Here is a 72,089-nt window from a genome sequence, read left to right as displayed (position 1 = left end):
CGCTTACTGCCGACTCGGACCTAGGAGAAAGAAGGTCGCGGTCGCTACCCTACGCCGCCTGCAGGACCACGACTGTCGCGCCCCCGTTGCCGCCACAGGCCCACCCCGCCACCCTGGCCCGCCTCAACCCAGATTAGCGGCCCAAGCATGGGCCCAACGACCACCATCGTTGTCAGCCACCATCGCCGGAAGGCAAGGCAGTTGCCTCTGACCCACGCCGCTCGTTAGGCCAAATCCAGCCAGGCACCGCTGCCTTAGCCTCCTGTCGCACGCCCTCACCACCCCACCATACACGCACCACCTCGATGTCGTCGTCACCTCCCAACGCCGGCGTGCCGCCCGCTGCAACGCCCCGCACCAGCGCCGCATCCCAGCAATTATCACCGGCTTGCGTCTGTACTGTCGTGCGAGGAGACGAAGGTACCCCGTCGCCGACCTGGCTTCGCCCAACCATGCCCTCTGGTGGCAGCGAGGGAGGAGAGGAGAGTCGGAGTGGGGTCTCGACAGGGTGGCTAGTGTTGCCATCCCCGTTGCACACGGGCGCGACACGGGAGGGTTCTTTTTTTGCTTTCTAGTTCTTCCTCTTTAGAAGTTTCTTTTTCCCATATCATTCTATATGGCTCCCAATTCTTCAAGCATTGCTACTTGCAATTTGGATTTCGCTTTGCTTCGAGTCCCATAGGACATGTATACATGAGGATAAAGATGTCACAAAATCTACATACTTAAACGTTGCGGCCAAACTATTGTTCCTTCAACATGCCCTAGAATGAAAGGATTCTCCATAAAAGGCCCTAGTGGATCCAAAAAGTTGTTAGTGTAGGTAGTGTGGTTGTCAAAGTCAATGATGACATGGGCCATTACTTTTAGATAAAAACGACTAAGGCAGGGTAACCCCATGTCTTCAATATTATTTAATATTGTTGCTGACATGTTGACTATTCTGATTGACCACGCCAAGTAGGACGGTCAAATTGCAGGAGTAGTGCGGCACCTTGTGGATGATGACCTCTCTATTCTGCAATATGCCGATGATACAACTTTTTTATGGAACATGACCTGGATATGGCTCAAAGCCTGAAATTGTTACTTCAACATATGAGCAGATGGCATGCCTTCAAATTAACTTTAATAAACGTGAATTGTTTTACTTTGGAGAGGCCAGTGAGGCGGGGCCTGATTATATTGACCTATTTGAATGTGCGTAAGGCCAATTTCTGATTAAATATTTGGGAATTCCGATTCATTATCAGCGTCTCACTAATGTGGAGTGGAAACATGTAGAGAAGCGCTTAGAGAAACGGTTGAACAGTTGGAAAGGCAAGTTGCTCTCTGCTGGAGGATGACTGGTCTTGATCATATCTATCCTTATAAACATGGTTCTCTATATGTTTTTTTCCAACTCCCAAAAGGGGTCTTGCAAAGACTGGATTATTTCAGATCCAGATCCTTTTGGCAAGGAGATAATGAATTGAAAAAGTACAGGCTAGCCAAATGGAGCATGGTCTGTAGGCTGAAAGACCAAGATGGACTTGGCATTCATGACCTACAGGTCAAGAATGGTGGCCTACTTAGTAAATGGTAGTTCAAACTACTTATTGAGGATGGCGTTTGGCAAAACCCTGCCACACAATAAGTATCTAGGCCAAAAGTTGTGTCACAGGCCTATTGACCTGGTGACTCACATTTTTGGATGGTCTAATGGCAGTAAAGAAACATATTTTCCTCTTTGGATCTTTCGTGGTAAAACATGGGCCTGAGATTCATTTTTGGGAAGACAAATGGCTAGCCAATTCCAGCCTTGAGAACAATATCCATCTTTTTACCGCATTGTTCGCCATAAGAGTGATACTCTGGCGTAGGTGTTCAGTTCATTTTCGCCGAATATTTCTTTTAGACGGGATTTGATTGACACCGTCACAAAATATGTTACCCCGATTAGCGTAGATTAACCTGACATAAGGACGGGACGTGTTTCGTCAGAACCTCACTACATCTGGGACTCTATGCACCATGCTCTCACGCATTCAGAAGTCCCAGTAGATAATAACAACAAAGTTTGGATGTCGAAGATTCCACTAAAAGTTAAAATCTTCATGTATTATCTTTGAAGGGGAGTTGTGCTAAGCAAAGACAATCTCTCCTGTTGCAATGGATAAGGAGACAAGAAGTGTAGTTTTTGTACTCATGACGAGACAATCAAACACCTTTTTTTATTACAAGTTTGCACGTTCTACGTGGTCAGTCATCCAAATAGCGTCTAATTTGTATCCGTCCACAAGTGATGTCAATATTCTTGGTCATTGGTTGGACGAAATTCCAAATAAGGTCAAAATACTAATACAACGAAATTCCAAATAAAGTCAAAACACTAATATGAGTGGGAGCATATGCCTTATTATGGGTGCTTTGACTATGTAGAAATTATTTGATTTTTGAGGAAAAAACACCTCTCTTTTGCAGGTTATTTTCACTATACGCACTCGCATCCTATGTGGTCTACGCTACACCTAACAGAGTACCAACCACTTTCAAGGCGATCAACAGGGAGGTCTTTACCCAACATGGGTGGCAGCATAATCTCCGGATTGTTCCAACACCTCCTTCGACATATGCATCAAAGAGTGAGGTTCATGCTAGCACAATTGTTAATGTTGGGTTTCGTAGTAATTTCAAAATTTTCCTACGCACACGCAAGATCATGTGATGCATAGCAACGAGAGGGGAGAGTGTTGTCTACGTACCCAACGCAGACCGACTGCGGAAGCGATGACACGACGTAGAGGAAGTAGTCGTACGTCTTCACGATCCAACCGATCAAGCACCGAAACTACGGCATCTCCGAGTTCGAGCACACGTTCAGCTCGATGACGATCCCCGGACTCCGATCCAGCAAAGTGTCGGGGTAGAGTTTCGTCAGCACGACGGCGTGGTGACGATCTTGATGTACTACAGCAGCAGGGCTTCGCCTAAACTCCGCTACAGTATTATCGAGGTATATGGTGGCAGGGGGCACCGCACACGGCTAAGGAATAGATCACATGGATCAACTTGTGTGTTCTAGGGTGCCTCTACCTCAGTATATAAAGGAGCCAAGGGGGGAGAGGGGCGCCGGCCAGGGAGAGAGGCGCAGGAGGAGTCCTACTCCTTCCGGGAGTAGGACTCCCCCCCCCAATCCTATTCCAACTAGGATTCCCAAGGGGGAAAGGGGGAGAAGGGTGGCCGGCCACCTCTCCTAGTCCTAATAGGACTAGGGGAGGAGGGGAGGCGCGCAGCCCTTATGGGCAGCCCTTTCACCTTTCCACTAAGGCCCATGAAGGCCCATATGGCTCCCGGGGGGTTCCGGTAACCTCCCGGTAACCCGGTAAAATCCCGATTTCACCCGGAACACTTCGATGTCCAAACATAGGCTTCCAATATATCAATCTTTACGTCTCGACCATTTCGAGACTCCTCGTCATGTCCGTGATCATATCCGGGACTCCGAACAACCTTCGGTACATCAAAATGCATAAAATCATAATGTAACTGTCATCGTAACCTTAAGCGTGCGGACCCTACGGGTTCGAGAACAATGTAGACATGACCGAGACATGTCTCCGGTCAATAACCAATAGCGGGACCTGGATGCCCATATTGGCTCCTACATATTCTACGAAGATCTTTATCGGTCAGACCGCATAACAACATACGTTGTTCCCTTTGTCATCGGTATGTTACTTGCCCGAGATTCGATCATCGGTATCCAATACCTAGTTCAATCTCGTTACCGGCAAGTCTCTTTACTCGTTCCGTAATACATCATCTCACAACTAACATATTAGTTGTAATGCTTGCAAGGCTTATGTGATGTGTATTACCGAGAGGGCCCAGAGATACCTCTCCGACAATCGGAGTGACAAATCCTAATCTCGAAATACGCCAACCCAACATCTACCTTTGGAGACACCTGTAATGCTCCTTTATAATCACCCAGTTACGTTGTGACGTTTGGTAGCACCCAAAGTGTTCCTTCGGTAAACGGGAGTTGCATAATCTCATAGTCATAGGAACATGTATAAGTCATGAAGAAAGCAATAGCAACATACTAAACGATCGGGTGCTAAGCTAATGGAATGGGTCATGTCAATCAGATCATTCAACTAATGATGTGACCTCGTTAATCAAATAACAACTCATTGTTCATGGTCAGGAAACATAACCATCTTTGATTAACGAGCTAGTCAAGTAGAGGCATACTAGTGACACTTTGTTTGTCTATGTATTCACACATGTATTATGTTTCCGGTTAATACAATTCTAGCATGAATAATAAACATTTATCATGATTATAAGGAAATAAATAATAACTTTATTATTGCCTCTAGGGCATATTTCCTTCAGTCTCCCACTTGCACTAGAGTCAATAATCTAGATCACATCACCATGTGATTAACATCGATAGTTCACATCATCATGTGATTAACATCCAGAGGGTTTACTAGATTCAGTAATCTAGTTCACATCGCTATGTGATTAACACCCAAGGAGTACTAAGGTGTGATCATGTTTTGCTTGTGAGAGAATCTTAGTCAACGGGTCTGCCACATTCAGATCCGCATGTATTTTGCAAATTTTTATGTCAACAATGCTCTGTATGGAGCTACTCTAGCTAATTGCTCCCACTTTCAATATGTATCTAGACCGAGACTTAGAGTCATCTAGATTAGTGTCAAAACTTGCATTGGCGTAACCCTTTACGACGAACCTTTTTTTTCACTTCCATAATTGAGAAACATATCCTTATTCCACTAAGGACAATATTGACCGCTGTCCAGTGATCTACTCCTAGATCACTATTGTACTCCCTTGCCAAACTCAGTGGTAGGGCATACAATAGATCTGGTATACAGCATGGCATACTTTATAGAACCTCTGACTGAGGCATAGGGAATGACTTTCATTCTCTTTCTATTTTCTACCGTGGTCGGGCTTTGAGTCTTACTCAAGTTCACACCTTGTAACACAGGCAAGAACTCTTTCTTTGACTGTTCCATTTTGAACTACTTCAAAATCTTGTCAAGGTATGTACTCATTGAAAAAACTTATCAAGCGTCTTGATCTATCTCTATAGATCTTGAAGCTCAATATGTAAGCAGCTTCACCGAAGTCTTTCTTTGAAAAACTCCTTTCAAACACTCCTTTTATGCTTTACAGAACAATTCTACATTATTTCTGATCAACAATATGTCATTCACATATACTTATCAGAAATGTTGTAGTGCTCCCACTCACTTTCTCGTAAATACAGGCTTCACCACAAGTCTGTATAAAACTATATGCTTTGATCAACTCATCAAAGCGTATATTCCAACTCCGAGATGCTTGCACCAGTCCACAGATGGATTGCTGGAGTTTGCACATTTTGTTAGCACCTTTCGGATTGACAAAACCTTCCGGTTGCATCATATACAACTCTTCTTCCAGAAATCCATTCAGGAATGCAGTTTTGACATCCATCTGCCAAATTTCATAAAATGCGGCAATCGCTAACATGATTTGGACGGACTTAAGCATCGCTACGGGTGAGAAGGTCTCATCGTAGTCAACACCTTGAACTTGTCGAAAACCTTTCGCAACAAGTCGAGCTTTGTAGACAGTAACATTACCATCAGCGTCAGTCTTCTTCTTAAAGATCCATTATTTTCAATTGCTTGCCGATCATCGGGCAAGTCAATCAAAGTCCATACTTTGTTCTCATACATGGATCCCATCTCAGATTTCATGGCTTCAAGCCACTTTGCGGAATCTGGGCTCACCATCGCTTCTTCATAGTTCGTAGGTTCATCATGATCTAGTAGCATGACTTCCAGAACTGGATTACCGTACCACTCTGGTGCGGATCTTACTCTGGTTGATCTACGAGGTTCAGTAGTATCTTGATCTGAAGTTTCATGATCATTATCATTAGCTTCCTCACTAACTGGTGTAGGTGTCACTGAAACAGTTTTCTGTGATGTACTACTTTCCAGTAAGGGAGCAGGTACAGTTACCTCGTCAAGTTCTACTTTCCTCCCACTCACTTCTTTCGCGAGAAACTCCTTCTCCAGAAAGTTTCCGAATTTAGCAACAAAAGTCTTGCCTTCGAATCTGTGATAGAAGGTGTATCCAATAGTTTCCTTTGGATATCCTATGAAGACGCACTTCTCCGATTTGAGTTTGAGCTTATCAGGATGAAACTTTTTCATATAAGCATTGCAACCCCAAACTTTAAGAAACGACAGCTTAGGTTTCATGCCAAACCATAGTTCACATGGTGTCGTCTCAACGGATTTAGATGGTGCCCTATTTAACGTGAATGCAGCTGTCTCTAATGCATAACCCCAAAACGATAGTGGTAGATCGGTAAGAGACATCATAGATTGCACTATATCCAATAAAGTACGATTATGACGTTCGGACACACCATTACACTATGGTGTTCCAGGTGGCGTGAGTAGTGAAACTATTCCACATTGTTTTAATTGAAGACCAAACTCGTAACTCAAATATTTGTCTCCGCGATCATATCGTAGAAACTTTATTTTCTTGTCACGATGATTTTCCACTTCACTCTGAAATTCTTTTGAACTTTTCAAATGTTTCAGACTTATGTTTCATCAAGTAGATATACCCATATCTGCTCAAATCATCTGTGAAGTTCAGAAAATAACGATACTTGCCGTGAGCCTTAACACTCATCGGACCGCATACATCAGTATGTATTATTTCCAATAAGTCAGTTGCTCGCTCCGGAGAACGGAGTCTTAGTCATCTTGCCCATGAGGCATGGTTCGCAAGCATCAAGTGATTCCAAAATCCCATCAGCATGGAGTTTCTTCATGCGCTTTATACCAATATGACCTAAACGGCAGTGCTACAAATAAGTTGCACTATCATTATTAACTTCGCATCTTTTGGTTTCAATATTATGAATACGTGTATCACTACGATCGAGATCCAATGAACTTGTTTCATTGGGTGTATGACCATCGAAGGTTTTATTCATGTAAATAGAACAACAATTATTCTCTGATTTTAATGAATACCCGTATTGCAATAAACATGATCAAATCATATTCATGCTCAACACAAAAACCAAATAACACTTATTTAGGTTCAACACTAATCCCGAAAGTATAGGGGAGTGTGCGATGATGATCATATCAATCTTGGAACCACTTCCAACACACATCGTCACTTCACCCTTAACTAGTCTCTGTTTATTCTGCAACTCCCGTTTCGAGTTACTAATCTTAGCAACTGAACTAGTATCAAATACTGAGGGGTTGCTATAAACACTAGTAAAGTACACATCAATAACATGTATATCAAATATACTTATGTTCACTTTGCCATCCTCTTTATCTGCCAATCACTTGGGGTAGTTCCGCTTCCAGTGACCAGTCCCTTTGCAGTAGAAACACTTAGTCTCAGGCTTAGGACCAGACTTGGGCTTCTTCACTTGAGCAGCAACTTGCTTGCCGTTCTTCTTGAAGTTCCCCTTCTTCCCTTTGCCCTTTTCTTGAAACTAGTGATCTTGTCAACCATCAACACTTGATGTTCTTTCTTGATTTCTACCTTCATCAATTTCATCATCATGAAAAGCTCGGGATTCGTTTCCGTTATCCCTTGCATATCATAGTTCATCACGAAGTTTTACTAACTTGGTGATGGTGACTAGAGAATTCTGTCAATCACTATCTTATCTGGAAGATTAACTCCCACTTGACTCAAGCGATTGTAGTACTCAGACAATCTGGGCACATGCTCACTAGTTGAGCGATTCTCCTCCATCTTTTAGCCATAGAACTTGTTGGAGACTTCATATCTCTCAACTCGGGTATTTGCTTGAAATATTAACTTCAATTCCTGGAACATCTCATATGGTCCATGACGTTCAAAACGTCTTTGAAGTCCCGATTCTAAGCCGTTTAAGCATGGTGCACTAAACTATCAAGTAGTCATCATATTGAGCTAGCCAAACGTTCATAACGTCTGCATCTGCTCCTGCAATAGGTCTGTCACCTAGCGGTGCATCAAGGACATAATTCTTCTGTGCAGCAATGAGGATAAACCTCAGATCACGGATCCAATCCGCATCATTGCTACTAACATCTTTCAACACAATTTTTCTCTAGGAACATATCAAAATAAACATATGAAAGCAACAACGCAAGCTATTGATCTACAACATAATTTGCAAAATACCACCAGGACTAAGTTCATGATAAATTTAAGTTCAATTAATCAGATTACTTAAGAACTCCCACTTAGATAGACATCCCTCTAATCCTCTAAGTGATCACGTGATCCAAATCAACTAAACCATAACCGATCATCACGTGAGATGGAGTAGTTTTCAATGGTGAACATCGTTATGTTGATCATATCTACTATATGATTCACGCTCGACCTTTCGGTCTCGGTGTTCCGAGGCCATATCTGCATATGCTAGGCTCGTCAAGTTTAACCTGAGTATTCTGCGTGTGCAAAACTGGCTTGCATCCGTTGTAGATGGACGTAGAGCTTATCACACCCGATCATCACGTGGTGTCTGGGCACGACAAACTTTGGCAATGGTGCATACTCAGGGAGAACACTTCTTGATAATTTAGTGAGAGATCATCTTATAATGCTACCGTCAATCAAAGCAAGATAAGATGCATAAAAAGATAAACATCACATGCAATCAATATAAGTGATATGATATGGCCATCATCATCTTGTGCTTGTGATCTCCATCTCCGAAGCACCATCATGATCACCATCGTCACCGGCGCGACACCTTGATCTCCATCGTAGCATCGTTGTCGTCTCGCCAATCTTATGCTTCCACGACTATCACTACCGTTTAGTAATAAAGTAAAGCATTACATCGCGATTGCATTGCATACAATAAAGCGACAACCATATGGCTCCTGCCAGTTGCCGATAACTCGGTTACAAAACATGATCATCTCATACAATAAAATTCAGCATCATGCCTTGACCATATCACATCACAACATACCCTGCAAAAACAAGTTAGACGTCCTCTACTTTGTTGTTGCATGTTTTACGTGGTTGCTACGGGCTTAAGTAAGAACCAATCTCACCTACGCATCAAAACCACAACGATAGTTTGTCAAATAGACTCCGTTTTAACCTTCGCAAGGACCGGGCGTAGCCATACTTGGTTCAACTAAAGTTGGAGAGACAGTCGCCCGCAAGCCATCTCTGTGCAAAGCACGTCGAGGGAACCGGTCTCGCGTAAGCGTACGCGTAAGGTTGGTCCGGGTCGTCTCGTCCAACAATACCGCCGAACCAAAGTATGACATGCTGGTAGGCAGTATGACTTGTATCGTCCACAACTCACTTGTGTTCTACTCGTGCATATAACATCAACATAAATAACCTGGCTCGGATGCCACTGTTGGGTTTCGTAGTAATTTCAAAATTTTCCTACGCACACGCAAGATCATCTGATGCATAGCAACGAGAGGGGAGAGTGTTGTCTACGTGCCCAACGCAGACCGACTGCGGAAGCGATGACACGACGTAGAGGAAGTAGTCGTACGTCTTCACGATCCAACCGATCAAGCACCGAAACTACGGCACCTCCGAGTTCGAGCACACGTTCAGCTCGATGACGATCCCCGGACTCCGATCCAGCAAAGTGTCGGGGTAGAGTTTCGTCAGCACGACGGCGTGGTGACGATCTTGATGTACTACAGCAGCAGGGCTTCGCCTAAACTCCGCTACAGTATTATCGAGGTATATGGTGGCAGGGGGCACCGCACACGGCTAAGGAATAGATCACGTGGATCAACTTGTGTGTTCTAGGGTGCCTCTACCTCAGTATATAAAGGATCCAAGGGGGGAGAGGGGCGCCGGCCAGGGAGAGAGGCGCAGGAGGAGTCCTACTCCTTCCGGGAGTAGGACTCCCCCCCCCCCAATCCTATTCCAACTAGGATTCCCAAGGGGGAAAGGGGGAGAAGGGTGGCCGGCCACCTCTCCTAGTCCTAATAGGACTAGGGGAGGAGGGGAGGCGCGCAGCCCTTATGGGAAGCCCTTTCACCTTTCCACTAAGGCCCATGAAGGCCCATATGGCTCCCGGGGGGTTCCGGTAACCTCCCGGTAACCCGGTAAAATCCCGATTTCACCCGGAACACTTCCGATGTCCAAACATAGGCTTCCAATATATCAATCTTTACGTCTCGACCATTTCGAGACTCCTCGTCATGTCCGTGATCATATCCGGGACTCCGAACAACCTTCGGTACATCAAAATGCATAAAATCATAATGTAATTATCATCGTAACCTTAAGCGTGCGGACCCTACGGGTTCGAGAATAATGTAGACATGACCGAGACATGTCGCCGGTCAATAACCAATAGCGGGACCTGGATGCCCATATTGGCTCCTACATATTCTACGAAGATCTTTATCGGTCAGACCGCATAACAACATACGTTGTTCCCTTTGTCATCGGTATGTTACTTGCCCGAGATTCGATCGTCGGTATCCAATACCTAGTTCAATCTCGTTACCGGCAAGTCTCTTTACTCGTTCCATAATACATCATCTCACAACTAACATATTAGTTGTAATGCTTGCAAGGCTTATGTGATGTGTATTACCGAGAGGGCCCAGAGATACCTCTCCGACAATCGGAGTGAGTGACAAATCCTAATCTCGAAATACGCCAACCCAACATCTACCTTTGGAGACACCTGTAATGCTCCTTTATAATCACCCAGTTACGTTGTGACGTTTGGTAGCACCCAAAGTGTTCCTTCGGTAAACGGGAGTTGCATAATCTCATAGTCATAGGAACATGTATAAGTCATGAAGAAAGCAATAGCAACATACTAAACGATCGGGTGCTAAGCTAATGGAATGGGTCATGTCAATCAGATCATTCAACTAATGATGTGACCTCGTTAATCAAATAACAACTCATTGTTCATGGTCAGGAAACATAACCATCTTTGATTAACGAGCTAGTCAAGTAGAGGCATACTAGTGACACTTTGTTTGTCTATGTATTCACACATGTATTATGTTTCCGGTTAATACAATTCGAGCATGAATAATAAACATTTATCATGATTATAAGGAAATAAATAATAACTTTATTATTGCCTCTAGGGCATATTTCCTTCAGTTAAACCATTAGAGCAGCCAAAGGAAGACATCGGTAAGACCATTATCTTAGTTGGGAAGATTCCGGTGCCTATTTTGGGAGAAATGACACATCAGATTTCTAGCTGCAACTTTCCACCTAAACCTGATTAATTATAGAAGGGTATAACACGTTTTAGAGGCTGGAAAAGATGGTCTTTGAAGTCAGCTTTCATTCAAAAAAATGGTGCATCATTTGAGGTCTTGAGTCAACAGTTGTGTAAGTTCCCATGCAAGTTGTCCAGGAATTAATTACAGCACGAGGCTCAACAAGTTCGCTCCCACTACAGATTGAAGTTCACAAATTTACCCTTCATTTTGTATTGTTTTCACACCTAACTAGTAGGTTCTTCTAGTATAAGTACCCCCAAGTTGTTCCATGTGAAGGGGGGGTGAGAATTCCGAGTTTATGTTTGTAGACAGCCTGTGAGATTGTGTTGTACTGAGAGCACTAGTACCATTGAGTGCTAGCTCGTGTATGTGTATTGGAGGGCATGTCCTCAATTCATATAGGATTCTTGTGGTTCTCTCGTGATTCTACATAGGTTAACAAGTTTCATTGTTTGGGTTGCATCCTTGCAAACCAAGCTAGTTATCTGCTGCAATTTATTTGAGAGTGTTTCCTCTTGTTATTTGCCATTTGAGAGAGATAGCCATTGCTCCTTATGAGTTCTTTGGCACCGTGAAAGATCGTTTCCGTGGCGTCTCGCATCATCTTGGCATTAGAACTTTTGATTGACCACGGTGCTATTTTCTCTCTTGCTGATTTTGTTCTTGAGAAGCTTCCATGGGTTCAAGGAGGTCCAGTAGTGTTGATGGTGTGCATGGATGTGGGCGCCTCATGGAGGAGGAGCTAACACCCGTGTATGATCCTAGCTTGCAGCCTGCCTATGTGTTAGCATTGGAGGATACATGAGAGTATGTGTTGTGGAAAGGCACATATCGGCCGTGGAGACCAATCTTGGCCAGAGAATCGACTCCCTCGCCAAGGAACACCTGAAGGAAATATTCCCTAGAGGCAATAATAAAGTTGTTATTTTATATTTCCTTATATCATGATAAATGTTTATTATTCATGCTAGAATTGTATTAACCGGACACTTGATACATGTGTGAATACATAGACAAAACATCGTGTCCCTAGTAAGCCTCTACTAGACTAGCTCGTTAATCAAAGATGGTTAAATTTCCTAACCATAGACATGTGTTGTCATTTGATGAACGGGATCACATCATTAGCAGAATGATGTGATGGACAAGACCCATCCGTTAGCTTAGCATGTTGATCGATCAGTTTTATTGCTATTGCTTTCTTCATGTCAAATACATATTCCTTCGACTATGAGATTATGCAACTCCTGGATACTGGAGGAATACCTTATGTGCTATCAAACGTCACAACATAACTGTGTGATTATAAAGATGCTCCATAGGTATCTCCGAAGGTGTTTGTTGGGTTGGCATAGATCACGATTAGGATTTGTCACTTCGAGTATCGGAGAGGTATCTCTGGGCCCTCTCGATAATGCACATCATAATAAGCCTTACAAGCAATGTGACTAATGAGTTAGCTACGGGATGATGTACTATGGAATGAGTAAAGATACTTGTCGGTAACGAGATTGAACTAGGTATGAAGATATCGATGATCGAATCTCGGGCAAGTTACATACCGATGACAAAGGAAATAACATATGTTGTCATTATGGTACGACCGATAAAGATCTTCGTAGAATATGTGGGAACCAATATGAGCATCCAGGTTCCGTTGTTGGTTATTGACCAGAGAGGTTTCTCGGTCATGTCTACATAGTTCTCGAACCCGTAGGGTCTGGATGCTTAACGTTCGATGACGATTTTTTATTATATGAGTTATATGATTTGGTGACCGAATGTTGTTCGGAGTGCCAGATGAGATCACGAACATGACAAGGAGTCTTGAAATGGACGAGAGGTAAATATTCATATATTGGACGATAATATTCGGACACCGGAAGTGTTCCGGGGATACCGGGTACATATCGGGTCACCGGAAGGGGTTCCGGGCATCCCCCGGCAACTACATGGGCCTTAATGGGCCAAGAGGGGGACATACCAGCCCCTAAGGGGCTGGTGCACCCCATGTAGGCCGAAATAAGGGGGAAGGAAAGAGGAGAAGGGAGAAAGGAAGGTGAGGGATTCGGCCTCCCCCTTCCTTCTCTCCTCCCTCCTCCTTCCTTCCCCCTCCGGATGAATATGGAAGAGGGGAGGCCGAATTGGGAGGCGTTGTAGGATCAAAAGTATGTCTAGAGGGGAGGGGAGATTAGACTACTTGACCAAATAAAAATCTAGCCTTTTCCCAATTTTAAGTCTTGGCAGATTTTATCAACTTAGCACAAGTCAAGCAATCAACCTACACATGCAAGTATAAGAGTATAGCAGCGGAATGTAAATCATTGCACATGAAGGTAAAGGGAGGAGTTTAGAGGAAGTAAACCCAATGTAGACACAAAGATTTTTGGCATGGTTCTGATAGGTGGTGCTATCGTACATCCACGTTGATGGAGACTTCAACCCATGAAGGGTAACGGTTGCGCGAGTCCACGGAGGGCTCCACCCGCGAAGGGTCTACAAAGAAGCAACCTTGTCTATCCCACCATGGCCATCGCCCACGAAGGACTTGCCTCACTTGGGTAGATCTTCACGAAGTAGGCGATCTCCTTGCCCTTACAAACTCCTTGGTTCAACTCCACAATCTTGACGGAGGCTCCCAAGTGACACCTAACCAATCTAGGAGACACCACTCTCCAAAAGGTAATAGATGGTGTGTTGATGATGAATTCCTTGCTCTTGTGCTTCAAATGATAGTCTCCCCAACACTCAACTCTCTCTCACAGATTTGGATTTGGTGGAAAGATGATTTGAGTGGAAAGCAACTTGGGGAAGGCTAGAGATCAAGATTCTTGTGGTTAGATTGGAATATCTTGGTCTCAACGCTTGAGTAGGTGGTTCTCTCTCAGAAAATGAATGGTAGAAGTGTAGGCATGTTCTGATGGCTCTCTCCACGGATGAAGAGTGGGTGGAGGGCTATAAATAGTCTCCACACAAAATCTAACCATTACATACAATTTACCAAACTCGGTGGGACCGAATCATAAAACTCGGTCAGACCGATTTAGTTCAAAATGTGAATGTTAGGATTTTCGGTGGGACCGACATGTCAACTCGGTGGGACAGATTTCATTAGGGTTAGGGCATAACCTAATCTTAGTGAGAACAATCACATAAACTCGGTGGGACTGATTTCTGTAATAGGCAAACAGAGAGTTGGTCAGGCAAACTCGGTGGGACCGATCGCTCATTTCGGTGAGACCGAAACGTTACGAAAAGGAAATAGAGAGTTTGCATTGCGTACTCGGTGGGACCGGTCGCTCATCTCGGTTAGACCAAAACGTTACAAAGGGAAACAGAGAGTTTGCAATCCCATCTCAGTGAGACCGAGATCCCTATCGGTGAGACCGAACTGATTAGGGTTTCTAGCAATGGCTATGTCAAATGAACTTGGTGGCACCGGATAGATCAAATTGGTGGGGCCGAGTTTGACTTTTGGTTTGGGACATATGTGGATATGAGAAAGTGGTTGAGGGCTTTTGGAGCATATCACTAAGCATTTTGAGCAAGCAAGCCTTTAAGCAACACCTCATCCCCTTTTAATAGTATTGGCTTTTCCTATGGACTCAATGTGATCTTGGATCACTAAAATGAAAAGATAGAGTCTTGAGCTTGAGCCAATATGTGTCCTTAGAATTTTGAGGGGTCCACATTCCTAGTCCATGCCATGCCAATCATTGAACTTTCTGAAATGATCATCTTGAAAGAGCATTAGTTCAATGAGCTATATATTGTTAGGAATGACCAAAACCACCTAGGGGTAGTTGCACTTTAAATCTTCCCCTTTTTGGTAATTGATGACAACATATAGATCAAAGCTTCGACAAATGATGATAAGATTGAAATACATCATCGCTTTGAGAAGTATGTGATAAGTAAGAGCTCCTCCTAAATTTGTGCATTATTTATAAAAAAATTTGAATGCAAATGCACAATCTATTAGGATCATGGGTTACTCTTCCATGTCACATACATCTTGGTGGAGCGCTCAAAATGATAGAGAGTAAAAATATGCACTCATCACCAAGGCAAAGTGAATGATCATATATGAGAGATAAATAATAACATCATTCAAGCACAATAATTAATGTAGGATATGATCAAACACATGATCATACAAGTATCTCACACACATATACATAAAGTATCAAGCAAGCACACAAATAAGTATCAACCAAATAGCAAATAAGGCAAAAAAAAAGAAGCAAAGCTCTCTCTCCTCTCTCTCTCAAAGCCTATGATCTATACAATTTCTCCCCCTTTGGCAACAAGTTACCAAAAATCTTAAAAATGCATAGTGCTATGCGTCTCTCTAGGCTTGATCTTCGGGAGGAGGCGTTGAGAGGACTCCAAGGATGAATGCATCTGTTGAAGTTGTTGGAGCTGGTGGAGTGGCAACTAGAGGTGGCACTGATGCTGTGGCTGTAGGTGCTGATGTAGTTGCTCTTGTGTTAGCGATGGGCATTGCAACAGATCGCTACCCTCTTGGCACTCTCTGAAAGGCATCTGTGGTAGCCTGCCTTTCCTCTCCTCAGCTTCTTCCTGGAGCTGCTCAACTGTTGTCTGCATCTCTGTCACCTTCAGATCAAGATCATAAAATTTAGTCTCAATGATCCTTTTTAGGCTCTCTTGGTTCTGAGTCAGGGTGGCCAAGCCCTTCTCAATCCTCAAGGTGGTTTGAATTAGATATCCAAGTTGATCTTGCTTAGTTTTGAGAAACACTTGAGATGCTTCTTCAACACTTGGCATCTTTGCAGCTTTCTTAGCCTTTGCTTTCTCTCTCTTTTCTTGAGCCTCGGCAGATGTGGGATCTTCAGCATTCATGACAATTGTATTGTCCTCAAAATCAGGCCTCGAGGGAAGATGTTCCTTGTCCAAAAGATATGTGCCTGTGCCTGTGCCCATCCTGGAGTTGATGAGCACCTGGATGTGTGGAGCATACCCACATGACCTCTTCTGATCTACAGTTGTCCTCTTGATTGTCTCAACAATCAGACTCATGACTTTGAACCTTTGGGGCACATCAAACAACTGTAGCAAGTTAATAAAATGGCCTCTAGTCATTCTATGATCTCCAGACTTGGGCAACAATGTATGCCTCAAGATAGTATTGATTGTGGTTAGTCCAGACAACAAATAGTAGACATAGCCCATCTTATGAGTCTCCAAGGCTTTATCAGGAATTTTCTTATACATATTAGCCATGGAGTTGTGATCCTTCTTCTTCTTGGCATATACATCGATGTCATCCTCTTGCTCTTCAGGGGCATTGATCAATTTGGCCCACTCAGCAACTGTTGATTGGTACCTAGTACCCTCAGACATCCAGACAATTATGCCATCAGGATAGAAGTGTGATGTGGAGTAGAATTGCATGATAAGTTCATCATTCCACTTGGTCAACTTCTGAACCACAAAAGCATCTACTCCACACAGCCTGAAACTCTCATGCACTCCTGAAAAATGATCTTCATTTTTATCAATATATTTCCAATCTGCCCACTTCATGTCACAAACAATCAAGCAAAACAGTTTCATAGAAGTCCTGCTGCTCCTTGGTGTGGAACCTGTAATCCACAACAGTCCTTCTCCTCACAGCATATGGGTCAGATTATCTCCATAGTCTGAGACCTGCATCCTTTCTGATCTTCATGTTTTCTGCCACTAGATGGATATCATCATGGTCAGGGATCTTTGGCTTGAGGTTCCTAAGCACTTGGGCTTCAGCATCTTCTTCGACTTCAGTTTCAGGTACTGGGGCCTTGTTCTTTTCAGCAGCTGGTATATTCATTGTGCTCCTCTTGGATGCATACTTGGGAGCTGGAGAAGAAGCTTTAGGGCTATCTTGGGCTTAGAAGGGGCAGACCCAGACTTGATGGCATCCCCCATCAGCTTTTGAGACTTGGGTACTCGTGCAACATCCTCTTCCTCTTCTTATTTATCCTCAGCTGGGTCTTCCATCATGGAGGATCTCCCAATGACTTTGGACATAGTCTTCTTGACCCTTTCTTTCCTCTTCTTGCCCTCACCGGCAGCCTCTTGAACATTTGACTTGGAAGTTTCAATAGTTGAGGCCCTGGATTTTAAGGTTGGCACTCTCTTTGCAGGGGCCTTCTTGTGCATACCAGGCATGGTAGATGCAACTGTGCCAAACTCTTTCTTGACAACCTTTTTCTTGGAGCTCACTTCCTTCTCAGCAGCCACATAATCCTCATCTTTTGAGTCAGAATTTCTCTTCCTCCTTGTCCTTGTAGATGCTTTGGGCAAGTTTCTTGGGGTGCTCCTGCTACCCTCATCATAACTGTCAGAGGGACTAGTGCCCTCACTCAGATTCATCTGCTCTTCTGACTTGTTCTGGCTATCACTTTGATCAGACATTCTAGCAAAGCAAACTGATAGCTGACCCTGTGAATAGTTATAGATGAGATAGAGTGGATGAGCATCACAAAGTGCAGAGGTTTTGCAAAACAAATGAGTCAAAAACTTAGTTTTAGTTTTCCACAAAAAGCATTTCGGAGCTACTGATTTGTCAAACTCGGTGAGACCGAAGCAACTTTTGGAGTCTAAACTAGTGAAATTGGTCAGACCGAGACACAGTTCGGTGACTCCGAGATTGTTAGGGTTTCACAAAGAGTTGAACTCGGTCACACCGATTTGCAAGTTTCGGTCAGACCGAAACAGACAAGTGCAATGGCCTGAGCCAAATCGGTGAGACCGATTTCTACAACTCGGTCGGTCCGAGATGAGTTTGCGGAAACCTAACCCTAAATTTTCGAATCAAATCTAAACTAAAGGAAGTTTTTGGTGGATAGGAAGATCTCATACATGGTAAGAAACATGGCATTGACCTTGTGCTCAGAATCAGAGGTAAAAAGCATGCACAAGGGGTCGACCTCATACCCTAACTCGGCGGTGAGTTCGCTATGGCGGAAATGGCGGTGTTGAAATCCGTTGGCGGCAACAGAGACCAGCGGTGGGAGGTCACTGGCGATGAGAGGACGATCCGGAGACCCGAGGCGGCAGAGCAGGACACGCGCGGGCTGAGAGGTTTTGGAGGAATTTCCAAAATTTAACCCGTCGGTATTTATATCCTGACCCTGTCGGTGTGACCGAGTGGAACAACTCGGTGACACCGAGATGCAGAATCGCAAGCGGTTACTGCAACTCAGTGTGACCGAAAAGTTCTAATCGGTTGCACCGAGATTGAAAACCTAGATCAACTCAGTGAACTCGGTCAGACCGAAAGGGATGAATCGGTTAGACCAAAATGCACAGAGAGGTTTTGGAAGTTTAAGTCTATGATGAATCGGTGACTCTGAGTGCTCCTCACACAGAGGGTTTGAAACTGACTTGATCAAAATTTGTGATGTAGCGTGAATAGAGTTTGAGACAAGAAAAGCATAGATAGCTAGAGGAAGTTCCTAGGCATTCTTGTCCATCCATTTGGCAAAAGAAGAAAATCCAAACAATCAAAGCAACAAATGGATGTCCTCGAATGAGTAAAATATGCAACCAACATGCTCACACAATAAAATGACAAATGAAATATGTGGCAAAGCATGCACAAACACTCTAGCATCTATCAAGCAATTGGTGATGACTAGGTCATCTATATATGAGTATATTGACTTAGGAGTCAAATGAGAACATTTGATCATAGGTCATACTCATTGTTTAAGCACAAGTGGAGTTACCACTTTTACAAAAAGCATTGTTGTGTTCACACCATTAGAGTTGCTTTAGCTCAATTTTTTGAGTAAAGCTCCCCCTAGATGTGATATCCCCCTAAGAGGGATGAACTAACCTTCGGTTTTGTCGATGATGACTTCATGTAGATGTTAAAATGTGGATGCTCAATGTTGATGTAGATCATTCGGAGCAATCCATTGGAGTGAGTTGCACTTTCAATACCTACATGGGTTAGTCCCACAAGGAACAAACAAGGATATCCATAGACATAGAGTGTAGTTCGCACAAGATGATGTCCATGAAAGCATTAGGTTACCTTGTCCCTTGTCTTACCTATCAAGAGGGTTTGTGACTCCTTGAACTAGTGCAAGATGTGGAAGTTTTTTGCACTTGTCCTCGCCAAGATGATATGAGTGAAATATGTTGGCGGAGTCACCCTCAAGAACTCTCTAGTTCTTCTTCTTCGGGATCCACATCAACTTGACGGGAATCCTTGGAGTTGTAGTCGCACTTGATGAAGTAGAACTTGAGGTAGTCTTGGGAACCCACTTGACCAAGGCCTTTGGAGCTTCTTCAAATGCATCAATCTTCTCTTGAAGCTTGTCCTTGCCTTTTTGCTTGTGGTCTTGTGGTGGAAGATCATATTGAGCCTGTGTCCCCTTGAAGGAAGTATGATCATACTTCTCTTGTTGAGGAACAAACTTCATCTTGGGGTATTAATATTCTTCCCACTCAACTCCATTGGCATTAAACTTCCGTTCAAAACCAACAACTTGATTCTTCTGGTGCCTTCCTTGCTTGCATACAATTTCCTCGAATTTCTTACTTTCGACAAGGCTCTTGTAAACACCTTTCTCTATAATTCCCTTCAATAAGCTATTTTATTGCTCAAGTGTAACTTGGCTAAGAGAATTATTAGTGGAATCAAGAGTACTACTAGAAGAAACAACATTGGATTTAACATGATTATTGTTACTACTAGAAGAATAATCTTTCATGTTCTTGTTGCTAGATTTTACTTGTGGCATGTAAGTAGACAAGAGTAAATGCTTGGCAATGTAAGAAGAACTTTTCTTGCGAAGATCATCATTGATTGCTTTTAAGAACCCATGCTCTTGCTCAAGGTTGAGTTTTTCAAAGCGTAGCTTCTCATGAGTCTTTAAAACATCTCGATGATCTTCCAAGGTAGTTTCATGAGCTAACTTAAGAGTGTTTAGTTATTTAGTTAGATGCTCAATCTCCTTCTTATCATCGTCATTCGTTTTATCTTGATTAGCATGATTAATAGCAATTTCATCATAGTTTTCATCACTAGAGTTGTCAATAAGTAAATCATCATCACCTAGCAAATCATCTTCATCACTATTGAAATCAACATACTCGGGGTGTGATACCTTTGGGCCTTTAGCCATGAAGCATCTTCCAATTCCTTCATTTGGTGAGTCAAATATGTCATAGGAGTTGTTTGACACAAGTGCTAGACTGGCAACACCTTCATCTTGAGTATATTCGGAGTCGGAGTGATCACTTCTCTCAGAGTGATGGTTGGAGTTGGAGCCGGATACCCATTCACCAACATGAGCTTGATGTCTTCATTTTGTGTAGCTCCTTGCTGACTTGTACTTCCTTTCCAAATCCTTGCTTCTGCGAGAGGTTCTTCGTTCATAGAGATCATCTCTACTACTCTCTCTTGGAGGTGATTCTTATCTTCTACTTCTCCTTTTGGGTGAGTCTTCTCTTCTTTTGTAGGGAGCCATACACTCATTGGACTAGTGTCCGGGTCTTCCACAATTGTAGAAATTATGCTCACGACTAGAGGATCTTTTGTCATTTTAGGACCTTGACTTGGAACTTCTTTCTTTGCTTCTGCTCTTGTAGAACTTGTTGAAGTTCTTCACCATTAGGCTCAGTTCCTCATTGAGGGCTTGTTTCTCACTTGATGATGTAGGAGCATCACATGAGGCTTTGTAAGCACCACTTGACTTGTTGTGAAGCTCTTCTTTATCCTTGAGTGACATCTTGATGTCTACTACACAACCTTCTTCTTGTAGACGTTGTTGGGCCTCCAAGTGCAGAGGTTTGTAGGACAGTAGCAAATTTCCCTCAAGTGGATGACCTAAGGTTTATCAATCCGTGGGAGGCGTAGGATGAAGATGGTCTCTCTCAAACAACCCTGCAACCAAATAACAAAGAGTCTCTTGTGTCCCCAACACACCCAATACAATGGTAAATTGTATAGGTGCACTAGTTCGGCGAAGAGATGGTGATACAAGTGCAATATGGATGGTAGATAAAGGTTTTTGTAATATGAAAATATAAAAACAGCAAGGTAGCAAGTGGTAAAAGTGAGCACAAACGGTATTGCAATGCGTTGAAATAAGGCCTAGGATTCATACTTTCACTAGTGCAAGTTCCCTCAACAATAATAACATAATTGGATCATATAACTATCCCTCAACATGCAACAAAGAGTCACTTTGAGGGAGTCCTGGATTAGGGGGTCTCTGGATAGCCGGACTATATTCTTTGGCCGGACTGTTAGACTATGAAGATACAAGATTGAAGACTTCGTCTCGTGTCCGGATGGGACTCTACTTGGCGTGGAAGGCAAGCTAGGCAATACGGATATGCATATCTCCTCCTTTGTAACCGACCTTGTGTAACCATAGCCCTCTTCGGTGTCTATATAGACTGGAAGGTTTTAGTCCGTAGGACAACACACACAATCATACCATAGGCTAGCTTCTAGGGTTTAGCCTCTCTGATCTTGTGGTAGATCTACTCTTGTACTACCCATATCATCAATATTAATCAAGCAGGACGTAGGGTTTTACCTCCATCAAGAGGGCCCGAACCTGGGTAAAACTTCGTGTCCCCTGCCTCCTGTTACCATCCGCCTAGACGCACAGTTCGGGACCCCCTACCCGAGATCCGCCGGTTTTGACACCGACATTGGTGCTTTCATTGAGAGTTCCTCTATGTCGTCGCCGTTAGGCTTGATGGCCCCTTCTATCATCGATAGCGAGGCAGTCCAGGGTGAGACTTTCCTCCCCGGACAGATTTTTGTATTCGGCGGCTTTGCACTGTGGGCCAATTCGCTTGGCCATCTGGAGCAGATTGAAAGCTACGCCCCTGGCCATCAGGTCAGGTTCGGAAGCTTAAACTACACGGCCGATATCCATGGAGACTTGATCTTCGACGGATTCGAGCCTCTGCCTTGTGCGTCATGCGATCACGATGAGTACGATTTAGCTCTACCATCAGATAGTGTTCGGGAGATCGCACCGGCAGCCGCTCCGACCCTTAATTCGGAGCCAGTTGCGCCTTCCATGGACGGGTGGATGGACCCCACCACGGAGGCCTTACCCTCAGCGACGATCGAGCCGAACATCGACCTTACCCTACACGAGAGCCGTGTTGCTAAATTGCCGGATTCTTCTCCGGCCACAAACTCTGAACCGTCTGCACCCGTTCCTAGCGAATCCGATTGGGCACCAATCATGGAGTTTACCTCCGCGGATATTTTTCAGTACTCGCCCCTTGGCGACATACTGAACTCATTAAGGTCTCTCTCCTTGTCAGGAGAATCCTGGCCGAACTATGTCCGGCAGGATTGGGATGCGGATAAAATTCATCGCCCACCCACCACCCACTTAGTAGCCACTGTCGATGACCTAACCAGCATGCTCGACTTCGACTCCGAAGACATTGACGGTATGGACGACGATGCAGGAGACGAACAGGAACCACTGCCCACAGGGCACTGGACGCCCACTTCATCACATGACGTATACATGGTGGACACACCAAAAGAAAACGACGAGGAGGAACAGATGGACGCAACGAAGGGTTGTCCCCTCGAGAAGCATTCAAAGCGGCGGCGTAAGCGCCGCTCCAAATCCTGCCTCGGCAGAAACAACGATCATACAGACCCAGCGTTAGAGCAGGGTGAACCATCACCGGACCACGGCAACGCAGAGAATCAAACCGAACAACCCGATTCTATCAAAGATAATAGTCCGGATGACATCACACCGGACAGACACCCGGAGCAACAGAATGCCCGTCAAAGGCTCGTTGCCACCGCGAGGAGTCTAAAAAAGCAGAAGCAAAGGCTCAAGGCTGCGCAAGACATACTTAAAATCAGATGGAGTAAAGTACTCAACACAGCAGCGAAGTACGGCGGTAATTGCCCCACCAAGAGCTACCCGAAGCGGAAGTTGCTACCTGAATTCGATGAGGAGGCCTTAGACCCCCCGCAACCAAAAATTAAAACGGCCACCTGGCCGGACAGACGACCTCACGGCCAACATAGAGCGGCAAACAACGCCGCACATAAGCCAATACGCGATCCACGCGAGGGCTCGCATCAAAAGGACGGCGCAACCAGATCCATCTACGGACCACGCAAGCGCGCTCCAGCATACAATGCAACACAACAAACATCCGAACAACGCGGTACACCCAGATACAAGGGTGCCGCACACCCCCTATGTTTCACCGATGAGGTGCTGGACCATGAATTTCCAGGGGGATTCAAACCCATAAACATAGAGGCATACGACGGAACAACAGACCCTGGGGTCTAGATTGAGGACCATATCCTCCATATCCATATGGCTCGAGGAGATGATCTCCACGCCATCAATTACTTACCCCTCAAGCTCAAAGGGCCAGCTCGGCACTGGCTTAAAAGTCTCCCGGAAAACTCCATTGGAAGCTGGGAAGAGCTCGAAGACGCTTTTCGGGCAAATTTTCAAGGGACTTATGTCCGACCTCCGGATGCGGACGATTTGAGTCATATAACTCAACAGCCCAGAGAGTCAGCCCGAAAGCTTTGGAATAGGTTTCTTACTAAAAAGAACCAAATAGTCGACTATCCGGACGCCGAAGCCTTGGCAGCTTTTAAGCATAGCGTCCGCGACGAATGGCTTGCTAGATACCTCGGCCAAGAAAAGCCGAGAACAATGGCAGCATTAACAAGCCTCATGACCCGCTTTTGCGCGGGTGAGGACAGCTGGCTAGCCAGATGCAGCACTAGCGACCCAAGTACATCCGAAGTTAGAGATGAAAATGGGAAATCACGACGCAGCAAAAATAATAAGCGCCGGAATAAAGAAGACAACCCGAAGAGCACTGCGGTAAACGCCGGATTCAGAAGCTCTCGGTCGGGTCAGCAAAAGCCGCCCTCTAAAGGCGCCAGAGACGAACTGTCCAGTTTAAATAAAATACTGGACCAAATATGTCAGATCCATAGCACCCCTGGTAAACCCGCTAATCACACCCACAGAGAATGTTGGGTTTTCAAGCAGTCCGACAAGCTCAACGCCGTACACAAGGGGCAGGATACACCAAGAGAAGACGAGGATGAGCCTCTCAAGCAAGACACTGGAGAACAAAAGAAATTTCCACCAGAAGTCAAAACAATAAACGTGTTACACATGATCAAGGGGAGAAACAAAGCGGCACTCCCAGAGAAATATGCCCAAGGGCCTATCACCGCGGAGTCCTGCCACTGGTCGTCTCAACCGATCACCTTTGACCATCGGGATTACTCAGCAAGTATCCGGCGTGCAGGACGGGTTGCCTTGGTATTAGACCCAATAATTGACGGATACCACTTCACACGAGTCCTGATGGACGGTGGCAGCAGTCTAAACCTGATATATCAGGACACAATCCGCAAAATGGGGATAGACCCAACGAAAATTTGCCTCAGCAATACTACCGTTAAAGGAGTAACGCCAGGCCCAGGGGCTCATTGCATGGGCTCCCTGCTACTAGAAGTTATATTCGGCTTCCCCGATAACTTCTGTAGCGAAAATTTAACCTTCCACATTGCTCCGTTCCAAAGTGGCTATCAAGCACTACTTGGGCGCGAAGCTTTTGCTCGCTTTAATGCAATACCGCATTACGCTTCCCTCACGCTTAAGAGGCCCGGTCCACGTGGCATCATTACAGTAAATGGAAATATTGAGTGATCCCTGCACACCGAGGAGGGTGTGGCTGCCTCGGCAGCCGCACACTAAAACGGCCTCACCAACTAAAGTATTCGATAGGTCGTCAAGACCACGGACACGGTTAGACGAGTCTGGCGTAGCTATATGTAATTCGTACAGGATTGATGGCCACACCCCTATCACAAATACAAGGGGCTCAATGCGTGCAGACAAGTGGCAATTTTTACTCATCTTGAAATTTACATGGTTTCTTTAAAACCTACCTTTTTGCACGACAACTTTTCACCTAAGTTCCTCTCTTTTACAGATGACCACCGTGCTACACCCGTCCAGGATACGGCACAACGGAGACACAGGCGCAGACGTGCAGCAGGGACCCGCCCCAATGATTCTTTTTAGATTAAGACCCTACGTCAACCTTTTTTACTGTCTCTTGTTGATACACATCCCTCGGATTCTCAGTATAATTGAGAAGGATGCTAACGTCTTGGCATGTGGCCACGTCAGAATAATGCACGTACCTGGACACCAGGGGCTTCTTATAAAGGGCACTGTTTAGGCCCGGTTTATACCATAAAGACCGAATACCTTAGGGAGTGTTCGGCATCGCGAGTTTGGCCTTATATGCATCAGCTCCGAATCATGTCTTTGGTCAAATGTTGGGTTTGCCCGGCTCCTATGTTTTGGTACGTTACGTTCCACTCTATCGGCTAAGGTAGCACTAGGAGAAATACTGCGATTGTGCCCCGGGTCATCCGGACGAGCGCCTCAGTAGAGAAAGCCGAAAACTGACTGTCATGATATAGTGTGAGACTGGTCAACCACTCGATGACCTATCGGAATGTTAGAATTCCGCCGCCTTAACGAAGGGCCGTTTCCCGGCCAGGCATGTATGCACCCCGAATTCGGGAGAGTGCGGAGCCACTAGGGGCTATATAGTAGCCCCACCGTCAAACTCCTATGGCTAAGTGAAAGTGTTAAAGCATTATAGTCCGGTTGCCTCGTTCGCTGCGCTATCACCTCCTTAATAGGGCCAAGACGTTGGGTTAAGTGTGAACATGCGTCTTCTGCGAACACCTCCGCATTATATGCGTGGGGGCTAAAGCTGAGGACTGCAATCTTTCAGGTTATACACATGTATACATAAACGGCCGCACAGGAGGCATCATATTACTTTCAGGCAAAAGTATAAACACAACCCTAATAAATTTCATAAAAACATTGTGTTTACAATGGGAAACATGTCACTCAAACATAATATTCTTCAAGCACCGGTCCTATATCAAACGAGCATCCACGAGAACCTCTCCGAAATAGTGCTCGGCATCCACTCGGCCTATGGCCGAACCCTGCGCCGCAACAGTGGTAGCATCCATCTCCGCCCAGTATGCTTTAACACGGGCAAGGGCCATCCGCGAGCCTTCTATGCACGCCGACCTCTTCATCGCATTGATGTGCGGCACTGCACCAAGGAACTGTTGCACTAAGCTGAAATAGTTGTTCGGCTTCGGCTTCTCCGGCCATAGTTGATCCACGACAGACCTCATGGCGAGTCCGGACAACCTATTGAGTTCGGCCCATTCGGCTAGCTGATCAGTCAATGGAAGCGGACGCTCTGGAACGTTAAATTGCGACCAGAACAGCTTGTCCACTTCACGATCTGTTTGATCTCGGAAGTATTTGGCCGCATCGACAGCGCTCGCCGCCAAGTCCATATATGCGTCTGCCGAACTCCACAGCCGATCCAGAGGGGCATACCGTGGATCTCCGAACTTCCTCCGCGGCATGAAGGGCTTCCCAGCCGCAATATCCCCGGCTTCACGCAGCTCCTCCTTCTTCGCTCTCATAGCAGAGCGGGTGTCTTTGGTCGTCATCGTGGCCTTTTCAAGGTCCATCGCCTTCACTCAGTTTTCTTCTTCAAGGAACTGGCAACGGTCGGCAGTGTCTTTTAACTTTACAGCCATCTTGGCCATTTTCTGTTTGCTCTCGCAATGCGCGGCCTTCTCGGCCCTCAACTCTTCGGCCGCCTTCAAAGCAGCCGCATTACTCCTCCTTGCTTGTTCTTTGGCTCGGGCAAGTTCCGCCCGAAGGGTCTCCACGGTGGCAGCTCCATCTGCAGTCACAACATATTAAAGATACTGGCATCATGCTGCTCTTACTATGTGACATTCACCAGAAAGCATTACTTACCCTGTGCCTCGTCAAGCCGCTTGTTAACAAGCTTGATGTCGGCATCTGCCGCATCCAGTTGCCGCTTTAGTTCGGCAAACTCATTAGTCCGGCTAGCCACCAGAGTTTCCACCACCTGCACATAAAGGCGGTTTGGTTACTACCTGGGACTACGATCCTTTGTTTGCCGCCGTTCTCGACGACAACCAGAGTCTCAGGGGCTACTATCTACACAGGGCACACCTAAAAATGTGCGGTACTATCAAAAAGTATCACGTACCTCAAAGCCTGTTAGTAGACTCATAATGCTTCATTCAATCCGCTTTCGGCGGACGAAATTCTTTCCATCACCGTACCCATTAACGTATGGTGTTCTTCTGAGATGGCCGCTCGCTCCAACAGCTCCCTTAGTACGTCCGACCGCATACCAGACGGTGCCGGACTCTTTTGTTTGCTCTCTTCAAGAGCCGGACGCTGAGGACTTCGGGTGACTAAAGGATTATCTTCTGGCCTCACCGGATCCGGAGAGGCCCTCCGTGACGACACTTCAAGGTCACCCGCTTCTTGAGCGGGGGAGTCCGGGGGAGGCGTTTCGCTCTCCATCATCTCCGGAAGAAGATCCCCCGAAGACGAGCTCTGCTGAGAAGGGCTAAGATCCGAACTGCAAGATAAATTCTTCGGTTATTTTCCTCAGAGGTAAAGTAGTATATCCTCACTATTAAAGCACTTTTTGATTACTTACGGCTCGTTAGAAGGCAGATCCCCGCGCGGACTTTGTGCGGCAAGAGCACCCTCCAAGGCAGGACCCTCTGGTGGAGACTTCTTCTCCCGTTTGGAAACCTTGGTTTCCGGATCTTCAGGGGTAGTCCTCTTCCTTCCCCGGGGTGAGAGAATGCCAGATTCCTCCCCTTGGTTATCCTCCCTCACGGAGGCGCCCGTTCCCTCGGTCGGAATGGGTAGCGGTGGAGGCCCGCTTTCTCCTCCTTTATTCCCCCCTTTATCTTCCTATGAGGGCTCCGGGCAAGGTGCTAGCTCGAGCATCTTTTCCAGTACCGGATTCTCCAAGCCTTCCGGAAGGGGGGCCGAACACCGGATCATCTTCGCCTTTGTTATCCAGTCTTGGTCAAAGAGTGATTTCTCAGAGTAATGTCATGATAAATGAAAGATGGTGTGTTCGGCTAGAGGATAGCTTACTTGGTCGGCGGTGCGGTTGCTGCTTAGGCCCACGTCCTCGGTAGTATCCGGACACTCTATCTGGGGTCCGAAGAATGATTTATACATCTCCTCGTGCATCAGGCCGAGGAAATTCTGAATAGCGCGCGGTCCTTCTGGGTTGAACTCCCACATGCGAAGGGGCCGACGTTTGCATGGCTGGATTCGTCGAACCAGCATGACTTGCATCACCATAATCAAACTAAAATCTCCTTCGAAGAGATCTTGAATGCGGCTCTGTAGTACAGGCACGTCCTTGGCTGGACCCCAGCTCAGCCCTCTGCTAATCCATGACATCAGTTGTGGTGGAGGGCCTGAGCGGAAAGCAGGGGCAGCCGCCCACTTGGCACTTCTGGGAGCTGTGATGTAAAACCACTCCCATTGCCATAATCCGGACACCTATAGAATAGAACCCTTTGGCCATGGAGCTCCAGCGATCTTGCTTATTAATGCGCCTCCGCACGCTACATGCTGCCCCTCGACCATCTTCGGCTTCACGTCAAAGGTCTTGAGCCACAGGCCGAAGTGAGGGGTAATGTGGAGGAAAGCCTCACATACAACAATAAATGCTGAGATGTGGAGAAAGGAGTCCGGGGCTAGATCGTGGAAATCTAGCCCGTAATAAAACATCAGCCCCCTAACGAAGGGATCCAGAGTGAGGCCTAGACCTCGGAGGAAGTGGGAGATGAACACGACGTCTTTGTTGGGTTCAGGAGTAGGGATGACCTGCCCTCAGGCGGGCAGCCGATGCAAAACCTCGGCGGTCAGGTATCTGGCCTCCCTCAACTTCTTGATATCTTCTTTCGTAATGGAGGAGGGCATCCACCGACCTTGAAGGCTAGATCTGGACATGATTGAAGGTCCGGAGCACCTGACCTGGGCTTTGGGTGTTAGAACTCGAGGCGGGGGAAGGATTTGATTGAGCACGGGAGGGAAAAAGTAAAAGCCTTGTCCCTTTATAAAGAGGGTGAATATCAAGCGTCCTCTCCGTAGCCCTTTGGGACTTGCCTATAATCTAGGAGTCCTAGATACGGTTGGGTTACCCACGACCATATTGATGAGAATCCCGTAATTAGAGGAACACGATCTCTGCTTTGACAAGACGTGTCAAGAAACCGCCTCGCGTTATATGTGGAGCTGGTTAAAGAAAAACGGTTCGAATAATTACCGGGCCATGGCATAATGTCGTGTTGCCGAAACGTGCCAGCAGATTAGATTTGTGGAAATATTATTCTCTCTATGGTGGTATGTGGAATTTATTTTGCAGGGTCGGACACTATCCTTGTGTTCAAATTCTTCCGTGATGTATTCGGAGGAGGAACCCGCCCTGCAATGCTGAAGACAATACTACGCGCCAGACTCATCGTCATTGAAGCCTGGTTCAGGGGCTACTGAGGGAGTCCTGGATTAGGGGGTCTCCAGACAGCCGGACTATATTCTTTGGCCGGACTGTTAGACTATGAAGATACAAGATTGAAGACTTCGTCTCGTGTCCGGATGGGACTCTACTTGGCGTGGAAGCCAAGCTAGGCAATACGGATATGCATATCTCCTCCTTTGTAACCGACCTTGTGTAACACTAGCCCTCTTCGGTGTCTATATAAACCGGAAGGTTTTAGTCCGTAGGACAACACACACAATCATACCATAGGCTAGCTTCTAGGGTTTAGCCTCTCTGATCTCGTGGTAGATCTACTCTTGTACTACCCATATCATCAATATTAATCAAGCAGGACGTAGGGTTTTATCTCCATTAAGAGGGCCTGAACCTGGGTAAAACTTCATGTCCCCTGCCTCCTGTTACCATCCGCCTAGACGCACAGTTCGGGACCCCCTACCCAAGATCCGCCGGTTTTGACACCGACACACTCCAAAGTCACTAATAGCGGAGAACAAACGAAGAGATTATGGTAGGGTACAAAACCACCTCAAAGTTATCCTTTCTGATCAATCTATTCAAGAGTCCATAGTAAAATAACATGAAGCTATTCTTTCCGTTCAATCTATCATAGAGTTCGTACTAGAATAACACCTTAAGACACAAATCAACCAAAACCCTAATGTCACCTAGATACTCCAATGTCACCTCAAGTATCCGTGGGTATGATTATACGATATGCATCAGACAATCTCAGATTCATCTATTCAACCAACACAAAGAACTTCAAAGAGTGCCCCAAAGTTTCTACCGGATAGTCAAGACGAAAACGTGTGCCAACCCCTATGCATAAGTTCAGAGGTCACGGAACTCGCAAGTTGATCGCCAAAACATACACCAAGTGGATCACGTGATATCCCATTGTCACCACAGATAAGCACATGCAAGACATACATCAAGTGTTCTCAAATCCTTAAAGACTCAATCCGATAAGATAACTTCAAGGGGAAAACTCAATCCATTACAAGAGAGTAGAGGGGGAGAAACATCATAAGATCCAACTATAATAGCAAAGCTCGTGATACATCAAGATCGTACCACCTCAAGAACACGAGAGAGAGAGAGAGAGATCAAACACATAGCTACTGGTACATACCCTCAACCCCGAGGGATAACTACTCCCTCCTCGTCATGGAGAGCGCCGGGATGATGAAGATAGCCACCCAAGAGGGATTCCCCCCTCCGGCAGGGTGCCGGAACGGGTCTAGATTGGTTTTCGGTGGCTACAGAGGCTTCTGGTGGCGGAACTCCTGATCTATTCTGTTCTTCGATGTTTGGGGGTATATGGATATATATAGGAGGAAGAAGTACGTCGGTGGAGCAACGAGGGGCCCACGAGGGTGGAGGGCACGCCCAGGGGGGTGGGCGCACCCCCCTGCCTCGTGGCTGCCTCGTTGATTGCCTGACGTATACTCCAAGTCTCCTGGATTGCTTCCGTTCCAAAAATAACTTTCCCGAAGGTTTCATTCCGTTTGGACTCCGTTTGATATTCCTTTTCTTTAAAACACTGAAATAGGCAAGAAAACAACAATTTGGGCTGGGCCTCCGGTTAATAGGTTAGTCCCAAAAATAATATAAAAGTGTAAAATAAAGCCCATTAACATCCAAAACAGATAATATAATAGCATGGAACAATAAAAATATATAGATACGTTGGAGAAGTATCACATCTCATGAGCAACAATTTTACCAATGACTTCGGTTGGCTTGAGATCTTTGTAATTGGGCATCATTTGGATCAATGTGCACACAGTATCATATTTTCTATCCAAGGCTCTTAGGATCTTCTTGATGATGAATCTGTCGGTCATCTCTTCACTTCCTAAGCCGGCAATCTCATTTGTGATGAGAGCAAGCCTAGAGTACATTTAAGTGACACCTTCACCATCCTTCATTTTGAACTTGTCAAGCGGACTTTGAAGCACATCCAATTTGGATTCCTTGACGGAGTCAATACCTTCGTGCATATCAATCGGAGTATCCCAAATTTCCTTTGCATTCTCAAGACGGCTGATTTTGTTGAATTCTTCGGGGCACAATCCGTTTAAGAGGATATCGCAAGCTTGAGCATTGTATTGCAGCATCTTCAACTCTTCCGTGGTAGCTTCATGGTTCGGTTCTCTACCATCAAAGAATTCACCTTGCAAGCCAATACACACAATAGCCCAAACGGTGGCGTTATCTCCAAGAATATGCATTTTCACCTTATGCTTCCAACTAGCAAAATTAGTACCATCAAAGTAAGGACCTCTACGGTGGTAATTTCCCTTGCTAGACGTCATACTCTCCTAGGTTGTGAAACCAAGGCTATGATCACCAAAGCTATGAAAATCAAGGGAAATGGAGACCAAAGCTCTGATACCACTTGTAGGATCGAAAGTATGTCTAGAGGGGGGTGATTAGACTACTTAACCAAATAAAAATCTAGCCTTTTCCAATTTTAAGTCTTGGTAGATTTTAGCAACTTAGCACAAGTTAAGCAATCAACCTACACATGCAAGTATCAGAGTATAGCAGCGTAATGTAAATCATTGCACATGAAGATAAAGGGAGGAGTTTAGAGGGAGCAAACGCAATGTAGACACGGGGATTTTTGGCGTGGTTCCGATAGGTGGTGCTATCGTACATCCACATTGATAGAGACTTCAACCCACGAAGGGTAACGGTTGCGCGAGTCCACGGAGGGCTCCACCCACGAAGGGTACACGAAGAAGCAACCTTGTCTATCCCACCATGGCCATCGCCCACGAAGGACTTGCTTCACTTTGGTAGATCTTCACGAAGTAGGTGATCTCCTTGCCCTTACAAACTCCTTGGTTCAACTCCACAATCTTGACGGAGGCTCCCAAGTGACACCTAACCAATCTAGGAGACACCACTCTCCAAAAGGTAATAGATGGTGTGTTGATGATGAACTCCTTGCTCTTGTGCTTCAAATGATAGTCTCCTCAACACTCAACTCTCTCTCATAGATTTGGATTTGGTGGAAAGATGATTTGAGTGGAAAGCAACTCGGGGAAGGCTAGAGATCAAGATTCTTGTGGTTGGATTGAAATATCTTGGTCTCAACACTTGAGTAGGTGGTTCTCTCTCAGAAAATGAATGGTAGAAGTGTAGGCACGTTCTGATGGCTCTCTCCACGAATGAAGAGTGGGTGGAGGGGTATACATAGCCTCCACACAAAATCTAACCGTTACACACAATTTACCAAACTCGGTGGGACCGAATCATGAAACTCGTTCAGACCGATTTAGTTCAAAATGTGAACGTTAGGATTTTCGATGGGAACGACATGTCAACTCGGTGGGACCGATTTCATTAGGGTTAGGGCATAACGTAATCTCGGTGAGACCGATCACATAAATTCGGTGGGACCGATTTCTGTAATAGGCAAACAGAGAGTTGGTCAGGCAAACTCGATGGGACCGATCGCTCATTTCGGTGAGACCGAAACGTTTCGAAAAGAAAACAGAGAGTTTGCATTGCAAACTCGGTGGGACCGATCACTCATCTCGGTTAGACCAAAACATTACGAAGGGAAACAGAGAGTTGCAATCCCATCTCGATGAGACCGAGATCCCTATCGGTGAGACCGAACTGATTAGGGTTTCTGGCAATGGCTATGTCAAATGAACTCGGTGGCGCCGGATACATCAAATCGGTGGGGCCGAGTTTGACTTTTGGTTTGGGACATATGTGGATATGAGAAAGTGGTTGAGGCCTTTTTGAGCATATCACTAAGCATTTTGAGCAAGCAAGCCATTAAACAACACCTCATCCCCTTTTAATAGTATTGGTTTTTCCTATGGACTCAATGTGATCTTGGATCACTAAAATGAAAAGGTAGAGTCTTGAGCTTGAGCCAATATGTGTCCTTAGCATTTTGAGGAGTCCACATTCCTAGTCCATGCCATGCCAATCATTGAACTTTCTGAAATGATCATCTTGAAAGAGCATTAGTTCAATGAGCTATATGTTGTTAGGAACTATCAAAACCACCAAGGGATAGTTGCACTTTCAGGCACCCAAGAAGGATTCCTCCTACCTGGGGCGCCCCTTTGGCTGCCTCTCCTCCCCTGCAACCTATATATATGAGGGGGCACCGCTAGAACAGACAACAATGATTGTTAGCCGTGTGCGGCGCCCCCTCCACAGTTTACGCCTCCGGTCATACTGTCGTAGTGCTTAGGCGAAGCCCTGTGCGGATCACTTCACCATCACCGTCACCACGTCGTCGTGCTGCCAAAACTCTCCCTCGATACTTTGCCAGATCAAGAGTCCGAGGGACGTCATTGAGCTAAACGTGTGCAAAACTCGGAGGTGCCGTACGTTTGGTGCTTGATCGGTCGGAACGAGAAGAAGTGCGACTACATCAACCGCGTTGTCAAAACGCTTCCACTTTCGGTCTACGAGGGTACATGGACACACTCTCCCCTCTCGTTGCTATGCATCTCCTAGATAGATCTTGCGTGAGCGTAGGAAATTTTTGATATTGCATGCTACGTTCCCCAACAACTCTGCCGAGATAAGCTTGTTGCATGGGGTCAACATCGACAACTCCCCGAACAGTAGGGCCAACGCCACCTTGGCGTGCTCGCCACGGCCAACGAGGTGCTACTTGGGCGCCACCGTCTCCACCACGAGATGGGCTTGCTGCACGGGGTCGACATCGACAACTCCACATACAACAAGACCACCATGGGGAGCATTGGAGAGACCACATCGATGATGCTCGAAACTACTACGAGCCTCAACCACGACGTGCTCATCACGATCGTCACAAAGAAGGCCAAGAAGGCTTTGTCATGGGAGGAAGAGATCATGGGCGTGCTCATCATGACCATGAAGATGATGTGATTGGTAAATTCAAACTTACCATACCATCATTCAATGGGAAAACCGAGCCCGATGATTATTTGGAGTAGGAGATGCGCGTGGATCAGATCTTTGATAGCCACCTCTATACAGAGGAGAAGGTACGATATGCATCCATTGAATTTACCGGATATGCTTTGATTTGGTGGAACCAATTGTGTCGTGTTGGAGGTCGTCCGGAGACATGGGTGCAAATGAAAAATCTATTACGAAGGCATTCTATTCCTAAACATTTGACAAGAACCTTGTACAATCGACACCAACGGTTGTGCCAAGCTAACTCTAGTGTTGATGAGTACTATAAAGAGATGGAGATTTGGATGATTAGGATAGCGGCGCATGAGCCAGAGGAGGCCACAATGTCAAGATTCTTTCATGGGCTGAATGAAGATGTGTAAGAAAGGATAAAGATGGTTATCTATCAAGATTTGCAAGAACGTGTGCATCAGGCTATTCGTGTAGAGCAGCAGCTGAAGCTTCACCAAAATCGCTGCCAAACATATACATCAAGCACTTGGAGAGGTTCAGTTCAGCGAGAAGTAGATGGAAGCGTTGTTGCAAATTTTCGCTCACACAGCAAGATGACTGCAAAAGAAGCTAATGCATCAAAGGTTGAATCTTCCAATACTCTTGTGACTTGCATTAGTAATATTCAGTGTCATACATGCAAGGGTAGAGGTCACTTCAAGAAGGATTGTCCTAATTTGAAGAAGGTGCTTCTCACAAATGATGGATATGTCACCGATGACTCAAGTGAAAAATCTGAATATGAGAAGAAAGATGCAAAATATTGTACTTTTGAGACCGGAGCACCTCTGAGTTCAAATGGAGGGGATGGTGTTAATCTCATGGTTCGCAAAGTGGCTCGTGATGATGCTCCTATTGTTGAGAAGGGCCAGCGACAAAATGTGTTCCAATCCATTTGCAAGATCAAGGATAAAAATTACAAGGTGGTCATCGATGGAGGTTGCTACAATAACATCGTCAATAGTGATCTTGTGCATGCTCTTGGGATATCAGCATGGAGGCAGCCCCAGCCATATTATGTAACGTGGTTGAATGGTGTTGGTAAACTGAAGATTACACATCGTTCTATGGTGCGATTTTTAGTGGGAAGTTATGTGGACAAAGTGGTATGTGATGTGGTGCCAATGCAAGCTTGTCATCTTTTTTTGGGAAGGCCATGGCAGGTTAATCATGATGCTACCCACCATGGGAGGTCTAATAAGTATTCGTTCATGCACCAAGGAGTGAACCATGTCTTGAAACCTATGGTGGATGAAACACTCAAGGTTGAGCAATTCCCACACGTAAAGAAGCCCAAAAAGAATACCTCAAAACCGAGGACGGTTTTGTTTGAAGAAAGGGAGGAGGATCTAGACCAGATCATGACCAAGGCATCAAAGAGTGAGGTGCAGCTAGCACAAATGTTAAACCATTAGAGCAGCCAAAGGAAGACATCGGCAGGACCATTATCTTAGTTGGGAAGCTTCTGGTGCCTATTTTGGGAGAAATGACACATCAGATTTCTAGCTGCAATTTCCCACCTAAACCTAATTAATTCTAGAAGGGTCTAGCACGTTTTAGAGGCTGGAAGATGGTCTTTGAAGTCAGCTTTCATTCAAAAAAACGATGCATCATTTGAGGTCTTGAGTCAAAAGTTGTGCAAGTTCCCATGCAAGTTGTCCAGAAATTAATTACAGCGCGAGGCTCAACAAGCTCGCTCCTGCTACAACTTGGAGCTCATGAATTTACCCTTCATTTTGTGTTGTTTTACACCTAACTAGTAGGTTCTTCTAGTATAAGTACTCCCCGGCTATTCCATGTGAAGGGGGGATGAGATTTCTGAGTTTATGTTTGTAGACAGTCTGTGAGGTTGTGTTGTGCCGAGAGCACCAGTACCATTGAGTGTTAGCTCGTGTGTGTGGATTGGAGGGCCTGTCCTTAATTCATATAGGTTCATTGTGGTTATCTCTTGTGATTCTCCATAGGTTCACAAGTTTCATTGTTTTGGTTGCATCCTTATAAACCAAGCTAATTATCCGCTACAATTTATTTAAGAGTGTTTCCTTTTATTCTTTGCCATTTGAGAGAAATAGTTGATGCTCCTTGTGAGTTCTTTGGCACCGTGAAAGATCGTTTCCGTGGCGTCACGCATCACGCATAGTGTTGATCCTATATGACTCTATAGTTGTTGTTATGTTAAGCTTTTTTATATTATTGCAGTTTGTTAGTGTTTGATTGTGTGCATTTTAGTTATGCAGATGTCTAGTGTGATGTCGGGTGTTACTCATCATGCTTTGTGTCTGTTTAATGCTACATTTTGAGTCAATAAAAATGCCTTATCGAGAAAGTTTGTTCGGTGTAGTTCGTGAAGCCTTTCTCTGAACAATAGGAACATGCAAGTCCTCGGTAACTATTTGAGTAGGATCATGTTACCGAGCGAGGCATTTTGGCTCTCGGCATCTATGAAGGTTCAGTTTTTTTGAAAAAATCAAAATACAAACTTTTATTTTTTAAATATCTAAAAAAAATTACAAGTAAACAAAGATGTTATGCACATGTCCGTAAAATTTCAAGATGAAATACCTTGAAATGCGATCTGTACAAAAAAACAAATTTATGGCCTTGGAGGATGAATAGTATATGTGTTAAAAAAGCATCAGTTTTTTTTTGCACATCCCTCATTTCAATGGATTTCGTCTTGAAAATTTACACACTTGTGCATTATGCCTCCAGGTATATCCATTTTTTTCAGATTTTTTTGAAATATGAAACTATGAATTTCGGTGAATTTTAAATTTTTTAAAATCTGGCCTCCATGGAACTCGGCCTCCAAAAGGGATTTTCGCATGTTACCTCTAAAATTAGTTTCCCTGGGCATGCCTGTGTCCTCGATACATGACTCTTCCACATGAGGCAGCATCAACATCAACCTGCCTTAGAAAGTACAGGCCATTTCTATATAGTACACTGCAACTTAGCTCATTTACTGCCGAACAAACAGAAATAGGTTTACTGGAAATGCTGGCACATGCAAACACTCCTTGTGTGTCCAGTCTGCAGCAGCTAAAAACTGCCGCGGAACAAGGAGCAGCTCATGCTCGAAGCCTGCACCAAGTCATGGCTACCTGCTTCAATTTATCAAGATTTTCTGACTGCAGGTTAGAAGCTTTGCAATCTGATTGAATTTCCCCCTAGAAGAGCATTTAGTTCTCTGTAGTGTCAAACTATACCTGGAAGCAGGTGATGCTGTCTTATTTTGAATATTGCTTACTGTGATGCACCGTATGTAGCTTAACTGATCAATATCATACATGGTAGGTTGATGGTGCTGATCCTGTTTGATGAAAGCATTTGAGACCAAACTATGATCAAAACAACCGTGATTTATACAAGATGGGCACAAGGCCATTCGAGTTCTTTCTCTCCCCCTACTCCCGACCAACCGTGATGTATGTGGCGCCACTTCTTACAAAACATGTAAGTTTTGGACTTCAAGCCTTGGGCTCCAGCTTATGTATCCAAGATATGCACATTAGTGAACAAGTATGGCTACCAACGCTTCAGCCTCCGCTCAAGCACCTTTGGTATTTGTTTTGCCCAAGACTTTGCAAGAAATCGGTGAATATGTGCTCATAGCCAGGCATTTTCCCATATCCTGCAGAAAAAATGAAAACAGCAGCATTACTTCCTAGACAGTCAAGAATTACTACTGCAAGGAAATTACCATGCTGTGAAATCGTCAAGAGTCAAGACCATGACGTTTTCACTGTAATTTTACATGCAAGACTTGCCCATTTAACTGAACAAAACAAAAGCAACTTCTGTGGTAGCGTGTATTGCTGTCTCCATAGGAACTGATCTGACAGCATCAATAAAACTACACAGCATTAAAATGTCTTGCATGATTTACATGTCATATTCCTAACAATCTTCACCTTGGATGAAGTTACCTGTAATGGTTAAGAACAATCTGCACCCGGATGAACAACATACAATTAGCAAGACTACTCATGCCCCAGCCAAGCCAACCTTGGGTAGTGGAGAAGAGAAGATACCCCTACTTGAACAGTGTTAAATTGGCCTACACAGGCAGAGATATGTCGCGACGATACATTTCTTTTCCCCTCAGCTGGGATAAAAATTTTGGCCTAGCAAGTTCTTCATGAACACATAAACAGAAGAAAAGAAATGCAGAGCCATGTGAGAGATAAAATAACTACACACCTGGGAAGTAGTTGATATCAATTATATAGTACCGGTCATTTGCTCCAAGCTCTCTAATCATATCTATGTTGAACAATCTTAGACCCTGCAAATTTTAAGATGTCAGGTGAGGCAACAAATATAATAGCTACACATAGTTAAGAACCAGTGCTGGTCATACCAGACGACCACGAAGCTCCCTGCCTAGTTTCTCTAGAAGTGGTCTCGGAGGAAGCTCTGTTCAGTAATGAAAACTGTTCATTTGGTGCAGTAAAAAGCTCTTGCCAAACATAATGCATTACAAGACAACTATTTTTTATTGAACGATTTTCTCCTCAACTTTGAGATTATAACAAAACTATTAACTTCACTTTCTTCATACCAAACACAATTTTGTGTTAGTATGAAACTGGAACAGAATCAATTCAAAAAAGAAAATAAAGTTAAACCAAAGATAAATTGGAAACACTGCAGAAGACCCACCTGCAATACGAGGATCAAGGTCTGCATGATCTGCACTTGCTGCAGCGCATGAAACTCTTGGAAGTCGATAGATGCCAACATTGTTTAGTAAGTCATAGGTATTAACATCAGGAAGAGAAAACCTGCGGACAACCTGTATAGCTTCACCAATGATGTACACCTTAAAGAGGATCCCACCTGTAGATTTAATAAATCAGATGCCACGATTCGACCAATCCAGAGCAAAAAAGCATATGCCAGATAAAAGAATCAGGAGTTACCATGATTCACAAATTCCTGGAGTACCAGAGGAGGATCAAGCATTGGCAAGGACGCCTCATCGTATGCCAGAGATAGCTCATGAGATTTAGATGTTCCATCAACAACCAATGGCTTGGCAACTGCAACAAACAGAAGTGCGTCCCATCAGAAATTTCCACTTACTAGTTCCACACATAACAAACAGGAAGTCCCATGTAACACATTGAAGGAGAATAAGACAAAGCCCCAGAAGCAGAATACTGGAGCTACAGCAGGGAAAATGGCCTAAATATGTGATACTGGGAATTATCAACTGGAAGGAGAACATCACAACATCAAACTTGAATATTAGTCTAAGTGTCTATCTCGCCCAAATGCACTACTGGCCAACCCTACTCACTTTACGTCCTCATTCAAACTAGTGTTTAATTCACCAAATGTGACAGGCAAGTTGCAGGACATGTTTCCACATAGCATGCACATAGAATCAGGTAACATATAAATCACCAAACTAAATAATCATAGAGGATTTCTGCAACATAATGTCAATAATATCATTTCATCATTCCCTTCCTTGTTTGTCATACAGTGCATGCCTGTTTATATTGTAATCGTTCAATAATGAGTGAAGCATATGTTTCACAGAACAGAACGAAAGCATACATGTAGCTAGGTTGTACAGTGTCATGACTCGTGATATTACAGCTAGTGCAAATCATATGATGCCCATAGCTGATATCTAAACTCTCATATAACAACTAAAGTAAAGTGTGTCTTGAAAGGAGCAACAAATACAAATTAAGATTCAAGAAGCATGCAACTGATAGTTTCAAGATTTGAACAAATTACCCAATGGCAAGGTTAGCCCAGCCATGGCAACTGCAGTTGGTATAGAGGACGGATCTTTCATAATGACCAGTTGGCGTGGAGTGCAAACTTCTTCTGCGATTGTCCAAAATTCAAACCATAAAAAATATATTATATACTATTGTAAACATATTAAGTCCTTATGAGCAAAAAAACATATTAAGTCCTTCACAGAAGTAAGCTGGGGATGCACTTTCAGTAGCCTGCATGTCAATATGCTATGTGTTCACGATAAATCAGAAAGATACTGCTGTCCAATTGAACAGAATCTGTCACTGGACTCACCCAGCAGAAAACAAGCAAACAAGAAATTTTGCCCAGTGTTCCCGCAATTTTCATTAATGGAGTTAGTGCTCTCTTAAGTTTGAAGATGATTTACATAGCAACCTTAACTGGAAACACAAATGGTTCAAAAGGACAGAAATAAGATTGTCAGCCCCCCTTGTCAACAAGAAGATCTTGTTGGTGCCTTTCTATTGAAAGCAATTCTTTTCTAGGACTGCAGTTACATGAGAATTAGGTGAGAATCTGATGTGTCAATGTACTTGGTCATGAAACACATATCAACTCACAAGATACAAACATTCAGAGAAACCTTTTTTTACAAAACAGGCAGGCACTCTGCCATTTCATGACGAGGAAAGCAAAAAAAAATCAGTAATTTATGCACAAAGAAAACCTTAAATTACAATGTCTATTTTTATGAGTGGACTTCGTGCTTGTGTGGGTGAGTGCTTCCACTCTTCCACTCATAGAATATGCGTTCAGATCTATGCACATTCTAGAACCACAATACTCACATGAGGTGAGAAAATGCACAGCACTCGCCCAAACAGTTCAAATGGGCTTATATTCGGCACAAATATCATTATCAGACGTATTACGCATCTGCAATATTACCATAGAAACTGGACAGGTTCAAATCTGCTACTTCTTCAAGCATCGATTGTCGATTGTTCAGATGCTCAATGGCATTGGGTGGGTCGAGGACAGTGACTTCTGGATGCACTTCATGATAATCCTTCACAGAATGAAATATTTTAAATGTAAAAATCAACAGAGAAGGGGAATTCTTGATTTAGAAGCTAAGAGCAAAGTGCAACAATTATGATAAGCTTTTCACAGGGAGCTGCAGTGGACAATTACGACTTCTTTTTTTGCATTAGATAATTAACTATACTAACTGTCATTGCCGCAGACAGGATAAACACTAAATCTTACTACCAAGGTTCCAAAACACATGACTTCCTAGAATTCATTGAGTTGAAATTTTATCTTTGACTCCCAATATATGAAAAAAAAATTTGGGTTGATTATAAGAAAATAATATCATTGGATTTCACAGGAATCACATTTTCATAACAGATTTCTTTTTCAAAGATGTTTGTTGGCGACTGTGTCAACATCTGAAACGCCATCTATTTCTGGACGGAGGGGCTGTCTGACTACTGATTTCCCAGGACATGGTACCAACTATACAAGAAAAATTAGATAAATGTATGACGAGCGTGCATATTGTATCAGTATGGTACGCATGCATTTGCAGATCATCAGGTTTCTACACCTGTCGTCTAGTATTACCTCCAGAAACCGCTGCCACTCCTTGCTAGTTTTCTGCAGAAGGAAGCAAGAAACGTATCATGACATAATATTTTAAAAATATTAAGCAGAAGTCACTTCTTTCAATATTCAAACCGTATAGACACAACAATTGGAGAAAATATGTAACACAATCTTAGTTCTGAGACCTATGCATCCACAGACTTTCAAAACATATTTTAGGAAGTATTTGGCTAACCTTGTGCAAGATGATATCAAATGGGCCTTGTTCTGAGAGAGGACGAGTCTCATCAATTGATATGAAACTAATTCCTTTCTTCCTGAAAAAGTAAAATGCACATGTTTAAGAAGATGTCAAGTAGCACTAAAATAAAATCTTGGCAACTAGTCAGCATACGAGGCTAGTGATTATAAACTTATAATAAGTGAGTAGACAAAATCATCCAAGTCAAATTCAAGCTCTCTGCTGAACTTTAAAAAAAAATGCATCGCCAACGCAACTGGGTTAATTTGTTTTTAGGGACACCTGAATACTCAATCAAATACAAATCAGAATATGTCACAAGGGTACCTTGCAAAGGATAAAAAGGAATTATATGGAAACCAGCATCATGTCAAAACATTCATATTTTGAGTTACTCAACAGCAGGGATAAATGAACAAACTAAAAATATTAATCAACTTCAGATATACAATTTGACCGAGCAAAATTTGTTCAATTCCTGAAAAGAACATTTCGCTTGTAAATTTGTTTCCGTTCCTTGCTTATATTTTTCTACCAGAATACATGCCTTATGTTGTTTAGCCTGTGAAGCCACTCACAAGGGTAAAGTGCACATTTGTTTTTATAAGTTTTTAAACAATAAAAGTACATGAATAAAAAACTGAGCCATTTGTCTTTTTGTACAGGAAACATTTGATCATAATTTTGCATGATTCTTTGCAGACCCACATGCTGTAACATGATTCACATATACGAATCTTGAGAATTTTCTAAGATGTGCAAGTATATAAACCTTAAACTCGAGCACCCACCCTCTGAGTGTACATTTACTTTTTTCTAAAATCAAAACATATATCAGTCTCAGAATGTAAATTTTAATTTTGCAAGAGTTCCTTGTTATTTCATCTTTGCTTATTTTTCGACATCCTTTTATTATGTTCATAGGCTGAGAACCAACCAGCAAATAATTGGATACATTTAGCTCTTAATTCAGGTAACTAACAAGATAGCCAGCTCAAAGATTGTTTGTCAGTAGTATTTTCAAGAAAAATACCCCCTCCGTCCCATAATATAAGAGCGTTTTTTACACTATACGTCCCATAATATAAGAGCGTTTTTTACACTATACGTCCCATAATATAAGAGCGTTTTTTACACTATACGTCCCATAATATAAGAGGGAGTAACTGTTTGTCAGTGGTCCATGTTGCCATCAAATCTAGCGACGCATTCACTAAAGTGGAAATGATCCCAAGAAAGATATTGCCATCAACAAGTTGTCATAATCCATGTGATGTGCTTATCCATGGGAATATTCCAACTAGAATCCCAGATGCCAGGCAATGAGGCAACAAGGATTAGCATACCACAAAGCATTTAGTCAAGTGGACATGATAATATAAAATTATAGACCATGGACATCCCCTCGTGCAGTGTAACTGCCAACATTGGCACGCGTATATGGCATCTAACGATGCTACTGGAATTTCTAATCTAGAACCCAGCATGCTTCACTGAGAAGCCACTCTCACTAGCTGTTCTCGCTAACTTTACTCCGGTCGATATCTGATTCGATCACTGATTAACAAGTGCTATAAGGAACAGAATAGCATTCCATTCCACCCCCCACTGCAGAAATTATATTGGTTTGAACATCAATTACTAGTTCATTACTACCCCTTTGTCACCTCTGCCTGTCCAAGTAAAGTACTACTGATGTTCAAAAACTGATCCAAGAACAGCATTTTTCCTCCAAGAGCAACACCCTTAAGTCTTCAACACCTCTGTACCAGAAAAAAAAAATCTTATGTTTTCATGTTTTGTGAAATTACTCCCCACTCAGCAAACAAGAAACACACCCCCTTTCTCTAAAAAAAACATCCACCGCCTGCATCCACCATGAATCAATCAATCAATGGAGTCCATCTCTATAAGCGGTGATCCAGGCTTTTACCTCGCCAGCAGGAGCAGCTTGGGCTGGAGGAAGCTCTTAACCTTCTTCTTCGTGAGGGCGTAGCCCACCACCAGCCTCGACGCAGCCGCCGCCGCCGCACCGGCGGGCGGCGATGACGGAGACAGCAGTGCCGGATCCATCACCGCACCCTCCTCTTCATCATCCGACACATCCCCATGCAACCTCATCCCCGCGAGCCCTATCCCGAGCTGCCGCCACAGATGGCCGATAAACCCAAAATGATGGGAAATTCGGGGGAAAATCAAATGCCCAGGCAAAGGGGGGGATCCAGCAGAGCCGATGCTTCGCGCGCGCGTGAGAGTTTGCTGGGGTGTGGTAGGGGGGCTATATCTGGAGGATTTGGGAGAGGGAAATTGTTTTCCGGAGCTTTAATTAATGGCGAGACGAGTGGAAGAGGGAGCACGAGAACAGAGCGGCCGGGTTATGTAGACGACGAAGCGAGGAGAAGGCGAGTGAGTGGGTGATTCTCGGTCGCAATATTATCTGCCGCACATCTACGGTCGTAGACAACCGTGTTACCTTCTCCGTGCAATACGAATGGGGGGAGGCTCCCCTCTCCCCCTCCCCTCCCCTCCATTGAGAGTTCCTTTCTTTTTCTCGGCTCCTCTCCTCTCCCCTCCCCCACCGGCGGCCTTGACGAACCTAGTGGTAGGGAGAGGGTGTCAAACCCGAGCAATGTAAGATCCGATCTAATCCCTTTGTAAACTAATATAAGACGTTGTGATCTAAAAGGTTTTCTATTAGTTTACAGATGAAGTAGGTATGTATGAACAGTTTTATGGGGAAACAATTAAGGGGAAGGGGTGAATTGAGAGGCCGATCGGTAGTATTCTCGCCCGTAGGCTAGAAATTGAGAAAAAATAACATAACATGTCGAAGGCACAACCTGGCCCCTTTTATAGGCACAACCGCACAGTAACTGTCATAGCGTTGTAAAACTAACTAACCAACAGTGCTTTAAGTGGAGTGAAACCAGACGTCGAGCGAGGGGAGGTCCCATGTGAGTACAGTCGTTTGATTCAAAGCAACTCTTGTCGGACGTTGAACCGGTACTGAAACTGAACAGTTAACTGAAAGTGTTGGCATGACATTGCTCCCTCCTCGGAATCGATCGTGTCCTCATAGCATTGTCAACGATGATGCTCTCACGCCGCAGTGGTCAACTTGAAGAACGTCGCGAACGTGCATTTGATGAAGTTTGTGTCCTCCCATGTAGCATCCTTCGGCGCTAGGTTCTCCCACTGCACGAGCCACTGAATCCTAGGAATATTGCGACGAGGTATTTGTTGTACATGGAGAACTAGCGCTGGTGCAACATTTGAGTGTACCATCCTCATTCACAGTCTGCATGTTTGGGATGGGGATAGCTCTTAGGCTAGGTGTCTTTTGAGTTGACTGGCATGGAACACAAGATGGATTTTGATGTGATCAGGAAATGGAGTTTGTAGGCCACTTTACCCACTTGCTGTGTAATCAGGAAGGGACCATAGTACTTGTGTTGCAGTTTAAGTGACTCTCTGAATCCAAAAGCTGGGAGCATGTAAGGAGCCATCTTCAGATAGACCAAGTCTTCTTTGTCAAAAGTTCTTTCTACTCTTTTCATGTCAGCATACCTTTTCATTCTTTGTTGTGCTTGTGTTAGGTTCTGCTTGAGCTAATCCAACATAGCATGTTTGTTCTCTAGAAATTCTCTTGCTCCTAAATCTTCAGGTCCTAGGATAGCCATCTCACTAATCAATGAGGGGGAACCCATATATAGCTTAGAATGAGGACATTTTAAGGGTTGTATGGTAAGTAGTGTTGTACCAATACTCAGCTATATGCCAACTATGAATGCCACTTTTTTGGTTCATTGGAAGTCATGCACCTCAAATAAGTCTCCAAGCACTGGTTTAATCTTTCAGTTTGTCCATATGTTTGTGGGTGATAAGATGAACTATATCTGAGCTCAATTTTGAGGCCAGTTGTCGGATCGAAAGTATGTCCAGAGGGGGTGATTAGACTACTTGACCAAATAAAAATCTAGTCTTTTCCCAATTTTATGTTTTGGCAGATTTTAGTAACTTAGCACAAGTCAAGCAATCAACCTACACATGCAAGTCTAAGAGTATAGCAGCGGAATGTAAAACATTGCATATGAAGGTAAAGGGAGGAGATTGGAGGGAGCAAACGCAATGTAGACACGGAGATTTTTGGCGTGGTTTCGATAGATGGTGCTATCGTACATCCACGTTGATGGAGACTTCAACCCACGAAGGGTAACGGTTGCGCGAGTCCACGGAGTGCTCCACCCACGAAGGGTCCACGAAGAAGCAACCTTGTCTATCCCACCATGGCCATCACCCACGAAGGACTTGCCTCATTAGGGTAGATCTTCACGAAGTAGGCGATCTCCTTGCCCTTACAAACTCCTTGGTTCAACTCCACAATCTTGTCGGAGGCTCCCAAGTGACACCTAACCAATCTAGGAGACACCACTCTCTAAAAGGTAATAGATGGTGTGTTGATGATGAACTCCTTGCTCTTGTGCTTCAAATGATAGTCTCCTCAACACTCAACTCTCTCTCACAGATTTGAATTTGGTGGAAAGATGATTTGAGTGGAAAGCAACTTGGGAAAGGTTAGAGATCAAGATTCTTGTGGTTGGAATGGAATATCTTGATCTCAACACATGAGTAGGTGGTTCTCTCTCGGAAAATGTATGTTGGAAGTGTAGGCACGTTCTGATGGCTTTCCTTACTAATGAAGGAAGGATGGAGGGGTATATATAGCCTCCACACAAAATCTAACCGTTACACACAAATCACCAAACTCGGTGGGACCGAATCATGAAACTCGGTCAGACCGATTTAGTTCAAAATGTGAACGTTAGGATTTCCGGTGGGACCGACATGTCAACTCGGTGGGACCGATTTCATTAGGGTTAGGGCATAATGTAATCTCGGTGAGACCGATCACATAAACTCGGCAAGACCGATTTCTGTAATAGGCAAACAGAGAGTTGGTCAGGCAAACTTGGTGGGACCGATTCGCTCATTTTGGTGAGACTAAAATGTTACGAAAGGGAAACAAAGAGTTTGCATTGCGAACTTGGTGGGACCAATCACTCATCTCAGTTGGACCGAAACGTTACGAAGGGAAATAGAGAGTTTGCAATCCTATCTCGGTGAGACCGAGATCCCTATCGGTGAGACCAAAGTGACTAGGGTTTTTGACAGTGGTTATGTCAAGTGAACTCGGTGGCGCCGGATAAATCAAATCGGTAGGGCCGAGTTTGACTTTTGATTTGGGACATATGTGGATATGAGAAAGTTGTTGAGGGCTTTTGGAGCATATCACTTAGCATTTTGAGCAAGCAAGCCATTAAGCAACACCTCATCCTCTTTTAATAGTATTGGCTTTTCCTATGGACTCAATGTGATCTTGGATCACTAAAATGAAAATGTAGAGTCTTGAGCTTGAGCTAATATGTGTCCTTAGCATTTTGAGGGGTCCACATTCCTAATCCATGCCATGTCAATCATTGAACTTTCTGAAATGATCATCTTGAAATAGCATTAGTTCAATGAGCTATATGTTGTTAGGAATTATCAAAACCATTCAGGGATAGTTGCACTTTCAATCTCCCCCTTTTTGGTAATTGATGACAACATATAGATCAAAGCTTCAACAAATGATAATAAGATTGAAATACATCGTCGCTTTGAGAAGTATGTGATAAGCAAGATCTCCCCCTAAATTTGTGCATTATTTAAGATTTGCTTTTGAATGCAAATGCACGATCGATTAGGATCATGGGTCACTCTTCCATGTCACATACATCTTGGTGGAGCGCTCAAAATGATAGTAATTAAAACATGCACTCATCACCAAGCAAAGTGAATGATCATATATGAGATATAAAAGATAATATCATCCAAGCATAAGCATTAAGGTAGGATATGATCAAACACATGATCATACAAGTATCTCACACAGAGACATAAAGTATCAAACGAGCACACACAAAAGTATCAAGCAAATAGCAAGAAAGACAAAGAAGCAAATCACTCTCTCTCTCGAAGCCTAAGATCTATATACTTCATCCTCTTTGGCAACAAGTTACCAAAAAGTTTGAAAATGCATAGTGCTATGCGTCTCTCTAGGCTTGATCTTCGGGAGGTGGTGTAGAAAGGACGCCAAGGACGAAGGCATCGGTAGATGTTGTTGGAGCTGGTGGAGTGGCAACTGGAGGTGACACTGAAGCTGTTGCCGAAGTAGTTGCTCTAGTGTCAGGCACTGGCACTGCAGCAGATCTCTGACCTCTGGGCACTCCCCGAAAAGCATTTGTAGTAACCTTTCCTCTCTTCTCCTCCGCTTCCTCCTGGAGCTGCTCAATAGCTGACTGCATCTTTGTTACTTTCAGATCAAGATCATAGAACTTGGTCTCTATGATCCTCTCCAAGCTCTCCTGATTCTTGTTCAGGGTTGCCAAGCCCTGCTCAATCCTCAAAGTTGCTTGAATTAGATATGCAAGCTGATCTTGTTTTGACTTCAAAAAAACTTGAGATGCATCCTCAACACTTGGCATCTTTGCAGCCTTCTCAGCCTTAGCCTTTGTTCTCTTCTCTTGTGCTTGCACTAATGTGGGATAATCCTCATTCATCACAACTGTGTTATCTTCAAATTCCGGTCTGAAAGGTAAGTGATCCTTGTCCAACAAATAAGTGTGTGTTCCCATCTTGGAGTTGATGAACACATGAATGTGTGGAGCATACCCACAAGATCTCTTTTGATCAGCAGCTGTCCTCTTGATTGTCTCAACAATCAGACTCACGACCTTGAATTTCCGAGGAACATCAAATATCTGCAGCAAGTTGATTGAATGGCCTCTGATCATCTTGTGATCTCCATATTTGGGCAACAATGTATGCCTCAATATAGTGTTGATTGTAGCTAGACTATACAACAAGTAATGTACAGATCCAAACTTATGTGTTTCCAAAGCTTTGTCTGGGATCTCTTTGTACATGTTGGTCATAGAGTTGTGGTCTTTCTTCTTCTTGGCATAGGCATCCAAGTCATCCTCATGCTCTTCAGGGGCATTTATCAACTTGGCCCACTCATCAACAATTGACTGGTACCTTGTACCCTCAGACATCCATACAATCCTACCATCTGGATAAAAATGAGCAGTGGAGTAGAATTGCATGATGAGTTCATCATTCCATTTTGTCAGCTCTTGACCCACAAACTCGTCAACACCACATGATCTGAATCTCTCATGTACACCTGGAAAATGATCTTCATTCTCATCAATGTACTCCCAGTCAGCCCACTTCATGTCACAAACTATAGGCTTCTTGTCCAGCAGAATGGTTTCATAGAAATCTTGTTGTTCTTTGGTGTGGAACCTGTAGTCCACAATAGTCTTCCTTCTCATAGCATATGGACCAGTCTGTCTCCAAAGTCTCAGACCTGCATCCTTCCTGATGCTCATATCTTCTGCCACTGGATGACTGTCATTGTGATCTGGAATCTTTGGTTTAAGTTTCCTGAGCACTTGGGCTTCAACATCTTCTTCTTCTTCCATTTCAGGCACTGGGGCCTTGTTCTTCTCTTTAGCTGGAATGTTCCTCGTGCTTCTCTTGGGCTTAGAAGTCTTTTGAGCTTGAGCAGCAGCTTTGGGGTCAGTCTTGGGCTTTGAGGTAGCAGCCCCTGACTTAATAGCATCCCCCATAAGCTTCTGGGACTTGGGTGCTGGTGCAACATCCTCTTCTTCTTCAGCTAGATCTCTCATTATAGAGGATCTACCAATGACTCTGGCAGAGGTCTTCTTGACCCTCTCTTTCCTTTTCTTACTCTCTCCAGGAGCCTCTTCAGTTGGCTTAGAAGTTTCAATAGTTGAGACCCTGGCCTTTAAGGTTGGCACCCTCTTGGTAGGGGCCTTCTTATGCGATCCGGGCTTTGTTGTAGCAGCAGTACCATATTCCTTCTTCAACACTTTATTTTTGGAGCTCACTTCTTCCTCAACAGCCACATAGTCCTCATCCTCATAGTTTGAGGTTTTCTTCTTCCTTGATCTATTGGCTTCCTTGGGAAAATTGCTTGGACTGCTCCTGCTGCCCTCATCATAGCTGCTTGAGGGACTAGTGCCCTCACTCATGTGCACTTGCTCTTCTGATTTGTTCTGGCTATCACTTTGGTCAGACATTCTGGCAAGCAAACTGACAGCAGACCCTGTGAATAGATATAGATGAGGTAGAGTGGATGAGCATCACAAAGTGCAGAGTTTTTGCAAAATAGATGAGTCAAAAACTTAGTTTTAGTTCTCCACAAAAATCATTTCGGAGCTACCGCTTTGTTAAACTCAGTGACACCGAAGCAACTTTTGGAGCCTAAACTAGTGAACTCGGTCAGACCGAGTCACAGTTCGGTGGCTTCGAGATTGCTAGGGTTTCACAGAGAGTCGAACTCGGTCGCACTGATTTGCAACTTTCGGTCAGACCGAAAAGTGCAAGTGTAATGGCCTAAGCCAAATCAGTGAGACCGATTTCTACAACTCGGTCGGTCCGAGATGAGTTCGGCGGAAACCTAACCCTAAATTTTCGAATCAACCCTAATCTAAGGAACGTTTTCTTTGGATAGATTGATTTCATACATGGTAAAGAACATGGCATTGCATTGTGCTTAGAATCGGATTAAGGAATTAGCACAAAAGATCAAACTCATACCCTAGTTCGGCAGTGAGTTCGCTACGGCGGCAATGGAGGGGTTGAATCCCGTTGACGGTGATGGAAACCAGTGGCGGGAGGTCGCTGGCGACGAGAATACGATCCGAAGACCCGAGACGGCAGAGCAGGACACGCACGGGCTGAGGAGTTTTGAAGAAATTTCCAAAATCTCACCCGTGGGTTTATATATCCCGACCCTGTAGGTGTGACCTAGTGGAACAACTCGGTGGCACCGAGATGCAGAATCGCAAGCGGTTACTGCAACTCAGTGTAACCGAAAAGTTCAAATCAGCTGCACCAAGAATAAAAACCTAGATCAACTCAGTGAACTCGGTGTGACCGAAGTGGATGGATCGGTCAGACCAAAATGCACAGAGAGGTTTTGAAAGTTTAAGTATATGACGAATCGGGGACTCTGAGTGCTCCTCACACATTGTGCTTTGAATCTAACTTGATCAAACTTTGTGATGTAGCATGAATAGAGTTTGAGACGAGAAAAGCATAGATAGCTAGAGGAAGTTCTTAGGCATTCTTGCCCATCCATTTGGCAAAAGAGAAAAAGCCAAACAATCAAAGCAACAAATGGATGTTCTTGAATGAGTAAAATATGCAATCAACATGGTCACACAATAAAATGGCAAATGAAATATGTGACAAAGCATGCACAAACACTCTAGCATCTATCAAGCAATTGGCGATGACTAGGTCATCTATATGTGAGTATATTGACTTAGGAGTCAAGTGATAACACTTGATCATAGGTCATACTCATCGTTTAAGCACAAGTGGGGTTACCACTTTTACATAAGGAATTGTTGTGTTCACACCATTAGAGTTGCTTTAGCTCAACTAATTAGAGTAAAGCTCCCCCTAGACGTGATATCCCCCTAAGTGGGATGAACTAACCTTCGGTTTTGTCGATGATGACTTCATGTAGATGTTGAAGATGTGGATGCTCAATGTTGATGTAGATCATTCAGAGCAATCCATTGGAGTGAGTTGCACTTTCAATACCTACACGAGTTAGTCCCACAAGGAACAAAAAAGGATATCCATAGACATAGAGTGATGTACACACAAGATGATGTCCATGAAAGCATTAGGCTACCTTGTCCCTTGTCTTACCAACAAGAGGGTTTGTGACTCCTTGAACTAGTGCAAGTTGTGGAAGTTGTTTGCATTGGTCCTCGCCAAAATAATATCAGTGAAGTATGTTGGCGGAGTCACCCTCAAGAACTCTCTAGTCCTTCTTCTTCCGGATCCACATCATCTTGATAGGAATCCTTGGAGTTGTAGTCGTACTTGATGAAGTTGAACTTGATGTAGTCTTGGGAACCCACTTGACCAAGGCCTTAGGAGCTTCTTCAAATGCATCAATCTCCTCTTGAAGCCTATCCTTGCCATTTTGCGTGGTCTTGTGGTGGAAGATCATCTTGAGCTTGTGTCCCTTGGAAAGAAGTAGGATCATACTTCTCATGTTGAGGAACAAACTTCGTCTTGGGGTATTGATCTTCATCCCACTCAACTCCATTAGCATTGAACTTTCGTTCAAAACCAATACCTTGATTCTTTCGGTGCCTTCCTTGCTTGTGTACAATTTCCTCAAATTGCTTACTCCTAGCAAGGCTTTTGTAAACACCTTTCTCTATAATTCCCTTCAATAAGCTATTTTGTTGCTCAAGTGTAACTTGGCTAAGAGAATCGTTAGTGGAATCAAGAGAACTACTAAAAGTAACAATATTGGATTTATCATGATTGTTGTTGTTACTACTAGAAGAAGAATCTTTCTTACTCTTGTTGCTAGATTTAACATGTGGCATATAAGTAGACAAGAGTAAACGCTTGGCAATGTAAGAAGAACTTTTCTTGCGAAGATCATCATTGATTGCTTTTAAGAACCCATGATCTTGCTCAAGGTTGAGCTTTTCAAAGCGTAACTTCTCCTGAGTCTTTAAAAGTTCTCGATGATCTTCCAAGGTTGTTTCATGAGCTAACTTAAGAGTGTTTAGTTCTTTAGTTAGACGCTCAATCTTCTTCTTATCATCATCATTCGTTTCATCTTGATTAGCATGATTAATAGCAATTTCATCATAGTTATCATCACTAAAATTGTCAACAAGTAAATCATCATCGCCTAGCAAGTCATCTTCATCACTATTGAAATCAACATACTCGGGGTGTGATACCTTTGGGCCTTTTTCCATGAAGCATCTCCCAATTCCTTCATTTGGTGAGTCAAATATGTCGTAGGAGTTGGTTGACACAAGTGCTAGACTGGCAACACCTTCATCTTGAGTATATTCGGAGTCGGAGTGATAACTTCTTTCGGAGTGATGGTCGGAGTCAGAGCCGGATACCCATTCACCAACATGAGCTTGATGTCTTCGTTTTGTGTAGCTCCTGGATGACTTGTACTTACTTTCTGAATCTTTGCTTCTCCAAGAGGTTCTGCGTTCATAATGATCATCTCTACTCCTCCTCTCTCTAGGTGGTGATTCTTCTCTTCTACTTCTCCTCTTGGGTGAATCTTCTCTTCTTTTGTAGGGGGCCGTACACTCATTGGAGTAGTGTCTGGGTTTTCCACAATTGTAGCAATTACGCTCATGACTCGAAGATCTTTTGTCATTGTAGGACCTTGACTTGGAACTTCTTTCCTTACTTATCCTCTTGTAGAACTTGTTTAAGTTCTTCACCTTTAGGCTCAATTCCTCATTGAAGATTTGTTTCTCACTTGATGATGTAGGAGCATCACATGAGGCTTTGTAAGCACCACTTGACTTGTTGTGAAGCTCTTCCTTATCCTTGAGTGACATCTCATGAGCAACAATTCTTCCAATGACTTCCGTTGGCTTGAGATCTTTGTAATTGGGCATCATTTGGATCAATGTGCACACGGTATCATATTTTCCATCCAAGGCTCTTAGGATCTTCTTGATGATGAATCTATCGGTCATCTCCTCACTTCCTAAGCTGGCAATCTCATTTGTGATGAGAGCAAGCCTAAACTACATTTCAGCGACACCTTCACCATCCTTCATTTAGAACTTGTCAAGTTGCCTTTGAAGTACATCCAATTTGGATTCCTTGACGGAGTCGGTACCCTCGTGCATATCAATCAAAGTATCCCAAATTTCTTTGCATTCTCAAGACGGCTGATTTTGTTGAATTCTTCGGGGCACAATCCGTTGAGGAGGATATCGCAAGCTTGAACATTATATTGCAGCATCTTCAACTCTTTCGCGGTAGCTTCACGGTTCGCTTCTCTCCCATCAAAGAATTCACCTTGCAAGCCAATACACACAATAGCCCAAACGGCGGGGTTATGTCAAAAAATATGCAGTTTCATCTTATGTTTCCAACTAGCAAAATTAGTACCATAAAAGTAAGGACCTCTACGGTGGTAATTTCCCTCGCTAGACGCCATACTCTCCTAGGTTGTGAAACCAAGGCTATGATCACCGAAAGTTATGGAAATCAAGGCAAATGGAGACCAAAGCTCTGATAACACTTGTAGGATCGAAAGTATGTCTAGAGGGGGTGATTAGACAACTTGACCAAATAAAAATCTAGCCTTGTCCCAATTTTAAGTTTTGGTAGATTTTAGCAACTTAGCACAAGTCAAGCAATCAACCTATACATGCAAGTCTAAGAGTATAGCAGCGGAATGTAAAACATTGCATATGAAGGTAAAGGGAGGAGATTGGAGGGAGAAAACGCAATGTAGACACGGAGATTTTTGGCATGGTTCTGATAGGTGGTGCTATCGTACATCCACATTGATGGATACTTCAACCCACGAAGGGTAACGGTTGCGCGAGTCCACGGAGGGCTCCACCCACGAACGGTCCATGAAGAAGCAACCTTGTCTATCCCACCATGGCCATCGTCCATGGACTTGCCACACTAGGGTAGATCTTCACGAAGTAGGTGATGTCCTTGCCCTTACAAACTCCTTGTTTCAACTTCATAATCTTGTCGGAGGCTCCCAGGTGACACCTAACTAATCTAGGAGACACCACTCTCCAAAAGGTAATAGATGGTGTGTTGATGATGAACTCCTTGTTCTTGTGCTTCAAATGATAGTCTCTCAACACTCAACTCTCTCTCTCACATATTTGGATTTGGTGGAAAGATGATTTGGGTGGAAAGCAACTTGGGGAAGGCTAGAGATCAAGATTCTTGTGGTTGGAATGGAATATCTTGGTCTCAACACATGCGTAGGTGGTTCTCTCTCAGAAAATGTCTGTTGGAAGTGTAGGCACGTTCTGATGGATCTCCTTACTAATGAAGGAAGGGTGGAGGGGTATATATAGCCTCCACACAAAATCTAACCATTACACACAAATCACCAAACTCGGTGGGACCGAATCATGAAACTCAGTCAGACCGATTTAGTTCAAAATGTGAACGTTAGGATTTTCGGTGGGACCGACATGTCAACTCGGTGGGACCGATTTCATTAGGGTTAGGGCATAACATAATCTCGATGAGACCGATCACATAAACTCGGTAGGATCAATTTCTGTAATAGGCAAACAGAGAGTTGGTCAGGAAAACTCGGTGGGACCGATTCGCTCATTTCGGTGAGACCGAAATGTTATGAAATGGAAGCAAAGAGTTTGCATTGCGAACTCGGTGGGACCGATCGCTCATCTCGGTTGGACTGAAAAGTTATGAAGGGAAACCGGGAGTTTGCAATCCCATCTCGTTGGGACCGAGATCCCTATCAGTGAGACCGAAGTGACTAGGGTTTCTGGCAGTGGCTATGTCAAGTGAACTCGGTGGCACCGGATAGATCAAATCGGTAGGGCTGAGTTTGACTTTTGGTTTGGGACATATGTGGATATGATAAAGTGGTTGAGGGCTTTTAGAGCATACCACTAAGCATTTTGAGCAAGCAAGCCATTAAGCAACACCTCATCCCCTTTTAATAGTATTGGCTTTTCCTATGGACTCAATGTGATCTTGGATCACTAAAATGAAAATGTAGAGTCTTGAGCTTGAGCCAATATGTGTCCTTAGCATTTTGAGGGGTCCACATTCCTAATCCATGCCATGCCAATCATTGAACTTTCTGAAATGATCATCTTGAAATAGCATTAGTTCAATGAGCTATATGTTGTTAGGAATTACCAAAACCACCTAGGGATAGTTGCACTTTCACTAGTGAAGATCTCTCTCCACATTTGGCTTGTGAAAATCATGTCCATGTCATAAATAATCAGTCTAGGAGGCCCATGAAATTTGATTATATTATCTAGAAAAGCGTGTGCCACTGTGGCCATTGTGTCCACAACAACCAAGATGACCTCCTTGCCTTAAGACTTTGGCAAGCCTTCTATAAAATCCATAGAAATGTGAGCCCATGCCATGCATGGTACAACAATGGTTCCAAAAGACTAGGATATAAGCATTGATCATGTTTAGATCTTTGGCATATTGGTCAATGAGACACAAAAGTTTATGTGTCCTTTTTAAGACTTGATCAGTAGAAGATGCCCTTAATCCTTTGGTAGGTTGCTCTCATGCCTGAGTGGCCTCCTGTAGGAGAAGAATGCAGAGCAATAAGAAACTTCTGCATGAGAGCATTGCCTTGTCCAATAGCAAGTTTCCCTTTGTATCTAATAATGCCATAAGTTAAAGTATATTCCCCTGGGGCAGCAGAGGCCTTGAGCATTAGTTGTTCCACCAAAGGCCAATAAAAGTTGTCATATATGTAGCTCTCTACCACTTCTTTAGCCCACACTGGTGTCACTTATGATATGGACATGATATTGCAGTATTTCCTTGAAAGAGCATCATCTACTCTATTGAAGACGCATTTTTTATATTGGATGGTGAAATCAAACTCCAATAGTTTCATTATGAGCTTGTGTTGAATTCCTCAGCAATCTTTTGGTTAGTGATAAATCTGAGAGACCGCAGGTCTATCTTGGTAATAAGCTTATTACCCAGGAAATAATGTGACCGTCTTTTGAGAGCTTCTATGATAGCTAGGGCTTCCATCTCATAGTTAGACATGGCAACATTGGTAGGGCTTGGGGAGGCACTATGGCAGTAAATGGCCTTTTCTTGTGCTAGCATGACATCTCCAATGCAGGTCCCTAATGCATTAGTTTCCAACATGAAATGCTCATTAAAGTTTGGCAGAGCTATCACATGAGCTGATATGAAAGTTTTTTGGGAAAGCTTGATCTTGTGTCTTAGTCCATTTGAATTGTCTTTTTTAAGATCTACATGGAGAGGTCTACAGATGATCCCATAATGTTGTATAAATATTTTTTTAGCAACATGATAAACCTAGAAAACTCCTTTATTAAGTGATTTTCTGATGTGTTTTCTAGTCTGCAATGGCAAAGATCTTTTTGGGGTCAGTTTTTGTTGGGAAACATTGCATGGAAAACAAAAAAATCTACGCACACACAATGACCTATCCATGGAGATGCATAGCAACGAGGGGGAGAGTGTGTCTACGTACCCTTGTATACTATAAGGGGAAGCATTTAACAACGCGGTTGATGTAGTCGAACTTCTTCGCGCTCCAACCGATCAAGTACGAAACGCACGACACCTCCGCGTTCTGCACACGTTTAGCTTGGTGTCATCCTCGCCATATTGATCAGCAAGCAGGGCGATGTAGTAGACGAGTTCTGTCAGCATAACGGCGTGGTGACGGTGGTGGTGAAGCAATCCCTCAGGGCTTCGCCTAAGCACTGCGATAATCTAGAACAGAGGAGTGAACTAGAGGCAGAGAGTTGCCGACACACGGCGTGGAATAAGCTGTGTATTGTGTGGTGCTACGTCTCCAACGTATCTATAATTTTTTATTGTTCCATGCTATTATATTATCATTCTTGGATGTTTTATAATCATTTTATATCATTTTTGGGCACTAACCTATTGACATAGTGCCAGTTGCTATTTTTTGCTTGTTTTTTACATCGCAGAAAATCAATACCAAACGGAGTCCAAACGCAATGAAACTTTTTGTGGATTTTTTATGGACCAGAAGACACCCAATGGGCCGGAGAAGCACCTGGGGGTGCCCCGAGGGGGGCACAACCCACCAGGGCGTGCCTGGGCCCCCAGGCGCGCCCAGGTGGGTTGTTCCCACCTCAGTGGATTCCCGCACCGCCTCTTTGCTCTATAAATACCCCAATATTTCATAAACCCTAGGGCAGTTGACAAAAATCAATTCCAGCCGCCGCAAGTTCTAGAAACACCAGATCCAATCTAGACACCATCACGGAGGGGTTCATCGTCCTTATTGGAGCCTCTCCAATGATGCGTGAGTAGTCTTTTGTAGACCTTCGGGTCCAAAGTTAGTAGCTAGATGGCTTTCTCCTCTCTCTTTTGATTCTCAATACAATGGTCTCTTGGAGATCCATATGATATAACTCTTTTTGCGGTGTGTTTGTTGGGATCCGATGAACTTTGAGTTTATGATCAGATCTATGTTTCTATGCATGAAAGTTATTTGAGTCTTTTGATGTCTTATATGCATGATTACTTATAGCCTCGTATTTCTTCTCTGATATTTGGGTTTTGTTTGCCCAACTTGATCTATTTATCTTGCAATGAGAAGAGGTGCTTTGTGATGGGTTCGATCTTACGGTGCTTGATCCCAGTGACAGAAGGGGATCCAACACGTATGTATCGTTGCTATTAAGGATAACAAGATGGGGTCTATTTCTACATAAATAGATCTTGTCTACATCATGTCATCATTCTTATTGCATTACTCTGTTTCTCCATGAATTTAATACACTAGATGCATGCTGGATAGCGGTCGATGTGTGGAGTAATAGTAGTAGATGCAGGCAGGAGTCGGTCTACTAATATTGGACATGATGCCTATATAATGATCATTGCCTGGATATCGTAATGATTATTTGAAGTTCTATCAATTGACCAACAGTAATTTGTTTACCCACCGTTTGCTATTTTTCTTGAGAGAAGCCACTAGTGAAATCTACGGCCCTCAGGTCTCTTCTTTATTATATGTCGGTGTACAAAAAGAGGGGTACACTTTTTGTACCCCTATAACTGTGCACGGGCAGTCTGAGCCGCGGATACCACCACACCAAGCAAGGCAAGGGAGGTGAGCCAGGGTAAGACCGAAGCTCAAGAGAACTAGAACGACGCCAAGGCCAAGATCACGAAGAGCAAAGGGGACGAAGCGGACTCCCCTGGCAAGATCCTTGCCGGGAGACAGTTCTAGCAGCCCCGGCAAGACCCTTGCCGCGGCGACTCTTCCTGCGCCTACGGAGCAAATCACCCTTGAGTCTACTGCCCCCAAAGGGCAAGGATTCGGGAGACATCCCCGTGGCGGCATGCAGATCTTTGTGAAGACATTCAAGATCAGATACGCACTAAGGAGACGACAACCCTTGGCGGGATCCCAGTCGAGGAAGACCACAAGGCCCCCGGCAAGCACCTTGCCGGGGATGACAGTAGGCGCCTCGGCAAGACCCTTGCCGGGGCCCCGGCAAGGCCCTTGCCGAGGACACCCGCAGGGCCACCATCAGGCCCACGCCGACTAAACCTCCACCACCGCATGCATGCAGCTGCCAACCCAACCAGCTGGACAGGCACCCGCGTGGCAGCATGCAGATCTTCGTGAAGACCCAGCACTGCGCCACCTCAGCTGCCTGCCTACCTACATGGCATCGCAGGCGTCGCTGGCCAGGGCGCGTGTCGACACAAGAAGGAGCGGCGACGGACGAGACAGGTTTCTCCCCCGTCCCTGATAAAGCAAGGACACCTAAGCAAGACACATTAAATGCGCCTTGTCATGTGATGCGAGGGATAACCTTGCAGCACTGTACCCTTTCCACCTCCTGTGTGCCACCGTGGCAACCCCTTTTTTCTATAAAAGGAGGCCCGAGGCGACCAGAGGAAGGATTCGGCTTTTTGGAGCTCCTCACGCCCCATAGCTAGCTCAAGAACACAGATATACAATCCACCAAAGCAGGAGTAGGGTTTTACGCATCCTCGCGGCCCGAACCTGGATAAATGAACCGTGTGCTATCTGTTTGATCCGCTCTTCTCACGACCCCGCGCCCCGCTAACCACAGTAGGGATTCTTGTGATCCCATAGGTGTCGTTCCCACCGACATCTTTGGCGCGCCAGGTAGGGGCGCAGTTGTGAGAATCGGCTTTAGCAGTTAGCCCGGCACTCCTTCATCTTTGTGACCCTTGGAGAAGAAAGGAGGCCAGAAGATCGGCACTCGAGCGATTGCAAACAGAAGCTAAGTTGCACTGAACCCTTATTTGTTCTATCCTTCTTATATGAAGTTATTCCCCCTGGAGATGTCACGCCTTTGTATGAGAAACCTGCACGCCAGGGGGCTCTCCCACGATCGGCAACGCCCTTGCCCTGTTTCGAGTCCGCTCAACAGCTCAAGCGGCTGCGTCGAGAATGGCAGAGTAGCCTTCCGCGATCAACAACGCCCTCGATTCTGACTCGAGTCAAGCTCGACAGCTCGAGCGGCCGCGTTCAGAACAGAAAGGTGGCTCGTCCGGTAGCACGCATACCCAGCAGGTCCATGGGGATCCGTCCCCAAAATGCCGCTAGGGGCTTCCGCGCCGATGAGCCTACCCAATTGACGTAGGGCGCGCATACAAAGAGGAATTGAATGGGGAAATAACGTGCATGAAATTAAGAGTACTGCAAAAGTTATGTTACATCACATCATTGCTGCGGTTCTAACTAAAGATAAAATTTGTCTTGGTCAGGAACCCGCAGCGGCGAAGAAGAATGGGATGCCTAATCTCGGCGCTGGCCTTCCACCCTCTTGATTTCGTCGATGCAGTCGATGATGGGGTTGATGCGCTCCTTGAGCACCGTGAGGTCAGTACCATCCGGCAAGCTATCCATCGCGGCCTCGAAGTCAAGGTCGGGATTCCAGTATGCCATCTTGGTGAGGACCTTGGTCACCACCCTCTGGCAAAGTCGCCGGGCCTCCCCGGCCAACGTGGCCGCTCTGCTGGAGTGAAGATAAGCCAAGGCTCCAAGGACGCCCTCGAAGAACTGGGTCAGCTTGGCGTTGACGGTCCCGCTGCGCTCAGGGGCATACCTCACGTTTGGCATCCCCATGGTGGCCAACTGCGAGGTGACCCTGCCGGACGTCCTCCAGACGGCTGATCCATCTATTCTCGCCCGCCACATATTCTTGGTGGGAGGCGGCCTCGTTCGCCCGCAGCTGCTTCTCCTCCTCCAGGCTCCTGGTCAAGGTCTCCTCCCGAGTCGTGCTCTCCGACAACATCTTCTCGAGATTCTCCAGCTTCAGCTTGAGATCTCTGATGGAGTTTTGCGCTTCGGAGAGCTCCCCAGCCCTGCTGATGACCGCTCCTTGCACCTCTACCAAGGCGTTGTTGAGCGTGCTCTTCTCGTTGGACAGCTTGATGGCCTGCTCCTTCAGCTCGTCCCGCTCTACCTCCAACTCTTTCACCTTTCCGGCATGGGCCAGAGCTTGGGCATCGAGTGCCTCTTTGTGCCTCTGCTCCAGCTCGCGAGTCCGTCGCACGACAAGGGCCTCGAGCTCCTCATCCTTGCCGCGTAGCGTTGCGGCAAGCTTCGCCTCATGCATGGAGAGGTCCTCTTCCTGGGAATCCAATGCGGCTTGATGCTAGTTCTGGCAGCCTCGGTTGCGGCAGCCAAGTTCGCCGCCTTTTCCTAGGCCTTCTCGATGTCAGCCATCTTCATGGTGAGCTCTACATCACACTTGGCCAATTCCTCCTGAAAAGCCCTCTGCTCCTCGCGAGTCTGGTGAAACCAGGTCTGTGTCTCAGCAACGCGCGCCTTGAAGTCCACCTCCGCGTTGTCCACCATTGCCATCCTGGACTTGACCTTGTCCAGGCGAGCACGGTAGAGTGCTTGGAGCTTCCGAAAATTGGCCCCCATGGCACGAAAAAGCTGCTCTTTTGGAGAACCATCGCCGCCAACGCCCGGCTCATCGACAACCTCGAGCCCGGTGGCGGCAAGCACCTCGCCGTCAAAGACTTCCCTTTCGGCGGGCGCTCGGGAACTTAACACCCCTGGAAGATGGACGAAAAGTTCGTCGCCCACCTTGAGGTATCTGCCGGGGCCCGAGGTTGAGGAGGAAGGAGGCTGATCATCAACCACCTCTTCCTCGGCGGTGGCCTTGCCAGCTTCCCTTGCGGGCCCACCGCTGGCGCCCTCGGCGGAAGCCTCGCCGGTCGCCTTGGCGCCCCCCGCAGCGGTGTCCTCGGCAGCATCCTTGGCGGCCTCATCAGCGGCGGCCTCATCAGCATCTCTGGCGGCCCCCTCGGCGACAATCCTGTCGGCCTCCGTCGCGGCCTCCTCAGCAATATTCCCAACAACAGTATCCACGTCCTCCATACCTATTGAAGGAGGGCCTGGGTAGTAATGGGAGCATTGAAGCCAAGAAAAAGAATAAGGAAAAAACAGAGACGAAGGACAGGCGACTCACCAGTGCCAGGCTGTGAAGCAGAAGTCCCCTCCCCACCAGCATTTGGCGCCGTGGAAGACCCTTGCCGCGGCGACTCATCCTGCGCCTACCGAGCAAATCACCCTTGAGTCCACTGCCCCCAAAGGGCAAGGATTCAGGAGACATCCCCGTGGCGGCATGCAGATCTTTGTGAAGACATTCAAGATTAGATACGCACTAAGGAGACGACAACCCTTGGCGGGATCCCAGCCGAGGAAGACCACAAGGCCCCCGGCAAGCGCCTTGCCGGGGATGACAGCAGGCGCCTCGGCAAGACCCTTGCCGAGGACACCCGCAGGGCCACCATCAGGCCCACGCTGACTAAACCTCCACCACCGCATGCATGCAGCTGCCGACCCAACCAGCTGGGCAGGCACTCGCGTGGCGGCATGCAGATCTTCGTGAAGACCCAGCACTGCGCCACCTCAGCTGCCTGCCTACCTACATGGCATCGCAGGCATCGCTGGCCAGGGCGCGTGTCGACACAAGAAGGAGCGGCGACGGACGAGACAGGTTTCTCCCCCGTCCCTGATAAAGCAAGGACACCTAAGCAAGACGCATTAAATGCGCCTTGTCATGTGATGCGAGGGATAACCCCGCAGCACTGTACCCTTTCCACCTCCTGTGTGCCACTGTGGCAACCCCTTTTTTCTATAAAAGGAGGCCCGAGGCGACCAGAGGAAGGATTCGGCCTTTTGGAGCTCCTCACGCCCCATAGCTAGCTCAAGAACACAGATATACAATCCACCAAAGCAGGAGTAGGGTTTTACGCATCCTCGCGGCCCGAACCTGGATAAACGAACCGTGTGCTATCTGTTTGATCCGCTCTTCTCACGACCCCGCGCCCCGCTAACCACAGTAGGGATTCTTGTGATCCCATAGGTGTCGTTCCCACCGACATTATATTTGCCTTCACAATCTATTTTTATTTGCTTTTATTTTCAGATATATCAAAAATACAAAAAATACCTTGCTGCAATTTTTGTTTATTAATTTTATCTCGCGTTCCCGCAAGATCCATTTATCCAATCTACTACACTTTTTACCTATCTTTTTACCCGTGAGGGATTGACAACCCCTCTCTTACGTCGGGTTGCAAGTATTTATTCTTTGTGTGCAGGAGCTGTTTACGTGGTGTTGTGTGGTTCTCTTACTGGTTCGATAACCTTGGTCTCATCACTAAGGGAAATACCTACCATTGCTGTGCTGCATCATCCCTTCCTCTTTGGGGAAATATCGACGTAGTTCAAGCAAACATCAAAAGGAATTTCTGGTGCCGTTGCCGGGGAGACATTATCAACATCTACCAGGTTCCTAATCACAAATCTCATCTCCTTGCAATTTACATTATTTACCATTTGCCTCTCGTTTCCTCTCCCCCACTTCACAAAAATTTGCCGTTTTATTCGCCCTCTTTTTCGTTCGCCGTTTTCTCGTCAGATCTGTTTTTGAGTGCAATCTTGTTGTGTAGTCACAATGACTCAAGAGAACACCAAGTTGTGTGATTTCTCGAATACCAAAAATAATGATTTTATTAGCACTCTAATTGCTCCTCTCGCCACTAGTGCGGTGTCTTGTCATATTAATACCGCTTTGTTGAATCTTGTTATGAAAGACCAATTTTCTAGTACTCCTAATGAGGATGCTGCTTCCCATCTTAACACGTTCGTGCAATTATGCGATATGCAAAAGAAAAAATATGTGGACAATGATGTTGTGAAGTTGAAATTATTTCCATTTTCTTTGCGAGATCGTGCAAAAATTTGGTTTTCTTTTTTGCCTCGCAATAGTATCGATTCTTGGGATAAGTGCAAAGATGCTTTTATTATTAAATATTTTCCGCCCACAAAAGTTATCTCCCTTAGAACCCAGATCATGAATTTCAAGCAACTTGAACATGAGCATGTTGCACAATCTTGGGAAAGGATGAAATTAATGCTAAGGAATTGCCCAACTCATGGGTTAAATCTTTGGATGATCATACAAATTTTTTATGCGGGGTTGAATTTTGTATCTCGTAATCTTTTGGACTCCGCCGCGGGTGGTACTTTTATGGAAATTTCTTTGGGTGAAGCCACCAAATTTCTTGATAATATTATGGCAAATTATTCACAATGGCATACCGAAAGAGCTCCTACTAGTAAAAAAAGTCAATTCGGTTGAAGAAATTTCTTCTTTGAGTGAAAAAGTTGATGCTCTTATGAAATTAGTTGCTAATAAAAGTGCTCCTATTGATTTTAATGATGTGCCTTTGTCTACTTTGATTGAGCAAATTAGTGATGCCATAGATGTGAATTTTATCTCTCGAAACAATTTCAATAACAATGCTTATAGATTTAATTTTAATCCTAGGCCTTTTCCTAGTAATTCCCCTAATAGTTATGGTAATTCCTATGGTAACCCTTCTTATAATAATAATAGGAACACCTCTAATCTTGAGAATAATATTAAATAATTTATCAATACTCAAAAAGTTTTCAATGCTACAATAGAAGAAAAGTTGAATAAGATTGATGATATGTCTAGTAGTATTGATAGAATTTCTATTGATGTAGAAAATCTCAAGATAATTTTTTTTGTGCCTAAGGTTGAGGAATCAATTAAAGCTTTATATGTTTCTATGGATGAAAGTAAGAAAAGAACTGCTATTCTTAGAGCTAGAAGAGAATTTTTAGAAAAAGCATTTTCTAGTGATTGCTTTCATAAAAATGATGAAGATCTTAAAATGATTGGTGTTTCCTCTGTTGATTCCTTGTTTAGTAAAATTAAGTTTGATAATAAAGGGACTAAAGAAGAGTCAACTTTAGCTAGAAGGCATCCCAATAATTCGGAGGGTGAAAATCTTGTTGAGAAAATTAATAAAAGTGGGTTTGAAGAGGTCAAAACTTTAACTAGCACTACAAAAAATACACTTCCGTGATGATACGTGTTTGTCACAGTAGGTCGTGTTTTTTGTTATGCATGTACATCCATGACGATTTTATGACAGAATCATGATAGTCATACCTGTGTTGTCGTAGAAGTGTTCCATGACATTACCAAAATTATCATCACGGAAGTGTCCACTTCCATGACGATAAATCGCGCGTCACAGAAGTGCTTTCGTCAAGGGTGACCGACACGTGGCATCCACCGTAACAGAATGCCATTAAGCCATCAGGTCCATTTTTGGATCCAATAACCCGTTAATAGCTGGGACCAATGGGAAATTTCCACGTGTAAAATTCTGATTGGCCGGAGGGAACACCTGTCAGCTCGTTAGTGGGCCAGATGTCGCCCATCCATTGGAGGAGACATGCCTATGATACGTCAACACGTGGCTAGGCCCAACAGAGGCCCATATAAGTTAAAAAGGCCGACCCAGTCAAAGGCCTGTAGTACTTACTCAGGTACTAGTGGGCCAGCCCAATAACGGCCTGCTTAATAAAGGCCCATTTACGGCCCAAAGCCAGATCTGGCCCGTTAATTGTTTGCCGAATATTTGGGCCCAATTACAGCCCAATGACTTTTGGCCTGTTAGAGGCCTGATGTAGACATGGGCCCATTTCAGCCTGGTTTGACTTTCGGCCTGGGAATGGCTCGTGCTGCCCATGGGCCATATATGGTCCGATGGGACTTTGGGCCCACTAATGACCCGTGATAAAGGTGGCCATAGTTAAGCCCAACGTGACTTTGGGCCTGTTAAAGGCCTGTTGCATAATTCGGCCCGTTGATGTCTGTACTAAGCTTTCAGCCTCTTAAAGGCCCATGATATCAGTGGGCCAACTAAGGCCCGAGATATGTTTCAACCTGGTAACTGCCCGTGATATAACTGGGCCCAAAAAGGCCCGGTCTACATTTCAGCCTCCTTAAGGCCCGTCGATGACTAGTGAAAATTAAGGCCCAACATGCATTTCGGCCTGCTAAAGGCCCATGGTTTCATCTGGGCCGTAACAGGCCAGTACAATATTTAACCTGTTAATGGCCCAATGCTACCTGGGCCAAACTAAGCGCTGGGTCCACAAAAGGCCCAACTAAAATATAGGCCGGTGTAAGTTGTGGGCCTCGCGCAAAGTGTGAAGGCCCCAATCATTCGGGCCCAAGAAAGATGCATGCTGGCCCAATTGTGGCCCGCTAAAATAAAGAAATTATGGCATAGTAACTAAGAATAAACCTACACTATACAATAAAGGATTTATGGTAATATTACATCCACTGGGCATCGAAGTTCGCCACAAGTGATCATAAAGCGCAACGAAGAAGCAGATTACAAAAACTGGGCACCATTGCAGCGTAACAAAATAATACTGAACCGAGACCACTTCCAAGATAGTTCAAGAAAGGTTAGCCTTGTGCGGGAACTGCTGCGCAAGCTGCTGAGCAAGGCTGTGAGACCGGCCTAGCATGTCGGTCATAGCTTCCAGGTGTAGCTGTTTAGCGTTGAGGTTCTCATTGGTGTTCTCCGCAATCTTTCTTAGAGATAGGACTTCAAGTCAAAGTTGAGTTGCAGAATGCCTTTCTGCTAGAACTTGGGACTGAAGAAGTCGAACTGATTCAGACAACAAATTCTGTGAGCTTGTCTGACTACTAGTCTCAAGTAACTTGAACACTGCATCAAGACAAGACTTTGGGGTTGTCTCGCTATCTTCAAGATGCTTTGCCTTCTTTGCTGCAATATATGTTGGGTTTGTCTCACAGCCTTCAGCAGACTTGTGCATGCCATCAGGCATATCACCCTAAAACAAAGTAGAGAGATGATAGGTTTTGCACGTGTATAAACAAAGATGATAACTGTGCTGTCAATTCCATCAAATTTTAAATTAGAAAATAAAGAGTAAGTTCAAAATATCAATAGCATAATTTGGCATTGTTCATAATGCGGGGAGCTTCACCACACTACTGGATTACCATGTCAACATAACAAGCATAGATGAAGGGCAAAGAAAATCATTGTATCTATTTTGGTTAATGTGCATGGCATGTTGTTCATATCATTAGCCACATCAGTAAGATAAAACAGGAGATGACAAGGTGCAAACATGGGCTGCTTCACCACACACTGGATTATAGATCCACAAAAACAAGCATACATATAGGGAGTATTGAGTAATGTGCATGGTATGAATAAGGAATTTGGTTTTACAAGTAAAACTTAGAACTTATGGTTCTTGCGAACATGCATTTTGGTAGAAACAACAAACTAAACAGTAGTAAACGATAGGGAGTATGAGAAAATTAAACAGCAGTTGAGGATAAAGGCTTTAGAAGGATTGACTTACATTAACAGTTAACACCGGCTTTATAATGCCCTTCTCCATGTAAAGGGAAGGATAACTCAAGAATTTTAGCACATAATCTTATTCATAAGCGTTGCATGTACTCTACATTTTGTAGAGAGTAATTATAGATATGATAATACTGGAAGGGATAGAGGATAATGAAGATAAGATGTAGATTGATGCTACATAATCAACTACCAATCCCTGGAAGTACAAGCGTTACAAGACAAAATGTACTGACAAGAGCAATGGGCTACACTTCTGCACTGACATTGTCTATGTATTCTACTTTTTGGTAAGATTAAATATAGATCTGATCTTTTTTAGTAAATGGTGGGCGAGGGAGATAAGATGCAGAATGCTACACAATGAACCAATCCCTCTTCCCATAATACAAGAGTGTTTTGAACACTGATGTACTATACAAAATGTTCTTATATTATGGGATAGAGGGAGTAGCTGTTAATGTAAGTACGGTGATAGACGATGTTCAGTCCTTACAAGAGGACTGCAGAGCTAAACCTCTTCAAAAGCATTGGGTTGATTCTAAATTTATGTAAGAGTCCATACAGATCTTATAATGTCCACCAAATGGACGATAACGAGGCTAACATGTGTAGTGATGCTACATAATCAAACAACTATGGAAGTAAGTATGGTCATACAGGGCAAGAAATACTCACAAGAGCAATGCAGTGTGCAGTATAGTTGCGAGATTCCGTGGTCCCTTGAGAATGAATATTCTTCTGCTAACAGTTTTCGTACAAGTGAGACGTTAAGGCAAATGCATAAATATAGTTCAAATTGTGATGTGATATCATAGACAGTACCTTACGCTATAGCCGAGACCAATGTGTAACAAGATTATTCCAGTAATTGTCGGATAAATGTAGCACCGGAGACTTTACAGAAATTTCATTTTGAGGCTTGCCATCGAAGTGCACTTGCCTCAGGTAGGAACAATACTTCATCAACGAGTGCTTGAAAAGCGCAACCAACCCTTGCTCGTCTTCATAATCCAGTTTGGTCCTCGCCTATTTAAAAGAATGAAATCTTGTGTCTTCTGTCAGCAGAAACATATGCAGTAATGACCATGAATAACATTAGTACATTACTTACGCGTAAGTTGCGGAGGAAGACTGGAAATTGTTCTGTGTCTGTGGTATAATATTTCCATGAAGGAAAGATGCACACAAAGTTCCTGACAACAATATAAGCTTCATCTTCTAAACTGGGAAGAAATGGAACAGGGGTCCTATTTACTGCAATTGGGGCTCTCTCTGGTTCGAAAAGGGATTTGGCAACTGGATTTGGTGTACTCTTTGCTGGAATGGGGGTTTTGCGTCGTAGAGCTGGTGCTATCTCAACTGGCATAATCATACTGTTTGCTGCAGCTGGGGTCTGCTGAGTTGGGGCATCAAAAATGACCAGTGTAGTAGGGCTAGAGTCTGCTGGAGTTGGGGTGTTTTGTGGGTCAGGTGATATTGCAACTACACCTAATGGGCTATTTGATTTATCAGGTGCCACTACCTTTTTCCAAATACTTTGCTTGTGCTCCTCCACGATCAGCAATCGCCCTCTTCCTTTTGAACGTTTGATACACAAGAACAACATTTGAATGGATAAATATGGTATGATGACAAATGAAATATGTACTGAAAATGGATAGGCATGGCGTATTCACATACACGATGTGTAAACTAAGCTAATGGCAGTTCAACAAAGTAGAAGCAATGCAAAGCATCAATTGCAAGATATGTGCAACCAATATAACCTTGGAAAGTTAGAGCAAGCACCTTGAATGGGTGAATAAGATAGGGCATCTTCCTCTGACTCCTCCACTAGGGAGCTACATTGACTTAGGTCTCCCTCTAGCTGAGAATCACTGTTAGGATCATATTCCGAGCATGAATCTATAGGTGGAGAGCATTTGCATTGCATTGCATCCGGACTTGATTTCAGTCCCTTAATGCCAAGTTTGACAGCCATGTCATTGTTCTGCTTTATTCTTTTCATGCGTGCAAGCTCATAATCATTATGGTGCTGTTCAGAATCTGAGATTCATGAAAACATAAAAAGTAGTCAGATTATCTATGGAATGCATTGCGGATTCAACTCGAAGAGTGTCTCCCTATAAACCCATGCATATGCAAAGTTCACCCCCAACCATGTTGACCAGACCACATACAGAAATACAAACCCCTTATGTCTCTATAACAGGCAGACACACATTTCAAAACTAAAGTAGGAACATTAGAATCATATGAAATTTGTATTTGAACAAATAAACTAAGGAATTATGAGTGGCATAATGTTTAGCTTCAAGGGTGGTGTGTTGGTAGTGCGACACAAAGCAAGTAGGTAGATTGTATTCCATGTAAAAGATCAAAGCGTATGTAAAAGCTGGAAATGACACTTTCTTTCTATATAATGCATTGTTCGTTGCCCACACATGATGGAAGAGATCACATAGAGAAATACTATTCACTCATGTCTACGGTTCCAGTATTTAGAAACAGGGTGGTCCACCCTAAAAGAATATTGACAACAAATATGACAAGGCAAGCATAGATGTAGTGAATCAATCATTTACTTGTGAGCTTACTAGGACAAGTATGCAGAATTGTAACTGCAGTAAGAGACCGTCCAAAATCCTCTTAGAGTCATGCCGTCCGGGGACGAAAAGTCACCGACAAGGCAGGCGGCTGGGGGCGAGTTGAGATCGGAAGCGCGCAGCAGAACAGAGGGGAATCAGGGCCTGGGATGACCCAAAATCCCAGGGTGGGCCGACCCACCGTGGGCACCCTGTAGAGATACACACCCGAGCGGCGAACATGCATTTTCGAAACTAATTTAGGAACATTTAGCTGACCAATTAAATGACTCTGTTTTAATAATATCAGATTCGTATTTGAACAACTAAGCTTGTTTAGCTTGATGGGTGGAGCAGTGCTATTATGACACGAAGCACGTGTTCTGATCTTATAGTGATCATAAAAGGGGGAAACTCTAAGCATATTTTTTTTAGCAAAAGAGGGTTTCCCCTCCGATTTCTATTAAAGAAACCACCACGGAACCAACATGATCAATTAAACCGTATTATGATTGTGCCATGGAAGATTTGAAGCTGCAAACCGGAGAAATGATAGCAGCCATTGTTTGCTTCGAACTAAGAACTAAATTCTAAGAGCTGAAAAAAAGTATAGTAACCAAGTTAAGATCTATTTTTTGGTTGAGATCAAAAGGTTGAGGAGATATGAAGTACCACCTCTCTTGCGGCGCCATGTAGGCATCGGGGGTGGGATGGCTGTCGGTGGTGTTGAAGCAGATCTACGACAGTAGACGGGTGCATCGGGGGATAAGTCCCATTGCGGTGGAAGAGAAGGTCGTATGAGCAGCCCCGACAAAGAGGACGACAGCGCCGATGAAGCGAGAGGACGTGATGCAAGGCTCTTGGTCCATCGTCGTGGATGAGAAACGTCCATCTCTAGCAGTGGACGACGCGGTCTTGGTAGGTGCTCTGGCATGGTGGAGGACGGTGGCGATGGATGTGGTGGAGGACGACGGCGAGGGATGGGGTGGAGGGTGGCGGTGATGGATGGGGTGGCGGACGGAGGCTGGTGTGGGGATGGTGTTCTAGCGCAGACGGTGTATGAATGGGAAAATGGAGGGAGAGGTACGGGGAACCATGTTTTTGGGACGCGCCTGTCTGAAATATGGGAAAGTTACGAACTTAGCCCCCGTTTAGAATTTGGACGTCTCGTCGGTTGGGGATACGACGGTAATCTCGCATCTCGCCAATATTTGCCCAGAGCGATATCGGGCGAGGAGAGGGTGGTTGGCGCCCATGGTTGGCGCCCATGGTGTATGAACAGGGCTAATAGGTAGGGCGGTTGTGTCACGTCTGAGTGAAGTTACAAACCTGCCCCTATTGAAAATATTTGCCTACATCGATTTCGGTCGAGTCGAGTTTGTTTTGCCGCCCACCGTGTATGAATGAGGAAATGGAGGGAGAAACAGAGGTCTTTCGGACGAGCTTGAATCAAATGTGTTTTGCCGCCCATGTTTGGCGCCCACCGTGTCAGAATGGGATCAGAGGCGGTCGTGTCATGTCTAATTGAAGTTACTAACCTACCCCTATTTAGAGGAGTGGAAATCGGGCCGATGGATTGTCCGTGTAATGGGTAGACAGTAATTTCCATCTCTCAAACACTTGGCTTCGGGCAGCCGACGTGGGAGTGGACATTTTGCCGCTTCTTTCGAATTTGGGGACAATAAGCATCCACGTTTACCCTGGCAACTAAATTCGAATCCATTTTGTATTCCTATACGAATCTTTATAAATCATTCTATGTGTTTTTATATATCTTCAAAAGGACGACAAAGATGTATTCCACTGTCATATATG

At 44.5% G+C, this 72,089-nt stretch overlaps 1 protein-coding gene across 7 annotated transcripts; it reads right to left on the bottom strand.

The window, feature by feature from the left end:
* Window positions 1–37,972: 37,972 nt before the first annotated feature.
* Window positions 37,973–44,809, bottom strand: LOC125552439 (inositol-tetrakisphosphate 1-kinase 2). Of its 7 annotated transcripts, none has more exons than XR_015601450.1 (11): window positions 44,216–44,809; window positions 42,277–42,358; window positions 42,060–42,092; window positions 41,379–41,499; window positions 40,461–40,553; window positions 39,632–39,751; window positions 39,372–39,548; window positions 39,070–39,125; window positions 38,910–38,994; window positions 38,410–38,814; window positions 37,973–38,340 (listed from the first exon to the last, which is right to left on the bottom strand). XR_015601450.1 is itself a non-coding variant. In XM_087518716.1 (10 exons), the coding sequence occupies exons 1-10, from the start codon at window positions 44,401–44,403 to the stop codon at window positions 38,690–38,692; spliced, it is 1,008 nt and encodes a 335-aa protein (XP_087374842.1). In that variant the 5' UTR covers window positions 44,404–44,808; the 3' UTR covers window positions 37,973–38,689. The 7 variants fall into 7 exon arrangements, 2 of the variants coding, with proteins under 2 accessions (XP_087374842.1, XP_048571951.1); XR_015601449.1 differs by having other exon boundaries at window positions 37,973–38,544; window positions 38,636–38,814; XR_007303588.2 differs by having other exon boundaries at window positions 38,636–38,814.
* Window positions 44,810–72,089: the final 27,280 nt, after the last annotated feature.

The sequence above is a fragment of the Triticum urartu genome, chromosome 4A, assembly GCF_056163025.1.
Source record: "Triticum urartu cultivar PI428250 chromosome 4A, HENAU_Tu73, whole genome shotgun sequence".
NCBI lineage: Eukaryota > Viridiplantae > Streptophyta > Magnoliopsida > Poales > Poaceae > Triticum > Triticum urartu.
The sequence above is the reverse complement of the archived record's forward strand: the minus strand, read 5'-3'. Positions and strand labels throughout refer to the sequence as shown.

Coding starts and splice junctions, on each gene's coding strand:
- LOC125552439 (XM_048715994.2), bottom strand. CDS start 44,403: ATGAGGTTGCATGGGGATGTGTCGGATGATGAAGAGGAGGGTGCGGTG. Junction 42,093..42,276: donor TTGATATCATCTTGCACAAG/GTTAGCCAAATA, acceptor TTCCTTCTGCAG/AAAACTAGCAAGGAGTGGCA. Junction 39,549..39,631: donor CCAGGAATTTGTGAATCATG/GTAACTCCTGAT, acceptor TTAAATCTACAG/GTGGGATCCTCTTTAAGGTG.